The 70,651-nt window shown below is 36.2% G+C and overlaps 6 protein-coding genes, 1 long non-coding RNA gene and 3 pseudogenes across 11 annotated transcripts; 7 read left to right on the top strand and 3 right to left on the bottom strand.

The window, feature by feature from the left end:
- Positions 1 to 6,150: 6,150 nt before the first annotated feature.
- On the top strand, positions 6,151 to 10,772 carry LOC137726863 (putative WRKY transcription factor 14). Of its 2 annotated transcripts, none has more exons than XM_068465817.2 (3): positions 6,151 to 7,310; positions 8,375 to 8,518; positions 9,767 to 10,772. In XM_068465817.2, the coding sequence occupies exons 1-3, from the start codon at positions 6,616 to 6,618 to the stop codon at positions 10,413 to 10,415; spliced, it is 1,488 nt and encodes a 495-aa protein (XP_068321918.1). In that variant the 5' UTR covers positions 6,151 to 6,615; the 3' UTR covers positions 10,416 to 10,772. The 2 variants fall into 2 exon arrangements, with proteins under 2 accessions (XP_068321918.1, XP_088550070.1); XM_088693944.1 differs by having other exon boundaries at positions 6,294 to 7,310; positions 8,378 to 8,518.
- A 12,033-nt stretch (positions 10,773 to 22,805) lies between these two features.
- LOC137724634 (uncharacterized) lies at positions 22,806 to 24,794 on the bottom strand (annotated as a pseudogene).
- Positions 24,795 to 27,085: 2,291 nt separating this feature from the next.
- Positions 27,086 to 28,221, bottom strand: LOC137724633 (transcription factor bHLH52-like). The gene is made up of 2 exons (XM_068463383.1): positions 27,481 to 28,221; positions 27,086 to 27,286 (listed from the first exon to the last, which is right to left on the bottom strand). The coding sequence occupies exons 1-2, from the start codon at positions 28,219 to 28,221 to the stop codon at positions 27,086 to 27,088; spliced, it is 942 nt and encodes a 313-aa protein (XP_068319484.1).
- Positions 28,222 to 30,760: 2,539 nt separating this feature from the next.
- LOC137726798 (primase homolog protein) lies at positions 30,761 to 34,322 on the top strand. Of its 2 annotated transcripts, XM_068465758.2 has the most exons (13): positions 30,761 to 31,018; positions 31,110 to 31,246; positions 31,430 to 31,485; positions 31,590 to 31,641; positions 31,746 to 31,850; positions 32,522 to 32,602; positions 32,697 to 32,777; positions 32,901 to 32,966; positions 33,044 to 33,157; positions 33,337 to 33,384; positions 33,456 to 33,541; positions 33,683 to 33,743; positions 33,980 to 34,322. In XM_068465758.2, the coding sequence occupies exons 1-13, from the start codon at positions 30,856 to 30,858 to the stop codon at positions 34,112 to 34,114; spliced, it is 1,185 nt and encodes a 394-aa protein (XP_068321859.1). In that variant the 5' UTR covers positions 30,761 to 30,855; the 3' UTR covers positions 34,115 to 34,322. The 2 variants fall into 2 exon arrangements, with proteins under 2 accessions (XP_068321859.1, XP_088550069.1); XM_088693943.1 differs by lacking the exons at positions 32,522 to 32,602; positions 32,697 to 32,777 and having other exon boundaries at positions 30,764 to 31,018.
- A 627-nt stretch (positions 34,323 to 34,949) lies between these two features.
- On the top strand, positions 34,950 to 37,666 carry LOC137725399 (ATP-dependent Clp protease proteolytic subunit 4, chloroplastic). Its single transcript, XM_068464066.2, has 2 exons — positions 34,950 to 35,452; positions 37,014 to 37,666. The coding sequence occupies exons 1-2, from the start codon at positions 35,046 to 35,048 to the stop codon at positions 37,495 to 37,497; spliced, it is 891 nt and encodes a 296-aa protein (XP_068320167.1). The 5' UTR covers positions 34,950 to 35,045; the 3' UTR covers positions 37,498 to 37,666.
- Positions 37,667 to 40,416: 2,750 nt separating this feature from the next.
- LOC148696621 (uncharacterized) lies at positions 40,417 to 40,998 on the top strand. Its single transcript, XR_015962356.1, has 3 exons — positions 40,417 to 40,551; positions 40,650 to 40,748; positions 40,896 to 40,998. It is a non-coding gene; the product is annotated as an uncharacterized LOC148696621 (long non-coding RNA).
- Positions 40,999 to 43,785: 2,787 nt separating this feature from the next.
- LOC137725754 (patellin-4) lies at positions 43,786 to 46,218 on the top strand. Its single transcript, XM_068464533.2, has 4 exons — positions 43,786 to 45,010; positions 45,120 to 45,244; positions 45,421 to 45,565; positions 45,666 to 46,218. Exons 1-4 carry the CDS (start codon positions 43,970 to 43,972, stop codon positions 45,921 to 45,923), a joined length of 1,569 nt encoding a protein of 522 aa, XP_068320634.1. The 5' UTR covers positions 43,786 to 43,969; the 3' UTR covers positions 45,924 to 46,218.
- A 5,346-nt stretch (positions 46,219 to 51,564) lies between these two features.
- On the top strand, positions 51,565 to 53,385 carry LOC137725753 (berberine bridge enzyme-like 8 pseudogene; annotated as a pseudogene). The gene has a single exon (XR_015962355.1). The product of XR_015962355.1 is annotated as a berberine bridge enzyme-like 8 pseudogene (transcript).
- Positions 53,386 to 57,061: 3,676 nt separating this feature from the next.
- On the top strand, positions 57,062 to 60,302 carry LOC137726645 (berberine bridge enzyme-like 8). The gene is made up of 2 exons (XM_068465584.2): positions 57,062 to 57,646; positions 58,338 to 60,302. The coding sequence occupies exon 2, from the start codon at positions 58,514 to 58,516 to the stop codon at positions 60,230 to 60,232; it is 1,719 nt and encodes a 572-aa protein (XP_068321685.1). The 5' UTR covers positions 57,062 to 57,646; positions 58,338 to 58,513; the 3' UTR covers positions 60,233 to 60,302.
- Positions 60,303 to 62,294: 1,992 nt separating this feature from the next.
- On the bottom strand, positions 62,295 to 67,104 carry LOC137724632 (berberine bridge enzyme-like 17 pseudogene; annotated as a pseudogene). Its single transcript, XR_015962051.1, has 6 exons — positions 65,406 to 67,104; positions 65,259 to 65,298; positions 65,114 to 65,167; positions 64,977 to 65,033; positions 64,824 to 64,891; positions 62,295 to 63,260 (listed from the first exon to the last, which is right to left on the bottom strand). The product of XR_015962051.1 is annotated as a berberine bridge enzyme-like 17 pseudogene (transcript).
- Positions 67,105 to 70,651: the final 3,547 nt, after the last annotated feature.

Below are 70,651 nucleotides of genomic sequence, written 5' to 3'. Positions count from 1 at the left end.
TGATATATATGCAAGCGAGTAGCCAGGCAAGGACAACGGTTTTCCTCAACCTGAACTTCACTTAAAGGGCGCTCTTTCGAAAACAAAAAAAACAATAAACTTCACTTAAGGGGCATATGTAGGATCTCAAAAATGATCCCCAAAGTGAAAGACCTAAGAGAAATGTTAAAGAAACTCTTTTAAAAGTGGAAAGTTCTATAAACTTTCTGTTACATTATGTTTTTGACATCATATTTTATAATATTTTCTCAAAAATGACGTTAAAATATGAAGTGAGAGAGAATCTATAGAAAAATTTTGAAAGAGTTCTTAAGCATTTCTCAAGATGAAATTAAGCTATTTTTTAACTTCTTTCTCACTGGAAGTAAAGTTAAGTCATTATAATCACATGGGAAAAGGGCCACGTGACACATGATTTAAGGGCTTAATTATCTTTACTCTTTAATTTATTAACACTAAAAGGAGAGACAATTGCCCAGTTCCCCATGTATGGGATATGTTATTACAATATTTTTTAAAGGTTTCCCCCAAAAGAGAAGTTTTGGATTACCAAGAGGGGAAGAAGCTCCCTTGTTTCATACATTAAGGTGCAATGCCGCGTTACGAACCAGCCCCTACTAAAGCAAAATAAAAACTAAAAAAATAAAAAATAAATAGCTTGCCAACTAGTGAAAGTCTAAAAAAAGGCTAGATCACAAGTCAGATCTAGACCCAACTATCAAATTTTGGAGTCATGTACGAGACTCAAACGAAGACTCTTATAAGATTTAAAATTTTGGTTCCTATATTTTTCTTCTCACATTTATTATCTATAAATTAATATAATGTAAAAGAAAATAAATGAAATGAAGCATGGTGTGGTGGCTAAGTACTTAATTTTGGTTGCTATATTTTTTTTCACATTTGTTGTCTATAAATGAATATAACGCAAAAGAAAATAAATGAAATGAAGCATGGTGTGGTGGCTAAGTACTTATTTGCATCCATGTTTTTGAGTTTGAAACTTCTTGCTTTTCAATAAAACAAAACATAAGGTATTTAACCCAGTTGGAGCTGTAGAAATAAGAAGTGCAAGAACACCTATGCTAAGAGCTTAATTTGGTTAATTGGTGCACTTTGAATAGATATTCTTTATATACAGGTAAAATAAAATCATAAATGGTGGAGTCTCCCAAACTGGGGGCCTTGTGCAATGGCACCATTGACATACCCTCAAAGTCAGCTTTGTCACAAATGGTAGATTGTCTTAATGAACAGTGTTACTATATATTCGCGTTCAAATCACTCTCTTCTTTTAGTCTTGTTTAGAAAAATAATCACTTGAAATATATATATATATATATATATATATCCATTTTTATTTTTTTCTTTAATTGGTTAAATTATTTATTTTATTTTTGATAAATAGCTAAGCCTAGGCCGTAGGCATTCACTGTGGTTGGTGTTGAGGAGCCAAACCCCCACCTTTCATGATAGTCCTTGAAAAATTTCTTGGAAAACCTTTTGTAATTGCTAAGAAAGTGCTACATTATAAATTTACAAGTGGGAATTTACTTGTCATTCTCTTATTGGTTGCCTAGGATCGGCATTCATAATATTTATGGACAAGGATTATCTACCCTCCCACTTCCGGTGCCCTCTCGTGCCCTCCAGTTTGTGTGGTCACGGTTAAGTCACGTCAACATCTTATATTACTATTCATTTTTATCTTATTATCTCTATAAAAAAAACAATATAAAATGTTGACGTGGCTTAATCGTGACCACATAAAACAAGAGGGCACGAAAAAGCACCGAATATAGAAGGGCAGACAATCCTTGTCCAATATTTATAAAAGGATTTCTCTCGTGGAGAGACTGGATTATAATTTATATCAAACCCTAATTAGTCACTCACCAACCTCAAAACCCTAGATTAAAAAGGCCTTTGTGTTATGTTATTTTAACGTGGACCCCTACTTTGACCTTTCCTACATGGGACCAGGGCATTAGAATAATAGAATGAGATAGGTTGGCTATTAGGGCAGGGACAAAAGACAGCTGGTGGCAAGTAAATCACAGCCGTCCATGTAGAGGATAGTGGATGGGCATTATATATTTATCGAATTCTGCGGTTGGTTCAGGCACACACCGGTGAGGTTGCCGGTAGACTGGAATGGTGACGTTGATAGGTGTGAAAATGCATAAGCAAAAAATGTCTCGGTGTCATGCGTGCAAATCAGTAAAACGTTATCGTAATCAGGACAGAAATATATGGAATTATTATAAAGGGACACCTCATTTTTTGCATTATTTAATTCGAGGTACATTCGTGAGTTGGGAAGGCTGGAATTAAAAAAAAAAAAAACCTAATGAGTCATGGCCCCATGCTTAAATTACACACACACACACACACATATATATAAGTGACTTATAATGTAGTGTTATTAAACCTAAAAATATATATAAACTTTTGTTGATTAAATTATATGATAATTAATAGTAGTTATTGGGTAATCATATATATTTAAATATGTGCCTGCTTCACATGGCCTAGGGATTCTTGTGGGAAGACAAAAACCCTGTAGAGAACTGCATGGAGAATCCCAGTTTAATTTTGTTCTCTTGTGTGAGGGAGTGGGAGGGCTTGTCATGCAAGAACGTGGGGCAAGTGTTTGTCTGAAAACCAGTTAATAATTAATGGATTAGCAAATTAAAACTATGGGGATTATGTAGATTGGACCACTTAAATCTTAATTAAGACCCCTTTGCTTTTAGGAAACCCTGTTGAACTGGTCCGTAGAAGTCAGTTGGGGTCTTATTTTTCTAAGAAGTTTAAGCATACCATGACCAACTTGATCATGGTTGTAAATTTTGGGTTCTTAGCTAGCTACGTGTTTATTGATATAAAATTACAACAGATTGGCTAGGCCAGTAACACTTAATGTGGTGATTTGTTAAGTCAGGAAGAATTAACTTTGTCAAAATAGTTATTCAATGCGTACGTATAAATGATTTTGAATCACTGAATTAGTTAGTTTGAAACTTATGTGTGCAGACTGTGAATTTGTAGTTTATCGTGAGATTTACATCATTCAACATGTATCAATGATATTGAATGGTTGAATTAGTCGGTTTAAGACTTATGTGTGCGGATTGTAGATTATCAATTGGTGTAAGACTCTACCATGTGATTCACATCCATCAACCACTATCAATTATATCTTGTGAACATGTGGGTAACTAACCCCTTACTATTTGTTAGGTCCTTGTGGAATTCAAATTTTCAGTTCCACCTATTATGGTAGTGAGTGATACAGTGTACAGAAGGGAAAGTAATAAGAAATAGTAAGAAATACGGATGGCAACAATGGTCTTTTAAAGAATTCGTAAGCCAAAACCTTCAAGTTCCCCTGAGAGAGAGAGAGAGAGAGAGAGAGAGAGAGAGAGAGAGAGAGAGAGAGAGAGAGAGAGAGGGAGATACTGTCATCATACGTACCTTTACCTTTGGTAGATTCTGAAAATGTCTAATCAAACATATATGATCATTGGTCCATTATACATTCAAATTCTAATCGAGAACCACCTCCCTCCCCCACAATATAATCCCAATACACACTAATAATATTTGTGTTTTAATAGTATAAGGGATAGAGAGAGACATTTGGGAATTTGTTTCTTAAAATTAAGGAAACCCCAAACCTTTATCTTTTGGTGAGAAGTCCTTAACCCTAAAAATGTCTAATCAAATGATGTTAATCACACGTATTATGTTATTATGTTATTTGAAGTGGTCGTACAAGACTCCAAAAAGCAACCCAACATTTGGACCAAAACAGAAGGCATTTTATCTGACCTATTACAACAAATATAGAATCAATTTAACCTTGTAATAAAACATACTTCATTAGGATTCTAACTCTAATCCTTGCCCTTCATCATTCCGACATGTTATATCAAAGCCCAGTTTATATGCCTCAGTTTCATCATAATCACCTTTTAAAAACGCTGATCACACTTTTATCTTTGTTTTTTAAAAGATTAACTAATTAATCATATTCTAGTGTCCTTGATTAATTCAGATGATTATTCAAAAGCAGCATATAAATATTTTTTAATGTGGGATGAGGATGAACTTTAGAGTTGTTACCAAAAACAACTGCAACATGGTGGCTTCTGAAATAGTTGAGAAATGCAAAGGAAACCCTCAAGTTTGATTCACATCGGCGTGTCATTTTATGGCAGGAGAGGCTCCACCTTGGCCACCAGATGAGAGGCTCCTTGGTTTGGCCAAACTTGAGGCTCTATTTTTATGGCATGTCTAGTTTGGTCAAGTTGACCTTGTCTATTACATTGAAATTTATTTGATTTGAAGACCTCCCAAAATTTATCTGTAGTGCTCTTTAAAATTTGTATTGTTTCACATCCTTTGGGATTGACATAAAAAAGATCACGATTTAGTGCGTAGTAACAATAATTTATATAGTACCCTATATATAGACGTTTTTCTTCTTCGATTTAAAAAGGTCAAGAGTCTAATTATAACTCATCATTGTTCTAGAAAACAAACAACGGATCGTAATAAAATATGGTCAATAAGCTTCCTCCTCATAGTTCTTTGATAACTTTCTCTTAACTGAGCGAGAGCGATCACAACCACGAAAAAAAACTGATTGCATGTGATATTTTTTGTATAAAAGTCACATGATTAATATAATAGATGCAATAAGTAAATATGGTCGTACGACCAACTAACTAAGATCTCAATTTTGATACTTTGTTAAAATATATACATTCGATCTAAAGAACAAATTAATGTATAATGATGAGGTCTAAGATGTTTTAAACCCTAATATTGTGATAGTTAAATTCTCGAGTATATAGTGTGTAAGTGTAACCATATAAGATATACTACATGTGATCTAATATCCTAGTAGATAGGGTGTTGAGTTTCTACCAATGGCAAAGCCAAGTACAGGGCTCCCCTAGGCTATAGCATAGGGAGAGTTTTTGTTCTTTAAGCTTAAAAATATTAATCTTTTGATTGTTTTATAATTTTTAAGGGAACTGTTATTAGCACACCAAAAATCTCATTTTACACTCCTCACAAGTGTATTTTTCTTTCTAATTATAGAAAGTTTGGAGTACCAAATGAGACTTTTAGAGTGCTAATAACAATTCCTAATTTTAATTGTCATATTCTACTTGGGAAATGAAAATTTTGAATCTTAAGGCTGCTTTTGAGGAAAATAAGAGCTAATAAATGTTGAATAAATTCATCACTTTAACCAATATTATAATTTAAAAGTAATAAGTTAAAACTTTCATGCTACAAATGGTTTCTTACTTTATTTACTTGAAAGTTTTGAGGTTAGAAGCTTAGAAAGCATAGTATGAATTTCTTGCTTCAATTGTTATTTTCATGTTTACTATTATATAACTTTACATAGGCAACAAAAGATTGAAAAATTGATGTAATAATTTTAGCTTAGCCCACCCTCCGAATAATTCTTGGCTATGCCATTGCCTATATGTCACAGGTTGGAAACTCCCCAATCTCCAATAATAGTACTTTATAAGATGTGCTACAAGACAATAGAACATTTCCCCCACGAACTCATTTCTTTGAAGGTTGGGCGGCAATATTGGGCAGGCGGGTCCTAAAGCACCACATGATCACTATCAAACGTTTTGGTAACACAAAAGAACAAGAACGAAGGCAACTCAAATTTGAAAGAAACCAAGAATAGTTGTTGAAGTTTCGAAACGTTCCTCCGAGAAATGCGGCTACTTGCCGCCTCTTTACTTTCCTATCACTTGTTTCTGAAACAAAGGAGAGAACTTTTTACTTTCATTTTTTTTTTTGGGCAAAGGTAATTCTTTTATTTTTCTGACAAAGAAAAAATACATAATATTTAGTATAACGATATATTGTACACACGAAGGGAGAGAGAGTTCGGCTAAGTCATACAATAGACAACTTAATTTGGTATCGAATTCGCCATCTACGAGATTCGAACCTAAGACTAAAACCTCTTACTTACAAGTAAAGAGAAATAGTACTAAACCGTACTATTGAATGGTTAATATATAATATTAAATTAACAAATAAAAATAAGCACCACAGTTAGCTCGATGACAAATAATTTATCATTAGCAATTCCGCCATTTCATATTAAACTCTCTCTCTCTCTCTCTCTCTCTCTCTCTCTCTCTCTCTCTCTCTTTGTTGCGTATGGAGAAGAGCTGTTTTGTATGAAAAGTCAGCTCCTCTCCTGATCTCTTCCAAACAATTCTCTCCCTCATCATAACTTTGTTTTTGAGAAGAACAGAAGAATCCAACATCAGCTTTCAAAAACCACATCTTTGCTCTCCTGCTCCTAATAATCAAAACCCATTTTGGGAACATATCAGTCTGTTGTGTATTGTCAATTGATTTTACAGTGAAATCTCAAATTTTTTCCTTTGTTTAATCAATTAGAAGCCACCCAAATACCAAGCCGAAGAATTGCATGCCTTTTAGGTCTCCTTTGGTGCAAATTTAACCTCCCAATATACTACAATAGGGTTCAAATGATATACTTGAACTTGAAGCTGCAGCTTTTGCCTTAAGAGTGTGTGTGTGTGTGTGTGTATCATGTGCAGCTTGTTCATGCCAACTACTAGGATGGAGAATTTTCAAGGTGATTTAACCGACATACTAAGAGCTGGTACTACTACTGCTACCGTTGGAGCTGATCCGTCTGATCATCAAGAACCTTACACCGACTCGTGGCACTTTCCATATGATCATCCCATGATATTCCCATCATCCTCATCAGCCATGGAAGAAGAAGAAGAAACTAAGGACAACTTTGGCGATCCATTTTTGTCGTACATGCGCGATCCGCTGCTTAACGAGCTAGACATATCAAGTTCCAGCCTTTTCAGCAGCCCCAATTGTACAGCTCGTGCGGAGGAAGGTGTTACAACTACTACTTTTGGTAGCGGTGGCGATGGCAGTCATCATGTACTTAGTCTTGGGCATCACAACCATCAAAGTGGCCGTGTTGTGGTTGATGGTGATCCAATAAAGAGGCCTTACAACATATTCTCACGGATGCTACAGATCTCTCCGAGTGCAAAGGTACCGGTGTCGCCGTGTGATTCTCCGGTGATGGGTGCATCAGTGTCGTCGTCTACTAGCGGGGTTAAAACATCGTCAGCTTCTGCTGCCATGGTTGCAAGCGACATGATTATTAATGGGAACAGCTCATCAGCAGCAAAAGGTTGCTTGCCTGAGAACACTGGGATGCAGATCTCATCTCCACGGAATCCGGGTATCAAGCGAAGGTAAGGACCCATGAGAGAGCATTTAATATTTCTTACAACTTGACCATGATTCCATGAATTAATTATTCTAACTAGTAAATAATTACTGGTATATAAATTAATCCTGATTGGTAATTAAGGTTGCATTATCATCATCATCATTTCATAGATCAACAACCTTGATGAAAAATTGCCTTATATGCAACTTGGGTTTTGATTTGTACATGGAGAAAATCTAAGAATAGGGTTTGTTATTTAAAGCGTTTCTTAGTTATTATGAATATAAACAGGGTTTAGGGTATAGCAAAATAGGCTAGAGCAGTATGCTCTTCTTGCACTCAAGTTCGAGTCTTCTTCTTGTAATTTTTTTTTTTAGTACAACAATATATTTTACACTAAAAGGAAGAAGATTCGGTTAAGTCACACAATAGGCAACCTAATTTGATATTGAATTCACCATCCACGAGATTCAAACCTAAGACCTCTTACTTACAAGTGAAGAGTGAGACCACCATATTGTAGTACTGAGTGGTTCCTTCTTGTAATTTAGATAACTTTAGATTGAGCTTCACTTGTCTAAAATAAAATATATCAAATATTGTTAGGTTTTGACTAGCTCTAGAGTCTTCAATCTTGAAGATGGTGTAGCTCTCTAACACTGTTTTTCAGGTGAGATTGTTAAATAGTGACAAGCGTGAAAATTACTATCTAGCATATAGATAACTAAACATGATATGTATCTTTGTCTTTGTGGGTTTTAATCAAAGCCTGAAAAGGTATGGGGCTTTGCTTTGTGTCACAATAACAATCACACACATAGCTTTCATCTTTATGTATCCGGAAACTACTTCCCCCCACCCAATACACACCGCCTGAAAGGATCACTCACTGTTTTTCGATTGGTATTGGTCTTCCTTTGGAATATACCATCTATCACTTCATCCTTTCAATTTCAACAAAAACAGGGATGGAAAATGAGATATTTCATCCGCTCCCACCAATTTAATATAAATTAAGTGAGTTTAATTTTAACGTACGTAACTCTACATGAATCATACTTAACTATCTTTAATTACTTATATCAGCAGGAAGAGCCAGGCAAAAAAGGTGGTGTGCATTCCAGCGCCAGCAGCTGCAAACAGCAGGCCTACTGGAGAAGTAGTTCCGTCTGATCTGTGGGCATGGAGAAAGTACGGTCAGAAACCCATCAAAGGGTCACCTTATCCAAGGTTAGTAAGTTTCACTTGTCATCATCTCTCTCTCTCTCTCTCTCTCTCTCTCTATATATATATATATATATATATATTATATACAAATACTTGAAAAAAGTTTCATATTCACTTGTCATATAATAGAAAGTTCCTATGTAATTAAAACTGAGGACTTGCCAGCATATCTCACTGACAACCATGAATGGTTGTGTCCCCTTTTCTTTGATCATATCCATTTCCATTAAATTCTAAATTCAAAATAGGGTTTTAGTTCACTACGAGTGACGCGCCCTTATGTTAGCCCGATAAAAAGATTTTGTGCTTCGGAGTATGAGATTGTACGAATTTTTTAACCGTTTAATTTTAATTTTTATAATTTTTAAATAAAGATCTAATGTTTCAAAAGTTCGAATCAGTATATCCCTATCCATACTCTGAGGCTCTATGTATAGAAGTCCCTAGTCCGTGTAGAGTGAGAAGTGGAAAACTAGGCTAGGGTTAAAATAGGTCAATGTAGCTAATTTTCACACTCATAAATTTTCATTTATGGAACTAATCTGCGGATAACCTTTTCTTTTGGGAGCATTTTTTATCACCACCATTCAGTGTGGTGTATACTCACCATCCTATTTATCATCGTTAAATGAGTTTGAATTTCGAGATTCATGTAGTGAATAAGCACAAATCTTAAAATTCAAACTCATCTAATGATGATAAATAAGATGGTGAGCATACACCACATTAAATGGTGATAAGCAAAAATGCGTTTTTTTCTTTTCATGTATACCACTTATTTATACATAGCATTTGGATAGGAAAAAAAAAAAAAAAAAAAAAAAACCTAAATAAATAGAACTGCACCGAAAAGTGCGACAATCATTTTCCATCAAACTCAAACCACTTACCTTTATTTTAAGGAAAGAACTTGGTTGCTGAATCTACAGCAGCCAAGTTGTGTTCTTATTTTAATTTGAATTATTCTAGTGTAGCGAAAGTTTGCGTCTTAAAAAAATATGTGGACAAAAAGAATAGTGAATTCACGACCCTATTTGTAAGTAGCACAGAAACTCAGCATTAGTACCAGTCAGTTTTGTAGAATATCCCCTCAAAGTGACTATTACTAGTTGATATGTGATGAAAGTAATATGAAGGATTTGATCAACATTAATCATCATTATAATCATAACAATCATCATCTATATATTAGGCAATGACATTGAACTTAACCTTAACTAAGTCAATCGATGTGTTTGATACTACTTGCAGGGGTTACTATAGATGTAGCAGCTCAAAGGGTTGCTCAGCAAGGAAACAAGTAGAGCGTAGCCGGACGGATCCAAATATGTTGGTCATCACGTACACTTCTGAACACAACCATCCATGGCCTACTCAGAGAAATGCCCTAGCTGGCTCAACCAGATCCCAGCCATCCAAAAAAGGTGGCGCCGCTGCCTTGAAGATCTCTCCCGATAGCTCTCATCAGCCTCATCAAAAGCCAACTAGCCCAACAAAGGAAGAACAAAATGAGAATGTGAATGATAATGATGATAATCATATGTCCCCAACAGTTATTACAGCTGGAAGTGCTTCAACAGTGAAGGAAGAATTTGAGGACATTGAAAAGCAATTAGAGCTTGATCATCATCATCAGCAATTAGGGTTTGCTTATAGACCATCTATGCCTGATGAGCAGTCCAACCAGTCACACCATCCTGATGACTTCTTTGCTGATTTAGGAGAAATTGAGGCTGACCCACTTAACCTCTTGTTTTCACAATGTTTCTCGGTAGATGAGCAGCAGCAAAAGGGAGGCAAGGCTGCAGAGCCCTTAGATCCATTCAATCTCTTAGATAATTGGTCAGGAGATCAAAACACCAACAATACTTCATTTGCTGAAGCTAAGAGGCGGTTATAACAAGGCCAAGACTAATCACCCTGAAAAGATATCATCAACTCCCCTAAAACAAGAGTTAAGAGTTTACTCTTTTTAAGTTAGTTTTTGTTCTTTCTTTTTGGTGGTGCAGTTTAAAACCTAGTCCTTGTGGTTTGAATTGAGTTTTACATGTTGGGGTGGGGTTCTAATTTTTTTCTTCACTTTTTTATAAGTTTTTTTTTTTATTTTATAATTTTGGGTTCTTGTTATTTACCAGAATAGAATCAGGGATTTGGGAAGAGAGGTGATGTGAAAAGAAGAAGGGACCTGGATCCTTTCCGGATCCATGCATCTTAATTTTAGGAATCCATCAATTCAGATAATTAAAATTTAATCTAATAGTTAAAAACAGAAATTTATTTTAAAATTATAATAATTTTAATTATTTGATCAAATTTTAATAACTCGAATTAATAGATCCTTAAAATTAGAATACATGGATTCCGGAGAAGAGAGGGAGAGAAGGTAGTTGGTTGATTGGGAGCAGAACCAATGAGTCCCACATTCCCTTTGGAATTTTAGTGGATGGGACAGAAAGCTGAAGAACAGAAGGATTCTACAGTGGAAACAAGTACCTCCATCAGAGACGAGACTGGAAAGCTCAGTCTCTGAGTGTGTGATAGGATAGATTGATGTGAAGATGGGACTTGCCTTTATTATTCATCCTTTAAAGTGGAAAGAATTATTCAACCAGAAACTTTGGTCATGTGGGTGGGTATTCTAAAAAGAAAAAGAAACAAGCTTATTTTTATTGTTTTTGGTAAGAGATTTCAAGGAAAAAAATACAAAACAAAAAACGGAAAATTTTATTTTAATTCTTGTTACTTTTTGAATAAAACTTTTGTGTAAGATTAAAAACTAATTAATTCTTGACATTTAATTGTAATTTTTGAATATTAAATAGATTATAATAATTATTGAGTTTTTTGTTTGTAGGTTATACATTAATTCTCATAAATAATAAAAATGTTATTTATCATTGTTCCCACAATAAGAAAAGTCATATATTTTTCATTGTGCATGAATTTCTTCATATATATGTATATGCATATTATGTACATATTGATACTATAGTTATGCACTAACACATTTGTACAGATACATTCGTACCGAAACTTACATACCGATACTTCTGTACTTATGAGTAAAATAAGGTACCTAAAGTTATGTACTGATACATTCATACCAAAACTTCTGTACCTATGAATAAAATAAGGTACCGAAAGTTATGCATAAATTGTTTTTGTTTTGTTGTTGAATTTTTTTTAAAATAAGAATTTGAATTTTGAATGAATTTGTATCTATTAATAGAATTGGAGCACACAAAACAAACATTCATTATGAATGGGTAAAGAATTTCGAATGGTAAGTTTATAAATAATATGAATGTGCTATAATTACTTAAATATGGTAAGTTTTAAAAATAAGAACTTATATTATATTTTGAAAACTCTTCAGGTTAAAATCTAAAAAAAATCTTATTGAAACGCTAAAATCTGAACGGCCTAACAAAAAAATTGAAAAGATGACAAAAGAATCTAAGGAAGAAAGAAGGAATTACTAAGGAAAAGCTTGACTTTTCTCATCAGTTTAGTCTAGGGATGTGTAAATGTGAGATTGATAAAATACATGCTTTGGGTTCCTCACATTTCTGTTTCTTTTATTATCATCTAAGTTGTTGTGCTTACTTTGGAGATTGTTTACTAGTGTATTACTATTGCTTAATCGAATATTAGATTGTTTTTGTTTTTTCAGGAAACAAAATTACTATTCATAACTGGCTCTTTATCGTTTTTTTTTTAATTTTTTTAAATCTTAAGAAATGTTAAAAAGACTCTTTCAAAATGGAATTCTTTATGAACTCTTTGTCATTTTATAGTTTAACATCAATTATCGAAGCAACCTTATAAAACATTCTGCTAAAAGCATAAGATGGAAGAAAGTCTAAGAGCAATTACAGCGTTGGAGCCCTCCCCCCTGGCAATGCACTATTCAATCCACCTAATGAACAGTAATTGCCCTTAATGAACAGTAAGTAGCCCTGGCAATAGAAGTTGCATCTCCACCGTTACACTTCAATAGCCCTGGCAATAGTCAATAAAATATTAGTATTTTTTTTATTTATAAAATAATAAAAAATAATTTTAATTGTAATATCGGATAAGATTTTTAATCGTTCTCGTTGCGCCACGTGTCATTATCCGAAGTATTATTAAATAATACAAAATAATACAATTATTGGTGATGGATTTCTAATAAGATTATTAACCAATCACGTCGCGCCACGTGTCATAATCTGTTCAAAATCTTTGACGATAGATTTCCATCAGATTTTTAACGAATGACGGCATGCCACATGTCATAATCTGTTCACAATCTTTGAGGATAGATTTCCATCAGATTTGTAACGAATGACGGCATGCCACGTGGCATTATGCACAACCTAATCCTTTCTGAATCCTTTATACAATCCACCATCCATCCTCATAATAAAAATAAGTAACAAATAAATAAATAATACAAACAACATAATTATAATGTAAGTCGGTAACAAATAAATAATACAAACAACATAATTATAATGTAAGTCGGTAACAAATAAATAATACAGACCATAAATAATAAATTATGTAGGTAACAAATAAATAATACAAATAATAAATAATAAATAACAAATAAATAATACAAACAATAAATAATAAATTATGACGGTAACAAATAAATAATACAAACAATAAATAATAAATTTTGTACGTAACAAATAAATAATACAAACAATAAATAATAAATTATGACGGTAACAAATAAATAATACAAACAATAAATAATAAATTATGTAGGTAACAAATAAATAATACAAACAATAAATAATAAATTATGTAGGTAACAAATAAATAATACAAACAAATAATTATAATGTAAATTTGGGTATCAAATAAATAATATATTGTTACCTGATCCGAGTAATTTTCCCCACTTCGAATATTACTACTAGCTTGTGCCAAGGCGTCTCTCCACGTACTAAACGATTGGCTAAGTAATTTCCAACGACTGGACATCGATTCTTTGGTTTTTTTCCCACCAATTTTCTCAAGAAAATTGGTATGAATAAGACTCCACATTTCTCGCAACTGCATCTCATTACCCGTAAGCGAACTATGAGTAACTTCAACCCAGCTAGTACACAACGCAACATCTTCAATAAGCGACCAATTCGTACCTGCACCAGTGGTCATTTTGTTGAAAAAAAAGGATTCAAACTTTGAGACAAAGAAAGGAATGTGATTGAAAGTAGTTGAGAAAATATGAAATTGTTATGTAAGGTAGATGATAATGAGAAGGTATTTATAGAAAAGTAAAAACAATTTTTTTTACAATTTTTTTCAGATTTTTCAGATTTTTTTTTGAATTTTTTTGAATTTTTTTGAATTTTTTTTAAATTTTTATTCAATTAATTAATCTCTGCCGTTGGATATAAAAAAATTTGAATTCCAACACTTCAGATTGTGCCACGTGTCACAACGGTAACTCTTCAGATTTTTAAAACTATTTTTTCTTTTATTTTTTTTATTTATAAAGCATTTTAATATCCACCGTTGATCTCAGATCGAACGGCGGATATTAAATCTGACTTTTTTTTTTTTTTTTTTACCGTTGAGATCGAACGGTCTAAATAAAGTGACCGTTGAGATCTAACGCACCGTGGGAAGCCACGTGGCTTCCCAACGGTAACTGACAGAAATTTTTTTTTATGATTTTTGTGTTAGCGACGCACCCCCACGCGCAGGTGGGGTGCACGCGCCTGACACAAAAAAAATTAAATAATGCGCTGACGCCACCCTGGCGTCAGCCTTGCGTCACCCCCACCTCGGGCTCTCGGGCTGGCAATCCACCACGGGCCCGGAGCTCGGGCCTCCCCCTTCCATCGGGCTGGGCTACGCTGGACCCTCCCCCCGGCCCTCGGGCCCCTCGTTTCTCCCCTGTCCCCCGAGCAATACCCAACGGTGGGCTTGCTCTAAAGAATTCTACTTTTTAGAGAGTCCGTTGAACATGTCTTTAGTCGTTAACAAATCATGGTTTAATCTTTTTGCATGCCAAATTGTTATCTAGCTATCTGTGATCCTGTGGATTTTATCAAAGCATGCACGTAATTTTTTTAAAGTTCTGACTAGGTAAAAAGAAAAAGTTTTGCAAGATTGTGGCCGTTGACAGCCTTATAGAACATTTTTCTGGTCAAAGGTGATTTTAGAACATTAAAAAAGACAAATAGGTAGGTGATTTTCAGAACTAGTTCAACTAAAAGAAGCTCTACATGGACATGGTCTTCAAAGTCACTATACTGTTCATAAGAAGTTCGTGCATCTTGGCAGGGCCGTGCCAGGCCCAGTGCGGGCAGGACGACCGTCTGGGGCTCAAAAAAAATGGAGGCATCAAAATTATTAGGATGATATATTTATATATGTTTTCATAAGAGTATAAATTTATAAAATTTGGTTCAATGACACATAAATTTAACTAGAAGTGGTGGTTTTGTCATTTGAAAATAATGAGGAGGTCTTGGGTTCAAAACATCACCTGTGCTTATTTACTTTCTAATTTTTACAAATTTCTTTTCATAAGAGTATAAATTTATAAAATTTGGTTAAAGGATTAAGAAGTTTAATTAAAAGCAATGATTTTTGTTGTTTAAAATTGAAGGGAGGTCCTAAGTTCGAAATGCTATGTGCATGTTTATTCTTTTCAATTTTTACAAATTTTTGTTTGATTGTTAATTTATTTTTAGTTACCAGCTAGTAGCTATATGGGTTGTTATTTTTAAATATTTGTTTCAATTCAAGTCTAATCTTCAACAATGAGTAATACGTAGACCAAATTTTTAGAGCAAATTTGCAAATTATATGACGTGTTGTCAAAAGGTTTGATTTAGTGACTATTCATTACTAATACATATAAATTACAGACTCGAAAATATCATTATTTTTTTAGTCCCATATTGACATGGTTAGTAAATAAGAAAAAACGCCTCACGATTTATACAAAAATACTTTCAAAGTTCGTATGGAAAACAAAAGTCATCATCTATCTACTTGTAAGCCCGGAGTTTTTTGGTTTCTTTCTCTTGATATAAAATAAATTAGTCTTTCTATGTTTCTAAATTATTAAGTTTGAAGTGCTTTTCTAAGTATAATTTTATTGAAGTCTTACGTGAGAAAATAAATAATTTTCTTATATAAAGTTAGGGCACTTTTTTGACGTTGCCCTGGGCCTAAAAAATCTCTGGATTAGACTTGCATCTTGGACTTATATGTGATTCGTGTGAACAAAAGAGTGGTGAATTCACTTATTTTGTGTGTCGGTAAACAAATATGAGAGTAGGTACCAAATCCAATATTAAAATTGTATAATAAACCCTAAACATATATTGCACAAGAACTTAAGACTTGCTTTTCTCTTAAGACATTACTTTGCTCACGTACTCGTATATTTTTTTCGGTTGATATTGCAAAACGATGTTGTTTAAGGTTTAGTAAATAATATATTTTTAAATTGACGAATGCCAGGAACTAGTTTAGACTAACTACAATTCATACTTTTTAGGTTTGGAGTGATTTCAAAAGGATCATTTTGGTTCTGGTCCATAATCAACCTAATTGTTAGACTTAAATTTTGTTTGTTTAAATATTTTGGTCGAGATCCTTAATATTAATTAAGAGATTTAATTCATGCAGTTATGCATTTAATATCCCTCAAATTATGAAATTTAAACAAATTCAGATAATATTTTTAAAATATAATAAATACTTAAAAATAAATTTTAGAGAGTAACATTGTTCTTCACAAAATTATAGCAAGAAAATAATGTACCCAACCCACATAATTATTAACATATTTTAAAAAATAACAACTGATATATTTTAAAACATAAAATAAATACATATAATTAGTGACACACCCCAACCCGGAATGTCCACTAGGACTCCGAATCGACCTGTGCTGGCCGACACCTGGAAGGTGATGAAGCCAACACAGCTTGATTCAGAGTTCTAGTGGACATTCCGGGTCGGGGTGTGTCAATTTGGTATCAGAGCCAATCCCTAACCAGAAATGTGCTGACAAGGACGTCAGGCCCCTAAGGGGGATGGATTGTAACATCCTACATCACCCAGGGGAGTGGATCATGTAAGCCTTATATGTATATTCTCATCTCCACCTAGCACGACGCCTTTTGGGAGCTCACTGGCTTCGGGTTCCGTAGGAACTCCGAAGTTAAGCGAGTTCTTGTGTGAGTTCCCATAAACAAAACCGTGAGGGCATGGTCGGGGCCCAAAGCGGACAATATCATGCTACGGTGGAGTCGAGTCCGGGATGTGATGGGGGCCCGGGGCGGGATGTGACAATTAGCATGGATACATTTAGCAAAATTAAAAATGGGTACAAATAAATTAAAAATATATGGGTACAAATACCAATAACATTTTAAAATATATGGGCACAAAAATAATTTAATATATGGGTACAAATTAAAACTGAAAAGATAATTGGTCAAATTAAAAAAGGGTTGCAAATTAAAAATAGGTACAAACTAAAAATAAAAATATATGATAAAAAATTTAGCATGGCTAAATATAAATATACCAAATGTAACATTTGTAACACTAATTAGCCGAACTCCTCATCTCCCTAGTGCAAAAATTCAATATACTAAAAAGAAACTATAAATAAGTATTTGGATTTGCAGGTTTAAATAATTTGGCAATTCAAAGTTTTTGGGAACTAGAAATTAATGTAGGCAAACATATCAACAAAATGCTTTTGCAGAAACTGATCAATTTTTCCGAAATTCTTCTTGGTAAATTTCCTTCTTGATCAAGTGACTAGTTGTGTGTCTGGTTTCCTTTTTATGATCAATGTTGATATTTAACTTATAATATTGTATACTATATGAAATGAAACTAGGACTAACGAGTGTTCTTTTTTGCTTTTATTTCTTATATCACAGGAGACCATGAAGAGGGACGGGGATGCAATAACTTCGGATTAGAAAAAAGAAATTCAAATTTGAGACGTCCTCCGAACCTACTGTATCACGATTTGATCTTGCATGCACGTCCAAACATTATGCCTCCTTTGGTAATGGAAGCAACCTTTCACTCAGTTTATTGGGAAATAGTGGCACCAAGTTCTGTCAAATCGATCAACTTTGCGTACATGTTCTCATATATACCCCTTACAATTTGACACTTAGGAAAGAAGAGTCAAAAAAGTTCTCCATAAATGGTTTCACGTTCTTGATTGATGGGGTAAGAGTCATTATGCATACCGAAGATTGGTTGCAACTGGGTTAATGGGAGTGACTGTGACCATGATTTTGAAAAGAAAGAATTGGAGTTATAATTTATGGCATGCCATAAAGTTTCATGACCATTTTATACTCCTTTTGAAATGTTTGGTGATTTTTTACTCATCACAAAATCTTACGACATTTGTTCATATATATGCACTTGAAAGATCATTCAATGTCTTCATATATATATAGATGCTTGGTAATATACCAATTGCAGGAACAATATATATATATATATATATATATATGGGATGGAGAAGTAGCACATTTTTTCTACATAATTTTTTATATACGTTTTTAAGGAACTAACTTTGTAATGTATTTTAGTAATTCAAACCGTTTATCTTTTAGGTCTTACCACACTATAGGCAGGAGCTTTCTTTTGCTCTAGCTGACACTTTAGAAAGTATTCTTTATGACATTTTTTAAGCCACTATTCTAACATTTTGAAAGCGAGCAAATAATAATTTCTATTCTTTAACTGTATGCACAAATTTCATGGTTTTTTTTTTTTATTGTTAAAAAAAGTTCTCTACATTATGATTAAGCAATTACATAATCCAAGTATCGATAATATCATCAAGTTATTGCAATCGTAATCTCACTTAAAATTACTTTATTCTCAAGTTATTATCACCAAATATCTCTCACAACTATAAGATTTATTTTTGTAGCGATCACTAGATTCACAACAACTGAAAATGGCTAGTTGTCCCTGCAAAATAATAAAAAAAAATGATCAAAAATGACATTGGTGGTGTTTGCAAAAGCTTGTGTGTTATTTAAGAAACTTGACAGAATTAAGAGTGAAAGTACAAAAAAAATTTATGTGTCTGCACCACGATCTTACGGTCAAACATAATAATTTGTTATTATTGAAATCATTTACACAGGATCAGCAAAACGACTTTTAACATCCTATTCTTTTGCCTCTCAGTTAAGTTTTCATCTTTTTTTGGTTTGAATATATAGAGATTTCAACTCATGTTTTAATTATTTAGAAGATAAAAAAGCAATAAATAATGAATATATGTAAACATCTAGTCGATGAATTTATAAGGTATGGTACAGTAACAATTCGAAGTTTTGATGGTCAGAACATGCAGTGGTTTGGCTTATCTTTTATATTGTGCGCCCTCTATTATTTATGTGGGACCTATAAATGTACCGTCCGTCTCATCAACCCCAATCTTTTTGTATATTACTACATTAGGGTTTGTTGGCCATATATGACTTTGATGATTTTGTGTTGAAATTTTTGGTTTTTAATAACAATAATATTGTATTATCACTTAGTATTACAATCTAGTAAGATTTATCTTTGCTTGTAAGTGAGAGGTTTTAGGTTCGATTCTCGTCAAAGGCAAATTTTAACCTCATTATTGCTAGCCCGTTATAAGACTAAACTCACCCCTTCGTTTTAGTGTAGATAATATTATTTGTTTATTGCCTCAAAATAATAATATTGGTTGTCTACATAATTAGTTCCATGACACGTGTGGGTCGTGAAGCTATACATGTCAAAATTCAAAAATCTCATCTCTTTTAGCAAGACGCGTGTTAAATTTGAAAACCCAAGAATATAACTGCGCAGGCCAAAAGTGTGAGGTGTGATATCACTTTTCCAACCAAAAAAAAAAATATTCTAGTTTTACCAATTAATATATAAGAATATTGATGAGAATTCAAATTTGAGACCTCGAACATAAACACATATAGGCATGAATTAGAGACTTTTGATGATTTGACTGTGGCTTATTATGTAGCCTCTACTTATATGAGAAAGTTACTAGCATTCTTTCACGTTTAATGCAGATTCACCAAAAGCTTTAGCCCACCTAATTAGATTGCTGTGAGTTAACAGTTTAGATAATGATACAGCATAGGACAATCGTGAATGACTCGAATCAAATCATGGAACTTCAAATGAAAAAGTGTCAAGGAAATTCTGGATGTCAGATCATGGCCTAAATGACACTTCTCATCATTACTTCGTTAACAAATTATGATGCTACTTGGATTGAGTTTGCACTAATTTTTACTGTTTTTTTTTAAGAAAAATTGGCACTACTTTGATTAGCATTTCCGCGAACACAATTGTTTTTAGTACTATTATTCACACTCTCTTTTACTTTTCATATATTGTTGTTAATATTTATTTATGATCTTCTTCAATCCATTTAGTTCGATGTTCAAAAATTAAGAGGAGTGTGTGAGAAGTAAAAATTCGATGTGTGAATATCACCACTTATATATATATATATATAGATATATTTTTAATTTTACACATACATGTTTATTTATGTTATTTGATTTTCTTTTAATTTATTCAATTCAAAACTTACCGCCCAAATTCTAGCGTCCAACCCAAGTTTACAAGAAAGTAGCCCAAATTGCACCTGTTGGCCCAACGAAGCTTCTCTTTTGGTAGGAAAGTTGAAGACTGAAAAACTGGAAAAATACTACAAAGGTGAAAGATTATGAGCCACAGTGGCAGAGCCAGCATGGGATTATTGGTTGTCATTGACCTCAATAACTTTAAAAACTCCATGTATATTTGCTTGTATATTGTATTTGACCCCAACAAACAACTAAGGCAACCTAAATTAGGACCTCCTTGTCCTACTTCTTCTATTTTCTTCTATCATATTTGTCTTCATTTTCTCTCTTCTTGTATGATATGTTTTAGTTGAAAAGTCTTGAAAGTCTTCAATATTACTTCACAATATCCTACATCCACCCTCGACAAGCATGTACAAGTAATAGTAATCGTCGACATATGTTCACATAAAATTTCGGCATATGTTGACAAGAATTCGCAGGTGCTTACTAGGTGCTCGACGAAATGACCCAGTGAAGCTTTTTGGTTGATATTATGACCCTATTATTTGAAAATCCTGGCTACACCACTGATGAGCCACATAATCAAAGTGTTACGTTACCAAAATTTGCAATGACCTAGGAACTTATTATTTTCATGGCTTCCTTGGTTCAATCCCAGTGGTCCAGCAGACTAGTTTGCACTTTGCAGAGCTTAGAAAAGCAAGCTCCAAACAATGCAGAAAGATCGGTTGGTCTCTTTCCGAATTGGTGGTTTCGCGAAGATGCACAAACGGAGGCACTTGTTTCTGAACCAGCATTGCACATCCATGGCGGCGATGAGACCTCTGAGACTAATGCGGGTAACGAGGCAAAGGGCTTCACTTTCTTCTTCCGCTGGGAAACGGGAAGGTGGGGTTTCCATGCTGCAGGGTGCTTCCAAAGGAATTGGCCTTGAATTTATGAGCCTTCTTTTTCTTTGCTCATTTGATTTATACTATACATGTTTATATAACTTTTCTGCGTTTTTTTATATGTAGCATGTATTCAATATATACACAGATAAAACAAGGTTTTCGTAACATTTCTTCTCAATTATTTGGCTTTGAACTTTTGGTGCGTCAAGAGAGACTTAATAACGTACTGAGGCCTCAAATTTGTGACATTTTTATTTTTCTGTGTCTCGTATAGGTCAAACAGTTGCTGGAGAAGGAGAAAGGTCATGCTGTTGCTTCTTGCCGGAATCCTAACGAGGCAACAGGCCTTCATCGTCTGAAAAGCAAATTCGTCCAACGCCTTAGTGTTTTGGACGTGTAACTGAAATTTCATCATAAAATTAATTAGTAAATGAATAGTAGCTCAATTACTTACAAACACATGTAAAATATTTTATTTTTCCGATTTGTGATTCATACTTTCAACACGCACCTTCACGTGTGAGAACTCTCATGCCTCACACGTGAACAACACAAATCGAATGACGTGGAGCACGTGTGTCCATTGAGCTTCATACATGAGACAAAGTGCTCTATACCATGAAGATAGTTGAGGTTACATCATAAAACTAATAGTCAATATGAAGAATAATCCAATTACATGCAAGGTCCTTCTCTTTTCCATTGTGAGATTCACTTTCAACAAAAGCAACTACATGGTGCGGTTGTAAATTGCTCTTGTAGCATTGAGTGTCATATAAGTTTTTCTCTTACCTACGCCATGTGGGTTGTGAGTATGATGGTGTTTGCAAATAATTTTTGAAGTACGAATGATCGTATTTCGAGCTACCATCCCTTTTGGTACCATTCAGTGACTCTTGGTCGGACAATCGTGTATTGCTGAAAATAAATTTTTATGTATATTTTGATAGTTTGAAGTATCGATAAGTCAAAAATGTAGACAACATGTCCATAATCGAAAACTTGTTGATGTGGTTGTTTGTATTATGTGAGAGATTTTTCAGTGTGATCGGTATACGGGGTGGTACACTACGTGTTACTAAACAAATGGTGGGATGTGTGCTAAAAAATTAATAACTTAAAAAATAAAATTTTCCACCATTCATATTAAAACATGTGGTGTATTACTTGTGTTCCCGTCACAACTAAAAATTTCTTCAAGTGATCGGACATGATACAGGTGCTCATGCCACGTCACAGAAGCTTAAGGACAGCCACGTAGGTATAAGCTATTAGCTGGCGCTTTCATCGTCATCGTCGAGACTTTAGGTTTCTACTTTTTCATGCAGCGTCACTCCATCTTATGCTCCGAGTTACTTTCAAAAGACTTCATCTTAGCCGCTGTGCGACGCCGTTTTAGCCTAGACCCGTTTAGCCATGATTCATTAAATAACTGTCTTTAGGTGAATTCATATGAAATCTCTTCTGCCGTTAGCATCCAAATCTTCTTCGTTTATAATTCCAGTTTTTTCCTTACATCAGGATCAAAGGGGGTTGCCTGAGGAAATATTTTCTGTGAAAATGTATGCATTAACTAGTGAGTTGCCAAAGAAGGTCCATCGGACAAGATCTGAAGTGCAAGCCAATAGACCTGGAGTCATCAAGTGAGCAATCCCAGCTTGAACTTACACACACACACACACACACACACTCTACTTTTTGACATTACATTTTGGTCCTGACTTCCTGTAATGGGCTACCCCTAAGTAATGTACAAGAACCAGTTTGTATTCACCTGCAAGTTCTGTTCTTTGATGGTCTTGATGATGCGTATTCATTGGTTACATTTTCTACTCTGATGTTGTCTGCTGTCCGTTGCAACGCAAAATACAATATTTTGTGTAGAAATAGAAGCTGTTGAAAGTGGAACGGGTTATGAAACCAAATAAGGACATCGATCTCTTATACCATACTGGAACTCTACAATTCACATGGAAAATTAAAGTATTTCGGATGGAAAACACAAGAACATAAAATAGTTTTGCATAGAATTGAATTTCCGAAGTTGGATGAATTTAAAGGTTCATCTCGATTGCATGCGCTTGTGGCCTCTACCTCTTTCGGCATGTATTCTTTCCCAAGTATGAGATGCTAAAACCCTGCAAGACTGGTAGGCTCTACTCATGATATCAAACACTTGAACCAAGCTTAGTTGTTGGTTGCTGGATAGATCTGTGCACATTAGCCCTAGCCCTATTGCCTGTTTAGCTTGATCAAAAGTATTTTGTGTCAGTTCCAATTTCTGGTCTGTCACCTTCTGCAAATTTCCAGGATAATGCATTCTGATATACTCGAGAAACCCAGCCTCGCCTGTCTCGAAGTCTTCCTGCGGCCGCCTGTTTACGAGCATCTCTAGTAGAAGCACTCCTAACTTGTAGATCTCTGAACCAAATTTCAAGTTTTTGCATTAGAAGTTAACCAAATTAAGAGGTAAAAAAAAAAAAAAGAAACAGATCGAAATGATGCAGCTTCATGGATCGACTTACTTCTACTTCTGCTGCTTTGATCTCCCGATCTTAAACCTCGAAATTCGCGGCTCCAGATTGTTTGACAGCAAGATACTGCTTGTCCTGAGATCATATCCAACTTCAGGCCATTCCTCCTGCAGATAACACATGCCTTCTACAACCCCCATCAATATCTTCAGCCTGTGATTCCATGGTGTACTGTTTGACTCCAATAGCCACATCTCAAGGCACTCTCCTTCCGTCCATTCGGTCACGATGGCTCTCAACCTTCTGTTCTTGCACCAACCCAATACGCTAATCAAGTTCTTGTGGCGTAACTGAACGAGAACCTTGCACTCTTCGATCAAGTTTGGGTGGTTTTCACTTCTGTAAATCTCAATCCTGACTTCAGTGTCACCTCTCAGAGTTCCCCTATAGATATCAACTGCTTCACTCTTGCCTTTCAAATTTCTTCTCGAAAATCCATTTGTTGCTGCCTTGAGCATTGCTGGTGTAAACCAATACTTTCTGCGAAGCATTCTTGGGAGAAAATCAGGCCTCTGGAAACAAAGCCACCCCAACCAACACACCATCAGGATCACAAAGATCGGAAAACCAACCAACAAGATTACAGCCTTGATCCTGAACTTTTTCTTATTGGGGGGGGGGGGGGGGGGGGGGGGAGACCCGAATGGAGAAAATTCGAAGAATTGAACCGTTTAAAGAAGAGGGCATCAGAGATTTTACTCTCGGAGAAGTGATTATATGATAAATTAAGAGAAGTGACGTTGGCAAGGGGAGAGAAGCTCTCTATTGGGACATCGCCGTAAAGGTCATTATGGCTCATATCAAGAGCTTGGAGTTGGGTGCATTGAAGAACATCAATGGGGAAATTGCTCTCCAAGGAATTGTTGGACACATCAATAGTTAAGATGCTCAAAGGGCAATACTTCCAAAAGAAGTTGAATGACAAGTAGAGCGGCGCGATCTTTGGGCGGTTTTGAAGGTCTATTTTAGGGAATGATTCGACGCAGTTTGGATTCTTGGACTCATTGCAGAGATGGCTTGCGACGATGGTGGACTTGAAAATCTCATCAAGGTCCACAGGTGAGGAACTGCAGTATCTGAGAGATGGGTTGTGATGGCAGTTTTTCATTATCGTGGAGTTGAAATCATGAGGCGGTTTTAAATTTTTGAGGTCTTCTATGACAGACGTAGCAAGAGTTGTGTATATGGAGGCTGAAATTGGGAGGAGGAGGAGGAGGAGGAGGGAAGTTGCAGAAATGGAAGCCATGGAGAAGTTTGCGTGTGTGAATCTCTTGAGAGGGTTTAATTTTAAACTTTCAAACGGTTGGCAAGAAAGAAAGTGGGGGAGTCCATTTTATCACGTTGAAAGCTAATCTTGGTGGTTACATGCACTCGGACTATAACGAGCAGTTTTATTGTTGGCAAAAAGTACTTATATACTCTATAATCTATTCCATATTTCCAGTCCGGAGAAAAATATCTATTCAATTATTTCTAAGGCCGGTCTTGAGATTTTGAAGGCTTGCGGTGACATTAAAAAAAACCCTAAGTATAGAAAATCCAACACAATTCGCTGGTATTATTCGCATGTGTACATACACCCTTGAATTTGATACTATAACATTGAAAACACAAATTTTATAGGTTTTTGCCTTCGATTGCCATTTGTCGAAATAGAATGAGAAATTACCGCTTCTGAAGTGTTGGAAGCTAAACAACTTCTGGAGTCGAGGGATTGAAGGCAACAAGGAGCTCCCAAGCATGGCTGCTGTCTGCATCAAAGAAGAAAGAAGAAAGAAGAAAGAAGAAATGAAGGGTTTTTAGTCTCAACGGCTAGTTTTTCAATTTAAATGTATGTGTGAGTGTGTGAGTGACAAGTGTACACTCCAAATTAGATCACTTAAAACCTAAAAGAAGGGCTAGGATTTAACCTGGAGTAGTAAGGATGAAATGGTTGGTTAAGTCTCTTGTCAATCACTCTCTTGAAGAAGTATGGGTCATGGCAATGCACCATACCCTACAAACATTCACCTACGTAATGAAACTATTGCTGCTGCATCTAGCACAGCCTTGTAAGCCGTCAATCACATATCCAAGTTCTCTCCATTCTCTAACATTCTAACCCTAAGAAACTAATCCAAACAATCAACCAAAATACCAAAAAAAACAAACTTTATCATGAAGTTGATTTGGAATCTACTGCGCTGCATAGTCTAGGGACTGGAGTTGGCCACCAAGGGTTTGAAATCAATGGTAAGAAATGACCTCTTTTCGAACAATTTTCAGCTATCTTCGACCACTCACTTGTACGAATGTTGTTATTTGGATCCAAAGCGAGCAGTTTAACAACTGGGGAGTGCCGGGCCCATTGATTGCCCAAAAGTATATTTGGGTCCATGAGAACCCTGTGTTTCAAGATTAAACACTCTACATCTAATTTCAAACCCCAAACAGACGGAACAAGTGAATAATATTCATCGTAGTTGCACAGTTGCTGACATCCTTGGGACACACACACAAGCCTAATTCCCGACTCCGCATCATCAGATCCAACAAGACATTGTATATCAATAATGCCATCATCAGTAGATTTAGCACTCTTGTTCTTGTTCTTGTTCTTCAAGTTGAACGGATCAAATCCAATCAGAAAGGTACTGCATTTTGTAATTAATTAATAACAGTACCCATCCAAAACAGCATCCCATTGTATGCCAATCGAACAATATTCCCAGGGAGCAGGTGGAAAAGGAGTGTATACGGAGCTGTTATAGATGAAACCCGCCATTCACCAGTCTCGGAAGAGAATATATCCACATTGTACATGGAGGCATGCCAAGGATGTGAATAGTTCGAAAATTTCGCAACCCTATAGCTATTCTCGGCATTAGCATCTTCCCCCTGCAGGAATCACATATAATCCCACTGCTAGTATATGATCACATGAAGCGGCATCAGGAAGAGTAACCCGTTGCTTCCTACGTGTAGGGATTGCAAATGTAGTATTCGCGTTGATAATCACTGCCTGAGCAACACAAAACTAAATCATTTTGCGTGCGTATCTCTCACAACTGGCTTTACATGTGCCACTCCCTTGGCGCAGGGGCGAATCATATTAACTCCTATTTGTTTTAGGATTAGTTATACGTCTTGGCAAATTTGAGCAGTAACTATTATGCGCTTAGGTTTGAAGCAATGATACCATTCTGCAATTTAGGGTTTAGGTTTGAAGATCCCATGACGTTATTCTATCACCCTTCTATAAAGCATCAATTCAATTTTTTTAACCTTATAGTATGTACTATGTAGTAGTTTTATATAAAAAATAAAATTAATTGTAATAAAAAGAATTTATTAAAAGGTGGATGAGGTGAGTTACACAATAATCACCAGAAAATCTTACATGACACCAATATATTTCTTGAAAATTAGAAATTTACAAGAAATTGGTTAGATTAGCACTCTAAAACATGTCAACTAACTAGGAATTAATTAATACAGTAAAAGCAACAACAACAAATTAAGAAACAAATCAAGGGCTAGCTACGACTCTTGTGATTGTCAGCCGTTGGTTTGCAGCAACTGAGCAACTTTGTCTTTGAGCAAGGGTTTGGATTGGATGTCATCATCTTTTGCCAGCACTTCAACAAACTCCTTCAAAACCAAGCACTTCTCTTCAGAGTAGAGCTTCTCTTGAATAATTGGGGATGCAGCAACCTGGAGACGCTCTTGATTTATATACAACCGCTCTTCCTTCCTTTCCTGCTTAAACGTACAATTTCAGATTAAAATGAATACATTATTTCATCAAATAAATAAAAGAAAAAAAAATTATATTCTACCCTAATTAAATTCGTCTAAACTACAACGGGATTGAAGGGGATTCGAAATTGGTTGCAAATTAAACCATTTTAATTATAAACAGATGAAATAGTTAGCTCTATTACAATTACTACCTGCTGAATTGGAGAGTCTGTCATGAGTTTGAGAACAGAAACTTGTGCCCGCAAGAACTTGACATACTTATAAGCAGCTTGCAACATTTCAGCAGTGTTCATCTTGGTGGCACCAGGAATCAGCCTCCCAAGCTCCTGAGTCTTCTCAATTATCTTCCTCCTCCTCTCGCGTGCAGCTATGCTCTGTGGTGACACGGTACCAGTACCACTGACGACCTTATTATCAAGCTTGGCGGCCTCAGGCTGATTCTGAATTTGGACTTCATGGGTTTGAGTTGGAACCAAAATTTCAGACTGGAGGAACGGATCATATGCATTGAAATAATTGGGAGTGGCAGCAACCACGAAGTTTGAATTGCAATATTGGACTTGTTGATCATGGAAGAGCTTCTGGCATTTTGGGTAGGGCTGGTAGGAGAAGTCATATTCATCTAGGGTTGGACAGGTTTCCGGCGACAGCAAGGCCAAATTGATGTTATCTGTTGGAGAACAAAAATCAGGGAGGAGAAAGTTTTCAGAGGAGGATTCGTAGGGTTGGAAGAATGGATCGATGCAGGTGTATTCTGGATTAGTACTGTTAGCTAAGCTATAGTAGTAGTCCTGCAGATCAAAGATGCCCGAAGAAGCTGCCTGCAGCTTTTGTTGTGTTGGTAAGCTAAGCATATTCATTTCTGGTGGGTTGAGAAGCTGAAGAGACCCCCAATCATCAATAGGGCAAAAAGTAGCAGTACTCATAGCCATGGAAATTACAAAACCTGCATGAACAGTTAATTATGGTTACTAACTGATTAATTGCTAAAGACAGCAATGCTATAGAAAGACCCTTGAAAGAGAAAAGAGAGAAAGAAGATAAACTGAAAGAAGATTTGAAAAGCTTAAGACATGCATGAGAGAGAGAGAGAGAGAGAGAGATACCTGAGAGAATTAGATATTCTTGTGTCTGTGGACCTGCGTTAGACCTAAAGATTAGTGCTAATTAAAAAACCTTATCAGATTAACTGAACAAGTACACAGCAGCCTACCTGCTGACTTATGCTAGTTAAGTAGTCCAATCCACAAGAAAGAGAGAGGAAGAAAGAGGAAAGAGATCGAGAGAGATGCGGGGGAAGGTGGGCAGTTTTTGGATTCGTTTCTTTAGGCGCAGATAAAGGATTTGATCTCAATCATCATGGATAATACTATAACCACCATCTCCTAATAATCTTCCTATTTACTAGCACACACTCACCCTTTTATTTCTAGGGTTTGCTATGTTTAATAACTTCAGTTTTATGTTCTGTATAACCGCCACTTCCACATGACTCCTCGTTGGCGGCTAGCTATTCATCACTAATTCACTTTACATAATTAATTAATTAATTAGTCTCTGTTACTTTCATAAATTAATTCTCAACGTACCTCCATGGTTAATTAGTGTTTTTTGTCAATTATTATCCGTTAATCATTAAGGTCAATGTATGTTTTCCAGAAAGAAAAAAAAAATTGATTAGGCAGAAAATTCTGAAATTGTTATATATCATGAGAGATGAAGAGTTGTGTTTGGAATTACTAGCTATAAGCCATTAGGCCGAGGACACTCCTGCATGTACCTGCAAAATGGTTATTAATTTGGGGGTTACAATGCTCAATGGTTTTTAGTAGTAAGGTAAATTGCTGAAATTCTTGCAAGCTATTGTATTTGTGTAACTTGTTTAATACGGTTGCTGTACTAATTGAGATAAGGAAATACTAGAATGACCGCAAAAAAAAAAAATACTAAAGGCACTAACTTTTTTTTTTGTTGAGCTCACTAAAGACACTAACTTATTACACCAACTTCTAAGAGCGGATGCCGAAAATCCCATTCTAGAACTGTTATATTATTTTCATTGCAAATAAGAAATTTTACATGACAACGACAAGTTTGTGTATTAAAGTGGTCGCCTAGTTAGTTTAGTTAGTTTTCGTTTTTCAAGCTGAATTTGAAATGTGCTATAGTGACAAACACCCGTCTCTTTTTCTACATGTTCGTTATATTTTAGAGAGACATTGACTAAAGTCTGATCTCGAAACTTTGGGGATATTGCTAATTTTCTAGTACTTTTTCTCTATAAGGTAAGTAATAATGTCCTTGACCAAACATAAGTAAGCAATATTATCCATGACATTTTATGTTTGTTAAAATCCAGTGGTAATGTTTGGTTAAGGACGGTCTAGAGTTCAGAGTTTAAGGGTTTATACTTTATAATATTAAGACTTGGTAACTATGTACATTTTACATACAATTTTTTATTATGCGTGACATGCCAATGAGGTAAAATTCAATAACAAAATCTCCTACGTTTCTTATAAATTGGTGATATCTGCTCATACTTTGACGATATCTTCAAACTTTAGGTTTATTAATTCCAAAGAACAAGAAAGAATACTTCTCTAGTTCTATAGCCATGGATAGTGCAAGCACTAAGTAAGATACCTCTTCCTATGGTCGAGCAAGTAAACTACTTCACCATAACAAGTAGTAAACTACTTCACCATAATGTATTGTCAAATATATTCAATGTGATTTTACAAGATTTAGTTTCATTCAGGTATGATTTTGGTAAATCAATGATTTTATTATATCCTATATTCAAAGTATTCTTCAGTCATTTAGAACTGGATCACATCAATAGTTGGATTTTTTTATATGCACAAAAAAATATTGAAATTTATTGATTTGAGTAAGCATGAGTTTCATGTTCACCAGTAATTTTGAAGCAACGAAAAAAGTTGACTAGTTATTAAGAGATCAAAATTCATTTTCGAAAATTTTATATATGGACATATGATTCTTCGATCCCAAAAATTTAACAAGTGTAAAATTTGAAGTTTGAAAATATGTCGTATTCAAATTTTATTCGTAAAACCAGTTTAATTAAGTGGTTTTTTTTTTTTTTCTTTTTTTTCTTTTACAAGGTTATAGTTTAAGTGGTTAGGAATGTTAATTTGTACATTCGAACTTATGTGTCTGAGTTTTGCCTCTTCAAAATCAATTGTTTTTTCCTTTTTTATTTTATGAAAGAATTGTTTTTCAGAGCATTTTTTGCTCATCATCCTAAACTATAATGTATAATTATTATACATCTAATCATTTATCATGTATTATTTTATCTAATCATAATTATGATGATGAACAAAGATGCGCCATTATTTTTCTTTTTTTGGTCACAAGATCTTCAACAATAATAACAAAATCTTGAAGCTCAATTGAAGTCAAGCCTTTCGTTACCTTCGTGCACTTTGTGTTCCTTCTTAAAAGTATAATAGGGAAATTTTAAAAGGAAAAACATATCCACAACCCAAAGACCAGAAACCAAAATACTTCTTTCTTTTGGTCGGAAACCAAAATTGCTGATGACTCCGTCTCTGTTTCTTTGTCGTCCACTCCGTCTCCACACCACACTCGTCTTCTCCAAACACCACTTTCCTAACAGTCCCTTATCATCATCAAATTTCACTTTAGTCCCTGTTTGGTCTTTCTCTCCCTCTCATTCCAGCAATGCCCCCACTCCCCAAGGTCTTGTCCCAAATGCATAATTATTATCAGAAAGCTCCTCCCGGTGCCTTGTTACTCTTTTCCATGACTTGGGTTGTTGTTGTTTTTGCAGGTACTGCAGAGAAAATGGAGGAGCAGATCGTGGGTGTGGATAAAGTCGATATCTTGAAGCAGAAAATGGAGGTTATTGGGATTCTCTGTACTGATTATTGTGTGCCTGGAAAGTATACTAATTTACTGTGTCCAAAGGTATTTTTGAAACATTAATTGTTATGTTCTTGGGTTATTTTATGTATTGTAATTTGTGCTCCAGTGCAGAAGCATTGACAATTTGAAATAGGAGTTTATTTTGGTAATTAATCTTTTTATCATTGTGTTATTGCTACATATATCAAAAGGGTATTTCAAATTTTCCATGTTTTGCTAAAACAGTGCAATGGTGGACCGACGATGGAGAGGAGTTTGTCTGTTCACATTGTCCAAAAGGGGTATGCTGCTGCTGCTGCTAGTTTTCTGATGTGTGTCACTTTGCATTTCGAATTGTGGGGTTGTGTAATTTGGTTGTAATTACTTTGGTGATTGGATACCGTAGGGATTTGGCAATGTGGAGGTGTTTTCGAACAAATTGTAGTTGGGCTGACAAGGTAACATGAAACAACTTATGTTATTGTGTTTTTCATGCCCAGCATTTGAAGAGTCTAAAAGGGAGGACTCGGGAGACATTAATCATTTCGTTGTTACGTTGTAGGTATTTGCGGATGGCAGGGCAGCGCATAATGAGGTGAAGAAGAAAGTTCACTACTCTGGACAAATGACAGAGAAGAGCCTTAAGTTGGAACCACTAGGGGAAAAGGTACTTACATTGACCGATATCTGCCAATCTTTGATCACAGCGTGTTCATGTTTGCATATATCTTTTCTAGTATGGAATGAACTTTAATTTTATTGCTTGTCCCTTCTGATGTATTCTATGTACTCCTATTTAGAAGTTACTTCTAAATCTAGTATTCTGCTATCCATATACAATGGAAAGAATGGTTTCAACTTACATTATTGTTGGACACTTCTATTTGGAATTAGCATGTCAGACACTCAACGATATGACGAAAGAGTTGCCAGAAAAGGGGCATTTTCCCGGTTACAAAGGAGGCCATGGGGGGAAGGGGAATTTAAACTGGTCTTGGGTGCGGGGTAAATGGTTTCTAGCCACTGGAGTTACAATTCCCCACAAAGAGAAGGGGCCTTCATTTGGCTAAAAATGTTCAACTAGAAGGGTTTATGCATTTTTGTCAGGAAACATAGATATAGTACCGTATGGTTTCTCTGCTATAAACATATGCCTAAACATAGAGTACTTTATGATTTTATTTGTTTCATTGACATGCATCTCATATCTAGATAATTGAAATTATCGTGTCCATTATTAATGTAAAAGTTGAACCAGGACACATTGTGTCTGGTTCAAGTGTGCTGCTTCCGACGTGTAATTTTATTGGATAAATAAACACTCTTTCATTATCCCAGCTAACTGCATACTTCTGTGAGCGAATGATATCTGAGGAAACTTTGCGCAGAAACGGTGTTATGCAACGTTCCAGTAATAAGGTACCCTGAAGTTATCAGTTGCTGGACTTACCAATTTACTTTTGATAGGCGACTCTGAGATTAGGAACTGTGTTAAAACTTCTGTGATTTCCAGGATATCATTGCATTTACTTATAAACGCAATGGACTGCTTGTTGCCTGCAAGTATCGAACCATAGAAAAAAGTTATTGGCAGGTATGCATGCTAACATTCGCCCAGGGTTCTTTTACTAGAAAATGTATAGAATGCATGGCAATTAAGTGAAATGTGGATGCTTTCTAGTCAGATGTTGAATAATTTTATGTCGTTGATTTTCAGGAGAAGGCGTCAGAGAAAATACTATATGGAATTGATGACATAAATGATGCAGCTGAAATTATCATTGTGGGTTCAATTTCCCCTTATTTTGATGTTTTCGTCTTCTGTCTCCTGGATCCCCATCTTACTTCTGATGCTGCTAGGTTGAAGGTGAAATTGACAAGCTTTCATTGGAGGAAGCTGGCTTCTGCAATTGTGTGAGTGTCCCTGATGGTGCACCGGGAAAAAGTTCTACTAAATTGCCACCAGTGGAAAAGGTGTGGGCGAAATTCTTTGGAGCCTATCTTTGTGTTTAGATATACAGTTTTATATCAACCTTTGAAATGTCTGCGGATTGTAGTGGTCAGTTACGGAATTAACAATGAACAGCACATGTATCAGCTTCTGAGAAAAATTTAGTTGAGTGACTTCTTATTTCTTCTCTGTATGCTATTAGGACACTGCATATCAGTATCTGTGGAATTGCAAACAGAATTTGGATAAGGTATGCAAAACATTGCCAATCTATCAAACTTTTCTATACAAACTGTTGTTTAATTAATGCTTGCCTGTTAGGTTTCTCGCATTATCCTGGCAACCGACAATGACAAACCAGGCCAAGCTTTGGCCAAAGATATAGCACGCCGCCTTGGGACACACAGGTTAAATAAGTTTTCTGTAGTTTGTGTTTTGTATTTGAAAAATCAGTTTGTGTAAATGTATGCAACTCAGTAGATATTCGATTTATGTATATACGTTCTATATTTGTCTGATTATTTCCTTTTACTTTCTTTGGCTGTTAGATGTTGGCAAGTAAGTTGGCCGAAGAAAGATGAAGTCAGCTATTACAAAGATGCTAATGAGGTTTAATGCTTCGACTCTTTTTCTTATTGCTAGTGCTGGTTTTTCTTACATGCTACTAGACTACTAGTTGTTCTAGAATCCCAGTTGTTCTTTTACGGCTTTGTTTGTTTCACAAGGACGAACATGTAGGCGTTATAAAGTATAATATTTCCTATTTTTTCTTCACAATCTGGAGAACTGATTTCCTTAGGATCCTTGGCCGGCCTTCTTATCTAATGTTTGGATTATGACTGTAGGTTCTCAAGGACATGGGACCTGATGCTTTGAGAAAGGTAATCGAAAATGCAGAACCGTATCAGCTATGCACCGCAGACCAAGTAGTACAAAGTTCGGACGAGCATAAGCCGGATAAAATACTGGCTTCTCAGTAAACAAAGTGCACACGAAGGCTGTAAAGTTTCCCCGAGATTCATATTTGTGATTCATAGTCAAAGGTTTAGGTTGAATTAACATTGGTACAGAAGAGAAAATATACAACAGGTTAACAATCATTGTTTAGTTTGTATATAGAAGGACCTTGCTTAGTTCAAGTGCCGGATCTTATTGTGACTTCGAAATACAAACGATATTAGATACTAATCTATAGTAAGGGGAGGGGAAGGGTTTTAACCCAAGACGCAGTGGGTTGAAGAGTAATGCCTTTCCGCCACTTGCACGCAGTGACTTCCCTAATTCTAATTAGGCTCTTTGATCCTCAAGTCAAGTTGGTTAGCTAGCTAGCGTACCAAAATAGCAACCTGTTTGAATGTTAAGAAAAGACTACCAATTTACACTAACCCTGTATTTTGATTAACTAAATGCGGAGGCTCGAACTTGAGTGTGAGAGGGAGGACGTTCCTTTTAGTCGACTTGACATAACTTACATATGTACAAACGAATTCTCTTAAGGAAATCAAATATGTTTACTTAAACCTTTTTCTTTAAGATGTGGAAATTACACTAAAATCTTGAGGTCAAATTTTTGCATACTAAAATAGAATCCTTAAAATTTTGTAATTAGAAAGTAGGTTATAGCTCAAGAGGTTAAGAACGTTTATCTATATATTTCTTTTTCAACGTCTCCCTTCCCTAATACATTTGTATCAAAAATACAATTGAAAAACAATAAACAGACAATAAACCGTATATAAACAATTTAGGATAATTTTATTTCTTAGAATTAAAAATAAAAAGGAAAAAATGTACATAAATCCAAGGGATCCAATTGGGCTCGTCTTGTAAGACCTGCCCTCGTTTCCCCTATCAAGTATCCAAACGCCCAATTCGCTCTCTGCTCTCAGAGCACTGCCCAACTGAGCAGCCATGGACGTTCTCTCAATCTCATCCCCTACGTTCCTCCCCACCCCAACCTCCAAGCTCTCTCACTCCTCCCGCCCCAAACCCACCTCCTACTTCCCCACTTCCTCTCCCAAAACCCCCTCAATCAAATCCCTTTCCCTCCAAACACCAAAACCCACCTTCGCCACCAGGTCCCAGGCGCTCGACGGCTCGCTCCTGATTTCCTCCGCCCCTCAAACGCCGGCCACCGCCATGAGAGGCGCCGAGGGCGACGCCATGGGGCTTTTGCTCAGGGAGAGGATTGTTTTCTTGGGTAGTAGCATTGATGACTTTGTGGCCGACGCTATTATTAGCCAGCTGCTTTTGTTGGATGCCCAGGATTCTAAGAAGGATATCAAGCTCTTTATTAACTCCACCGGCGGCTCTCTCAGGTTATACATGATTTTTTTAGCATCTGGGTAGCTTTCTTTTGTTGGTTGTTGTTTGAAAGCAGTGAAATTTTCAGTTTTGTTGTGGAGATTTTGAGTGGTGGATGAGACCCTTTTCAGATTAGGATGTTGTTTAATTAGATTTCGTTGTTATTAACTCGTTGAAATTCGGATGTCAAAAGACTTGGTATTTGCTTTAATTAGTGTAGCTTTTAATTTGGTGATAACATGGTGAATTAGGCTATGGATGTCTCATTAAATCATATTGTGCACTTTCTAGTTGTATGTTTGACTGCTTTGGTTCGATGACACCGGTAACAATGACAAGATGTGAACATGTGATTTTGCTTGTTTGGTCTTGCGTAATGGAGACTTATAGGCATGTTGCTCGTTGAATGTTGTATGAGAATAGAGAAAGAGAAGATCTTTGGGCTTAGGTTATGTTGTATGAGAATAGAGAAAGAGAAGATCTTTGGGCTTAGGATTAGTAAAAAGCATGTTGACATTTTTATAACTTAAGATACAGTTGTGAGGCAGGGGAGTTCCCGTTGGTGAGGCACTGATGACACACTTATTATACACTTCCACATTCTTTCTTAATGTTCCCATTGCAACATTCCGCACTGATGCTAGTTATTGTCTCCCAATAATCAAGCAACAGTCTAGTTATATGCTAAATGCATGGCTTAGGCTTTGATTTGTCAGTGTCTTTCATTCATGGATCTTTGAGACCCAAGTCTAGTATCCATGTGAGTGGTGGACATAATATAATCCGAAAATCAGTTTTGAGTGTGGGGTTGTCAACAGTGTTTTGACAGTTTTTCATGGAGTGTTAGTACTTGTGATGGTATGCCAAGGGAGGAAGTCTAATGTTGGTAAATCAATTTCTTGGTGAATCATGTGCAAGGATGCGGCGGAGGCTGAGTGTGTTGAACTTTTACTCCTCCACTGTCTACTTGCATTGATATTTGGCATAGCTTTCTAGTGAGGCAAGGTTGAGTTGTGTGCTTTGGCATCCTGTATTTATCCATCTATCGAATAATATTGTGCTTCTTGTGGATTTGAGTGTGCTTTTGGGATGCCCACCATTTGGGCATTGGTTTCTAGAGTTTAGTGACATACCACTTGTCTTTAGTTATGAACTGATGCGGATTGAAGGGACTGTTGAATCTGTTGGGTTATGAGATTAAGCATATTAGTTATAGAATTCTGATTTTAGCTGGCCATAAATGGTTCTTTGTTATTTGTTATGGGGCATTAGCTAAAACAAGATCACTGTACCATTCACATTTGTGTTGTCAAAGTGGGGATGATAGTTACGCCTCGATGGTGCTGTTTGCATATAGTATGACTTTACAATTCCTGTACTTAACGAGTAAAGGCACAAATGAACAGCTTAGTAGCTCACAGACACTGAATTTGGTGGATGTAAACATACATTTGATGCTATTTGAAGAACTCAATGAATTAGGTAATTTCATATTGAACTTCTTCTGTATATATTTTCATGGTTTTACTGTCTTCTTATGTGCTTGCTGATTTGCCTTCTTGTTATTTGTGTTAGTGCTACAATGGCTATCTATGACGTCGTTCAGCTTGTGAGGGCTGATGTCTCCACAGTTGCACTTGGCATTGCAGCATCAACAGCTTCCATAATCCTTGGCGGTGGCACCAAAGGCAAGCGTTTTGCGATGCCTAATACACGGATCATGATTCATCAACCTCTTGGAGGTGCTAGTGGCCAGGCAATAGATGTGGAAATTCAAGCCCAAGAAGTGATGCATAACAAAAACAATGTCACACAAATTCTTTCAAATTCCACAGGCCGTTCATTTGAGCAAGTCCAAAAGGATATTGACAGGGATCGATATATGTCCCCCATAGAAGCAGTTGAATATGGAATAATCGATGGAGTTATCGACGGAGATAGCATTATTCCTCTGGTGCCTGTCCCAGACAAGGTGAAGCCGAGAATGAGTTACGAGGAAATTAGTAAAGATCCAAGAAAATTTTTGACACCAGACGTCCCTGATGACGAGATATACTAGTTTTCACCATATGTATGAGAGGTACATTACTCAGATAGCTTTCTGATTAACTTTGTGCTTAAACCATGATATCTGTTAGGACCCTGATTTCTGTAATTAAACCAAGTATGCCTTTTTATTCCGAAGTTCCAACAATTATTTCAGTTTATGAACATGCATGCTTCTTCCATTTGCCCCTTTCTTGATTCTGGTTTTTAATTATTTGAGTGATATTCATATACTGTAAACGATGAGAAATGAGATTCAAACTTGGGTACAAAGAGAGGAGTATACTGTTATAGCTAACTTGGCTACATCAAAGTTTGTTCTTGGTTGAAAAGTGATTTTTGCGACACGCCTCCTTGTCCATCAAATTGTGATGAGTAAATTTTTCTCCGGACAAATTATTTATTTAATCATTAATTACTTAATTATTTACTTCATCGCAATATGAAATAATTTATTTACTTTGTTAGATGTATGCCCTAAAAGCAATTAGATTATTGGCTTGCTTAAGGTAATACAAGGATTAATCCATAATCTAATCGTTGGGCAAGACCACCAAAGAGATCCTCTTTTTATGTGTTTATCCTAAATATTGTTCTTGGTCGTTCGGTTATTTGAATGAACATCTTATAATTCGTTAAGATTGGTGCGCACTACGTTTGCACAATTGTAGGACGGGAAGTATGGCTAGTCTCAAGCCATTAGGGAGAGTCGATAACACAAGTGTATAGGTGTTTAATAAAATTAAGTTCACTAAACAAGGTTGCCTTGAGATCTTATGTACGTATGCTAGATATATACTTATGTCAATAAGAACTCAATAGTTGTAATAGGGCAACAGAGTCATTGAACCTTGTTGGATTAAGCTACCTAATCATGGTGAATGTACAATAAGAAATCTCTAACCTTCACAATTGAAGGAGAATGCATGCTCTGTCTACATGATTCAGAAATCTTTGGCCATGCATCATGATTTGAAATGTATGGCCAATGTAACTTACATATCAATTCAGTTACGAGTTTCATGTTCACCGTATTATTAATTTATTGAAAATTTAAATAATTTTTAGTTAAACAGAAAGTGTAAATTAATACAATTACAAAATCGACTATTGTGAAGAAATTAAAACATCGTGTTCGATTTTCAAAATCACCCCACGTGCAAAATGTTTTTTTAAACCCCCGTCTCTGCGACCTGTCGCTAAAACCTTAACCTCTTCCTCCTTTTCCTTCCTCCGGGAAACCCAGCCGAGTTGAAGCACCACAAACAACACTCGGAACCCACATTATCTTCTCAACCAAGTTCCCGGAGACATGCGTCGTCTTCTTCATCGGCCTCTCCGCAAGCTCTCCTCCTTGTCCTCCTCAACCTCCGGCCTTCTAGTGGCCTCCAAGTGGCTCTTCAAGTCCGCTCCTTTTCCGAACCCACTGACCCCTTCTGCACGCAGACACCCCTTCCACTCCCGCAGCCTCGCCTTCTCTCCGATTTCGTGGAAACCCGTGTCGAAAATTCGGCCGCTTTGCCTACTGACTAACGGATATTCTTCTCTCTCCCCTGCCCATCTCGCAGAACCTGGGAAGTTTGTGCTCAGTAAAGAAGGATAGGCTATATTCTGCTTTAAAAATTTTGGCTTGTCGCATGTAAGACCTTGATAACATCGCATTTTGGTGAAAAACATTTGAAAGTCAGTACTTTGGAGAAAAAACCCAACTTACTTTGTAGCACCAAAAGAATTTCACCACTAAGAATCAGTTGGAGCATGACGAGTGGATATATGACGGGTTTTTTTTTCCCTCTCCATTTGAGCTCTTATAATTGTTTTAATACAGTTTATGGTTGCGCGGGTTTTTTTTTCTTCTAATTTACTATTATTTTTTTGTGATTTTGAGGTTCATAGTAAAACCCAGAAGAATTGAACAAAGTCAATTAACTGAGCATGTGTGTATGGTGTTTACAGGTGGACCATTTTTGTGTGGGTTGAAGGATATGAGAATTTTCTGAATTTTAATGCACTGTATGCTTTTGAATTTTATGTAGTTGAATTGGTAAAACCAGAAGAAAATGGATGTCCTCTATCCAGACGGTGAAACAATATTTGTACCGGGGCGGTACAACCACTTGATTAATTTGTCCAATGGTATGCTAATATTTTCGCTTCTGCCGCGATGTTGCATTTATTTCAGTATATATTTCTTACTTTGTTTGCTTAGGATTTTACGAATTACTGAATCTGTAGGATGGTAATTGTCAAAACCTATGCCTATGTCCCATTTTTGTTCGTTATTTTAAGTTTATGAAGATGTTCTAATATTCATCAAATGCTAGGCATCTTACCTATAAACTAGCATTAGGAAGCATAAAAAAAAAAAAAAAAAAAAAAGCAATTTTTATATGGATAAGAAACAGTTAACCGCTATTGTATGTAGTAAAATAAGTTATCATTATTGTTTTTAATCAATAGTGTTAGTATGAGCGACTCAACCTGAATGAGACATGTGGGATGTGGGATGTGGGATGTGGGATGTAAGGTAGTTATTGACAGTAATTGACATTATCTATCGGCCAAAATAATTACTTTCTTGACGATGGCTTTTGAGAATACCAAAGAGAACCTGTGCTGACATTTCCCCATTTAAGGGCTGGAGAAACATTTAAGGGCAAATCATGCTAAAAAGATGGAAACTTTCATTGAAGGATATTAAGCCGATGGCTGAAAATTTCAGTGTTTTAGCATTTAAATGATAGAAACTCAGGGGATTGAGCGGCCATGATGTAATGAGACTGCTTTAAACCGTGCATGCATGGTTTTCTTTTAAACTAGTAAAAGAAGAAATGATATGTGAGTGAAATTGAAGTGACCTCTCATATGCTAGTGCAAAGGTGGCGATTCAGAGGAAAAGAGCTTATCCATGGATATTTCGAAAATCGGTATGCTTTTTCTAGTGTTTTACAACTTTATTATTATTAACGGATTGCAACTCATACTTAACATGGATTTTATGATGTTTAGGGGTCGTGCTATTTGGTGTTGCTTTCGTGGAAAATGTGGGTGGACAGGTAGCACGAGGGTATGCTTCCAGGCTTTATTTATAATACAGTGTCATCACATTATATTAAAAAACAATGAAAGAGAGTCACTTGTTTGACGGTCACCCTTTTCTTGCAGGCCTTTGTAGGAAACAGGTTGCCACATGAAACTTCAAAACTTAAGAAAAAAAGGGAAATCACAGAGGAAAGTCTAGGACTGGAACCACTTTGTGAGGAGGTAAAAGCTCATTACTCTTTCGAGTCTTTTATGATGTTTGAGTTGTTCTTGTACTGGATTGTGACACCAAGAACATAATTATTATCAGTAAATTTATGTTTTCTCTTTCCTTATTCGACAGAGTGAATATTTTCTTCTTTGTTTCAGATTGTAGATTATTTTTCAGAACGAATGATATCAAGGGGAACATTGATGAGAAATGCTGTAATGCAAAAAAGCACAGGTGATCAGGTGCATGACGCTAAAGGAAAAGCGTTTACAATTTTTCATCTTCATATTAAGATGTTCATGACCTTAGTTGTGTAAATTCGAAAAATATGTTTATGTGAGTATTGCAAATATCTAGTCTACTACACTCTAGAAGTATCCTCCTTTCATCTATAGCCGTCACGAGTCAAAAATGAATTGCACAGATGAAATGGCATCAGAAGTTTTATTAGTAAACATGAAGTAATAAACCTTCATTGGTTATCTATTTTGGCTTTAGGTTCCTACAGTATAATGCATTAAGTTTCCTAGTGTAAAACCCAAAAAAAAAAAAAAAAAAAAAAGGAGAGCGTGAAGCTTTCTATCTTTAGGGAAGTACATTGAAACATCAGACGATTCAGGAAATTTATCATGGGTTGGATCAATCATAAACAGCTGAATGGTTCATGATGGCTTGGGTATTTTACTTCATGTATATGACGTTTGTCTTTTCTCTCATAATTTAATCCTTTGTGTGTTTTATTGTGAATTAGCTACATCGTATGGTATACGATTTGAAAAGTCTTTTCATAACATATTGTGTGCTGCATATTTATTCATTGCTATTTTACATATGAACCAGCGCAGTTTTATCCCTAAACTTCTCTAGTTATAATTTTACCGCGTTACTTCGTTAGTTCTAACTCTTACCAATGCTCGCTAATGCCGCCTTACTATTCTTTGCATTGTAGTTACGTAAGTCCTAATTCCATATTTCTTTTTTTCATTTACTTACAAGATTACTACAACTTCTACTTGTAACAGGACCGAAACAGAGTACGTGAGGTATGTTGAAAATTCAAGTATGTTCTCCCTCCTTCCTCACCGTATTTGTGGAAGTTAGGGGTCGGGATGTGAGATGACGGTTTCGTTGTGGTGCTTGAGCAGGGCAACTGGTCAATTTATGGCCGTTGAAAATACTCAAAAGAGCACATGAGAAGAAAGGGCAATTGTGTTGTACAGTGGAATCTAGTGGCATGTTGGTGGGTGTCGGGTGAGTTTCCTGACTCCCGGCGGGTGTTCTCATGTTGCGAAGTAGCATGGCCGCATCACAAGAATGAAACGGCACTCAACTACTCGGTAGGTTTACCTTCAAATTTTGTATGCTAATTTTTTCTCTATTAATGCTAATATTAAGTGTTTTGGAAGTAATGAATAGCTCGTTTGGAAGTGCTTTTAAAGTAACTGAACGTGTCTTTTGTAAAAATATTTTTGTAACCAATCCTTAGTAAAAACACAAGTGAATTCTGAAAAAGCATTTGAAGTGCTTCCTGGAAGAAGCACCAGCACAGAATTGGTGCTTCTAAGTTCTAAGTGCTTATTTGAAAATGCTTTTAAAATGACTGTGGTACTTGAAGTGTTTATAGAGCCCAAAAATATTTTCTCCAAAAACACTTTCTGTCATTTGAAAAGTATTTCCAAACGAGTCTTTAATTATTACCAGCACTCATTGAAGACCAAAAATGTGGAGTGGCAGTATTTGCCTAATTCTAACCTACTTTCCCAGCTACCCTCGCCACTCGAGCTAACCCAAATTACGCAATATCTTACACTTCAAGAAATCATAAATATGTATTATGTATGAGATTAGGTAATTCCAATCTCAACTAATTAGGATTAATTATCAATTAGAGGATCATATGACCCTAAACAAAATCATCTACCACATGCAGCTGCAGCTCAACCAACTAATCATGTAGTGCCTAAATCAAACAAGATGGTGGACGTCATCACCCAATGATAGCTTGCCAGATGACGAGCTATAAGATTTCCTTTTTTATTATTGTTTCGAGCCATTTTTTTGTATGTGCAAATAATAGTTTCACACATGCAAAAAGATAATACTTAGGTCCCAAAGAAATGAGTCCGGTATTTTCTTTTATGAATGACTGGACGTTTAACTTGAAGGATAATACTTGCATCCATCCTGCAGGTGCTTCTTCTTATTCACCGAGTTATGAGACCATTTTATTAATACTTGCGTCCATGCTGAATTGTCTTTTTAAGAAGGAAAAAATAGACGAAAATTTAAAAGTTTAATAAAAAACACACAACATAAATTCAATCATACTATGAGATGGCTGATGATTACAAACGGATCATATACCTGGAATATTGCCATTTTCTTAAACCTAATTCACCAAAAAAATAGAAGAGCGTTATGCCAATTAACTTTTATAATTAATTTAATATTCATGAAAAATATGAACAATTAAGGAAAGGCAAATCTAGCCGTCCACAAACCAACATGATCCTCTCCTCGTACTTTTGATGAGGATCCTAAGGATTCATGAATCGTGTCTGTTTATCGTATATTATGCGGTCAGTTTTTATCAAGTACTGTTTGTGTTTAATTTTAACTAAAACTATTTAAAAAAAATTTTGACCACATTCTATATGATAAATGAACACGATTTATAAATCTTCATAATCCTCGTAAGGAGGATCTGAATTCGTCCACAAAAACCAAAAAAATAAAAAATATTCTTTGGTAGTTCTATGACTTCTGTAGCCTCCAGCCAATAACTGCTGTCCATGTAGTTAAAGCACTTTGAGATTGACCACATACGATCATTCCCTACTGGCACAACGCAAACCAAAGTGGGCCCAAAGGGAGTGCTTTAACGCCAAATCTGTGCTGGCATCCAGGCTATCAGAACCCCCACCCTCGGTAGAAGAATGCACCTAACGGCTCTCCTGTGCGGTGGCTTTGACAGATATGTGACCGTTTGTGGGTCCCCGCTACCACCATTGGGGGAGTTTAAAAAAATATATAGCCGTTACAACGGTTACGGCCCAAGCAAAAAGCCCACAACTCTCTCCACTCTTAAACGCCGCAAGTTCACAGCAGAGCAAGCAACTTTCCCTCTTTAAAATTCTCTCTCTTCCCAAACAGAGCGACCAATTTTCTCTCTTGCTTTCTGGGATTTTCTTGCATTTTCTCGGGTGATTCGATTTTCGGGTTGATCGAGAAAATGACTGCGGAGGAGACCCAGGTGGCGGAAGTTGTGGTTGTTCCTCAGGAGGAGGCTGAGAAGGTTGTGTGTGAGAATGAGAAGGTTGTTGAGGGAGATGATAAGGTGAAGGAAGTGGATGAGGCGGAATCGAAGCCGAAAGCGGTTGAGAAGAGCTCTTCTTATAAGGAAGAGAGCAACTATCTCTCCGATTTGAAGGAGTTCGAGAAGAAGGCGTTGAGCGAGCTGAAATCAAAGCTGGAGGAGGCCATTTTGGGCAACATTATCTTCAAGGAGAAGGAGCCAAAGAAGGAGGAGGAGAAGAAGGAAGAGAAAAAAGTAGCCGAGGAAGAGAAGAAGGAAGATACAGCAGAGGAGGGAGAAAAAACAGAGGAGGCAGTGAAAACAGAGGAGGAGGAGAAGAATGAAGAGAAACCAGAGGAGGAATGTGAAAAAAAGACGGAGGAAGTAGCTGAAGAGAACGAGAAGATGGCGGAAGAAGGCGAGGAGGCGAAGAAACCGGAAGACGGGTGTGAAGTAGTAGACAAGGATATCTCTCTTTGGGGAGTGCCACTTTTCCCCAGTAAGGGTTTCGAGGGCACTGATGTTGTTCTCTTGAAGTTCTTACGGGCTAGGGAGTTCAAGGTCAATGAAGCTTTCGAGATGCTGAAGAAAACGCTTCAATGGCGGAAGGAGTCCAAGATCGATTCGATTTTGGACGAGGATGTCTGTGCCGATCTGAGCTCTGCCGCTTACTTGAACGGCGTTGATCGCGAAGGCCACCCCGTTTGCTACAACATTTTCGGGGTATTCGACAACGAGGAGCTTTATCAGAAGACTTTTGGAAATGAGGAGAAGAGAGGGCAGTTCCTGAGGTGGAGGCTCCAGCTGATGGAGAAGAGCGTACAGAAGCTTGATCTGAGGCCTGGTGGTGTCACTTCTCTGCTTCAGATCAACGACCTCAAGAACTCTCCCGGGCCGGTGAAGAAGGAGCTCCGGATTGCCACAAAGCAAGCTGTTGGGCTTCTGCAGGACAACTACCCTGAGTTGGTTGCCAAAAATGTAAGCCTTCTTTCACATTTTCACTTCACAAATCGAATTTATTTGCGATTATTTAGCATGACTTGGACAGAATTTTGAAGGGTTTTATATGGTTTATGATGATCTGCAGATCTTCATAAATGTTCCTTTCTGGTATTATGCACTTAATGCATTGCTATCTCCTTTCTTGACGCAAAGAACCAAGAGCAAGTTCGTCGTTGCTCGCCCCGCGAAGGTCACTGAAACCCTTCTCAAGTAAGTGATTTCCCTCACTTTTTATACATTGCTGAATTTAACGGCACGATGTGCGCTAAAATATCTAAGAGAACTTGACGGTGTATCCGAGCCACTTAAAAGGCAATGTATAGTATAGGGGAATGTTTTGATATTATCTGACGCTTACACAAATGAGCTGTGATTGTCCACAACAGGTACATTCCAGCTCAGGAGATACCTGCTCAGTATGGCGGTTTCAAGAGGGACAACGACAAGGAGTTCTCTGCCGAAGATGGCGCTGTTTCGGAACTTATTCTTAGGGCTGGATCCACTGGAACCATCCAAATTGATGTAGCAGAGGTACTAATAATAAAAATGTTAACTGATTTATGTTTTGTTGGATTGTTTTTCCTCATGAGCTTTTCACTAAATCGATGATTTTAATGGTGTTTGATAACAGGTTGGTAGCACATTAGTGTGGGACTTGACTGTTTTGGGATGGGAAGTGAATTACAAGGAGGAGTTTGTTCCAACTGATGAGGGGTCGTACACCATTATTGTTCAGAAGAAGAAGAAAATGGGGTCTAACGAAGGCCCAATTCGCAACACTTTCCGAAGCAACGAACCCGGGAAGGTTGTCCTGACAATCGAGAACAATTCGAGCAAGAAGAAGAGGGTTCTGTACCGGTACAAGGCCAACAAGTGCTCCACCTTCTGATAGAAAGAGTTGAAATGCAAAAGGTTGCAATGCAAGTAAATTGTTTGAGGGAGCATTATACATAAAATAGAGCTTATTCTTTTAGAGTGGGGCAATAATTGGGTGCAGAGAGAGAGAGAGAGAGAGAGAGAGAGAGAGAGAGAGAGAGAGAGAGAGAGAGAGAAATTTGGTGAAATATATGTTTTGATGTGTAATGTGATTCTGTAATGTGACATATGTTTTGATGTGTATGTTTTGATTTGTGATTTTTCAATTTGGTGAAATATATATTGGCAATTATTCATTTCGAAGAAAATTTGTCCAGATTGAATTGTTTTATTTTTCTAGTATCATATCTTTGTGAGTCTTCCCGACCCTGGAAAGAATGGACCGCTGTGGCGAAGCCCTCAGTTGGTTCTTTAAAAAAAAAAAAAAAAAAAGGATTGCACATCATAAAGGTCTAATATGTAGACCAAAATAGGATCATACAAGAAGTATACAGAGACTGCAACCAAGATACTTTTCTCATTGGGTGCGCGTCTGCTGCTATAGAATTCAAGTCTACAATGACAACCTCACCACTTGAATTGGGTTGAGTGTACGTTACTTAAGGAAGTGTACTTAACGAGGGGCTGTTGAGTAAGGGAGGGGTCGGTATACTAATATAAGTCTTTGTCTTTACCCTAGCTAGAAGAAAGGAAGGGTATGCCTGCACGTAGAAGACCTAAAAAGCCTAATTTGGATCAGCCTATGAAAAGTAGTTCCCCATGGAAAGCGAGAGAGATGTTGATGGAAGAGGAATCACCGGGTTGTTTGGTTCAATGGTTGGGAGCCATCCCTCGAGACTGAAAGGATCAAGTCTGCCTTTCCAGTCCTTCCTTTATAGATTGAACTACCGTAACTCCACTCAACCAACAAAGTAAATTCCATACTCAAAGTTGAGTTACTGTACAAACTCAATATCTATAAAAACTAAAGGGGAAGAATTTTTACTGAAGCCGAACGATATCCTAAAGGAAAGGTAGCACCACAATCCACCTAGATGCGGTCATCTTAAATGGTTCGCGTAACGGCAGCGGAGGCGGGTTCAGGATAATCCATTCAATCTTCCTACCATCGATCCCATATGTAATGAACCAATTTTGGTACAATTTAGAAAATGATTGACTATTAGAAAAAACTTGACTAACTGCAAATTTGTATGTACCTTTATATTGTTTTGAGGTATTTGTTGATTTGTTTCTCAAACTTGTAAGGAAAAGCTAGTTTTTTTCCATGAGCTTTAATTTTAGCCAATTACTCAGAACTTTTATAATTGACCAATCTTCTCCCTTAACTTTAATTTTAGCCGATTATCTGCTTGAACTTTTATAATTGGCCAATTTCCCCCTAAACTTCAATTTTAGTCAATTACCCCACTTGAACTTTTATAATTAGCCAATTTTCCCCATAAAATTTAATTTTATAATTGCGAAAAAGGTAATTTCATTCTAATATGGACAACATCTTGTTTTTTTCTTTTTCTTCTCTTCCGCTAGTTCAACGTACTCTTTTTGTTTGAATTTTAGGAAGGAAGTTAAAGTGAGAGGGGAAAATGGCCAATTATAAAAGTTCAGTGGAATAATCGGCTAAAATTAAAATTAAAGAGATAAATTGACCAATTATAAAACTTTACGGGTAAACTAAATTCAAAACATTAAGAAAAAAAATTGACAACTCTTTACAAGTTCAAAAAAGAAGAAGAGAAATCGGCCAGTTGTTTATTATTCACGTTCAAATCTAGAAAGAAGAAATTATTTTGTTGAGGAAAGAAGTTGCATGGTGGAAAATTCCATTTCAAACTGTTTTCCATATGTCTATATAAAGTTTGATGGAAGGGAGTCTCTGGCTACTTTTATTGAAAAATAACGCGGAGGATGCAGCAATTTCGGCAGCCACAAAGATTATTTCGTCCTCACCACAAACACAAAAGAGTTTATCCACAAACATGAGGATTTGTGTCTCCACATACTCCATTCCATCATGCATGGCCACATATCACATTAAACCAAATTTATGGGTTATCTAGTGATGTCTGCATGCTCTCATGTATACGTACCTTGATATCAAAATAAAAAGAGCAATAAGTCAACGAAAGTTAGTCGAGTTGGTAAAGATCGCTCTCTTCGCTAGGCTAAGCTTTAAGTTTGAGTTTCGTTGCCGGTAAATTTTTTTGATGAACGATATGTAGAAACTCAAATATAAGCTAAGACTAATTCTGTAAATTCACAAAAAGACTTATTGTATGTCTTGACCATGGGATGGGATAACATCCCCTCTCCCCAGACTTTTCTTAACACAAAAAAAAAAAAAAAAAAAAAGGTAAGAGCAATAAAAGGTTTTATTATTATTTTCTTTTGCGTGTATTGTCAACTAGCTTCCAGAAATAATGCACGGCAGTTTGAAATTCAATTTACACGCAATAATACTTGAGATGTTCCCAGGTGATCTTCATTCTTTATAAATAAATAAAAATACTAATTAGCAGAGAGTAGTCTCGAACTTGAGTGTTGGACATTTTACCATTTCAACCAGAGGACTTAGATTTTCATTTTTTTTAATTTGATCGAATATAATAGGGATTGAATTGTTTACTAATAATTAATTTATATTTTGTTTTGAGAATGTTTATTTAGCAATTAAGCATGATTTGATTTGATTTTGCGTGACGTAGCGTTTGAGTTTTAAGCAACCTGTCTCACTTAGCATTATTCTCTCATTAGCATTAGTTGACATGGGATTTGGATCCTCGCCGGATCCCCTTCCTGGGGATCCTAGGGATCAACGAACATGGACCGTTGATAAAAAATCGTGCGGTCATAATTTTTTCTTTTTTTATATTTTTTACGCAAAACGATGATGTTTTACTTTTAAAAATATAAAAAGCATATAATTGGGACCATTCAATTTTTTATCAACAATTCATGTTTATTGATCCTTAGGATTCCAAGAAGGGTATCCGACAAGGATCCAAATCCGTTGACATGAACCCAGATTAATCTTTTAATAATATTTCCGAGCTCCAAAGGATTTATCTAGCCTGGTCAGTGATAATATATTTGACTTTTATCTATATAGTTTGTTTGACTATTTTGCTGTGTTTTTTTTTTTTACCATTTATTTAAAATAAAAAAAAAAAAAAAGATAACTTGTGGTAAATCACGGTTATCTATTCATTTGGAGGTCGGAAAGATTCACCGTGGCATTTTAGCCTTCCTTGGTCACAAACCTGACCTCTACACCAGCAACAAGTTTCGAACCTGAAACTTCTAATTTTTAATTAAAAAAATCTTTAAAATCTGTCATTTATCATTCAACCATCCGTCTGTAGTTATTATTTTGTTGTGCTTTGACTGATGCAAAACTCTCTTGGCAGCGCAGATTTTGCATTAATTAATAAGTGGAAAACGGATAACGTTGGCGCCATATATCGAAGTTATCTGCCTAACTATCTGGTTTAGTTGATCGATTCTTGATCACAAAAAGTAATGGAAATTACGTACTTGATCAGATGTATAGTTTGACCGTTTGACTGCTATTTGATGTTTTTTTTTATGTTACATTTTGATGAATCGATGTACGGGATCCATGTGATTTTTTAAGAAGAAATTGTAATAATAGTTTCTCAATTTTAATTGAGACGGAGTAATGGTTTTTTCAATTAAAAATTCATGATTATTGGTCTCTTAACTTATCAAAACGTGCAGCTATAGTCATTTTAATCAACTATATCGGAATTTGCGTCAAAATGAGCTACGTGCCACTCACGTGAGGTTGAATCAAAGGACAAATATGAAAAACAAAATAAAAAAAATTGTAGTAATTGTCACTTAACTTTAACCAATTGGAGTAATGGTCCATCGACTTTAACCTAATTGGAGCATGGTCCCCCAACTTTAACCTAATTGTAGCAATGATCATTCTACCATGACTCATTTTGACGGAAGTTCTGACGAAGTTGACAAAAATGTTCATAACTACAGAAATTGATGAATGAAGGGCCAATGGTGACAAATCCCAGCACATGAATATGTGTATGTAAGCACTCGACTTCGAATGGTGATTATATTGAGGAAATGATCTGGACCTTCCACTCTCGTCCTTATGGCTGTGTTTTTATTGTAGCAGTAGGAAAAACCAAGATGGATATTCATCCAAGACAAAGGAAAAGCAACAAGAAAATAAAGACAGTTAAACTTGGAGTTTCCATCAAAAGCCAAAGGAAACTGCACAAATCTGCACAGCCCCAAGTTAGTTCCTTACCAAGAAATCTAACCCTTCCGCATGCCACTTAGGCTTCAACCGTAAGAGGATCAGAGAGCTATGTTTAGTCCTATAGTCCTGCAAAAAATTATACCTTAATGAACAGTGTCAGATCATATTTTATATCATCTCCAACCGAGGGGGCCAAATGGCGGTAGGCCAAAATAGCCTTTTGACAAAAAACAATGTCTAACCAAGAAGGTCAAAGGGTTATAGGCCAAACATAATTTATTATTTTAATTGAATTAGTATAGTTAATTAAATTAAATTACCATATTAAAATAAGATTTTCGAACATATTAAAAGATTATTGAAAGAGGTGGCCATTTGAAAATTATTGAAAAAATTAAAGGAAAGATTATTGGAAGAGAATAGATGTGAAAAATTGAAATAAAATAAGGTAAGATAGTATGAAATGGTGAAAAGTGTGTGAGAAATGATGTAGAAAAAAAATTTGTCCAAAAAAATAAAAATAAAGTGGGCTGGGCTTATTGGGTTGGCTGGCTAGCTGGAAATGGCCAGCTGGCCGGCTTGATTTGGTGGTTTTGGCCCGATGGGGCTCACAAGTCCTTTGGCCTAGCCCTTGGTTAGAGATAGTTTTTGTGTCATTTCAAACTATTTTTAGCCTTATAGCCCTTTAGTCGAGTCGATTGGAGATGACCTTAATTATTTTCCTCCAAATTACAAAAGCATATAATATTGCATATATGTAGATGTAGTTGCAAGTTATACGAATGATGATCCTCTTCGGATCCTCTTTGTGAGGATCCTGAGATCCTTAAATCGTGTTCGTTCATCGTACATCGTACAGTCAGAAATCATTTTAAATACTTTTATTTAAAATTAAATATGAATAGTATCTGATGAAAACTAACTGCATAATGTACAATAAACAGACACAATTTGAAAATCTCTAGTACCCTCACAAAAGGATCCGGAGAGGATCCTCATTCAAGTCATACAGCCTTAATTTTGTACTAACATGATCACAGAAATAATTTAATATTTATTTTTTGCTTTGAATTTTCTACAGACGACAGGTCAAAATGGTGGAGGTGACGTACATAATTCCTATTCATAATTTGGGAAATTGTCACGGTCAAACCCATATCCTTTATAAATACTGAATTGGATCCTATTCGAGGCAATGCATCGGGATCCTCTTGATCGGACAACACAGATCGTTAGATTTTGATCTAACAGCTACAAACAAAAAGATTCCTCTAAAAGTTATAATAATTGTAGTCGTTGGATTGAAATCCAACGATCCGTGTTATCCGATCAGAGCATTCGAGGCATTGCCTCGAAGAGGATCCAATTCCTATAAATACCAACCCACATCTAGAGATAAGTCATATACATACAAACGAAAAACAATTTCCATTCAAAATATATGCTACAAATGGCATTTCCAAGGCTTCCACATATCTTACAGCTTTTAGTTCTTTTGGTTCTATCTACTTCATGGGCAACTTCAGCTGATCCTGAGAACTTTGTTCATTGCCTTCTAAACCATTCCCAACCTTCTCACCCAATTGCCCCAGCAATTTACTCTCCCAACAATGCTTCCTACTCATCCGTTTTGGAATCTTACATCCGAAACCTCCGATTCAACACATCTACAACCCGAAAACCCTTCCTCATCCTCACTGCATTGCATGAGTCCCACGTGCAAATATCCGTTGTTTGTGCCCAGATCCATAACTTCCAAATGAAGATTAGAAGTGGAGGCCATGATTACGAGGGTGTATCGTACGTGGCTGAAGTTCCATTCTTCATCCTCGACATGTTTAATCTTCGGTCCATCCACGTAGACATCAAATCCGAGACTGCATGGGTCCAGGCGGGGGCTACTCTTGGTGAAGTTTACTATAGAATTGCCGAGAAAAGCAAAACCCATGGCTTTCCCGCTGGTGTTTGCCCTACAGTTGGCGTTGGAGGCCATTTCAGTGGCGGTGGATATGGTAATATGATGAGAAAGTACGGCTTGTCAGTTGACAACATAGTTGATGCACAACTTGTGAATGTGCATGGTGAACTTCTCGACCGAAAATCAATGGGAGAAGACCTTTTTTGGGCCGTTACAGGAGGCGGAGGAGCCAGCTTTGGAGTTGTGATCGCGTATAAAATTAATCTTGTACGCGTTCCAGAAATAGTTACTGTTTTCAGGGTTTCAAGAATCCTGGAACAAAATGCGACAGACATTGTCTACCGTTGGCAATATATCGCGGATAAGCTTGACGATGACTTGTTCATCAGGCTTACCATGGATGTTGTAAATGTTACTAGTTCAAATAATAGTGGAGGAAACAATAAGACTCTTAGGGCTTCATTTATTGCCATGTTTCTCCGAGACTCTGAGAGGCTCCTTTCAATCATGAACAAGAGCTTCCCTGAATTGGGTTTGAAGCAATCTGATTGCGCCGAAATGAGCTGGGCTCAATCTGTGCTTTTCTGGACGAGCTTCCCAACTGGGACTGCTACTGAAGCTTTGCTTTCTAGAACACCTCAAGTTCTTACACGCTTGAAGAGAAAATCAGACTATGTCAAAAAACCAATTCCAAAAACTGGTTTGAAGTGGATTTTTCAGAAAATGATTGAGCTTGAGGCACCAATGTTGACCTTTAACCCCTACGGCGGAAAAATGAGTGAGATATCGGCGTCGGCAACTCCATTTCCTCATAGAGCTGGGAATCTTTGGAAGGTTCAGTATGCAACAAACTGGGACATACTAGGGACCAAGGCAGCAGATCATTATATTGAATTGACAAGAAAGCTCCACATGTACATGACTCCTTTTGTTTCCAAAAATCCAAGGGAAGCCTTTTACAACTACAAGGATCTTGACATTGGGATCAACCATAATGCTAATGGCATTTCAAGCTATTTGGAGGGGAGAGTTTATGGCATTAAGTACTTCAAGCATAACTTTGATAGGTTGGTGAATGTGAAGACCAAGGTCGATCCTGGTAATTTCTTTAGGAATGAACAAAGTATCCCAACCCTTCCACACTAAAGAGGAAATAGTTATAACTAGCATTATGATTGATTTGGTCATTGTTTAGCTTGTTTGTTATGTTCTTTTATGTATATCTTTAATATTGTTTGTAAAATAAAAAATTGTACTCTATGTTTTAATCAGCCAAAGAAATAAAGAAGAAGAAAGATATTGCTTCCAATATTCCAATTTGTTAGTACTTAATTATTACAAGTTTCAATAAAAATCACTCCAAAAATTGAAAAATTAGTAGGTTTTTCGGGGTTTCACTTTTCTATCTTCTTGTTAAAAAATTTACATGTTCATTTAAAGACATTCCGTCATACAAATTTAGTGGGGACTAATTGGCTTTTTTCTAACTTGCTTTGATCAACATGTTGTAAAGTTGAAGGCAATATTAATAGTGATTAGTAATGTAGATAAGTAAATTGTAATTAAATTATAGAACTTTGACACAACAACAGTTGTAATTAGATTATAAATACTTCCAATAATCTAGAAATAAGTACCACTAAACTAAAATGATCATATGCAGCTTTCTGCAACCTTACAAAATGCCAACTAGAGTTGCAACCATTGAAGGATGATTTGTCATATATATTATTCATATTCGTAATTTTTATTTGCTATTAAAAATTAATGCCATCCAAGATACTAGATAGCGGGCGTTACATTGGCAATACGTTGCAATGTTCAAATAGGGAAGTATTTAAACAAAAAGAAGAAAAAGGAGGTGATCTTATCCATTTTCTCATTTTACATCCTTGTTTAATATGGCCGTTGAATTGAATATAAATATAAAAAAAAAATTAAGTGACAAAAATAAGGGAAGAGGATCCTCTTTGGATTCTCTTTGTAGGAATTCGGAAGTTCAATTAATTGTGTCCATTCATCGTACATCATACGGTTAATTTTTATTAGGTAATGTTTATATTTAATTTTAAGTAAAAAATTATAATTTTTAACCGTCCAATGTACGATGAACATACACGATTAAACAGTGTATACCTTTATTTAATTTTGGCCCATTAAATAAAAAAAAGAAAAAAAGTCATATCTTTTGAAAATTCTTCTTGTATATGGGCAGCTCATCATTTCTATTTTCTTCTCTCTCTTGATGCGGAGATAAATAGCATATATAAAGGAGTTTGCTTCAACTGAAGGGATACCGTGATCATATATCAACAAGGAAATATATCCGCAACCCAGTTTGCCTATCACTGTAAGTCGGAGGGAGGCTATTCGCAGGCCTTAAAAGCCATTTACAACTGAAAAATAAAACATAATTCTGTCCAAAATTATATGTGACATCCCACATCGCTCAGGGGAGTGATCTTTAAATGTATATTTTCATCCCTACCTAGCACGAGGCCTTTTGGGAGCTCACTGGCTTCTGGTTCCGTAGGAACTCTGAAGTTAAGCGAGAAGAGGGCTAGAGCAATCCCATAATGGGTGACCCACTGGGAAGTTGCTCGTGCGTTTCCAAAAACAAAACCGTGAGGGAATGGTAAGCCCAAAGCGGACAATATAGTGCTACGGTGGTGGAGTGGGTCCGGAAAGTGATCCAGCCCGGGCCGGGATGTGATATTATAGTTCTATAAAAAATTATTTTAAAATCAAGTCATATTCATATATCATCTTCATCTAACCAAAGGGGCTAAACATATCCGTTTAATAATTTATTTGTTTTAAGCTTGTACTTTAAAATTATTAGTTAATTTAATTAAAATATCGTTATATGTTTTCAAATATAACTGTTGTATTTGAATAAATTATTGCAAAACTGATACTTCTTTGGTTAAATAATGACCTAGTGGATTCCATAGAATTATAACATAGTTATCAGTTAGTGATGAGTTTTTCAATAAATCAGACTATTTTTTTACTTTTAAAACTTTAACCCTGTCTATTAGAGATTGCCTAAGTGACCCTTGGCTCCCTCCTTTCTTTTTTTTTTTTTTTTTTTTTTTTTTTTTTAACCCTTTCCATAGATTGAGCCTCAATTATTTGACTCCCAACTCAATGACGGAGCCAAGTACAATGCTCCTTTGAGCTATGATATGGGGAGAGTTTTCGTTCTTTAAGCTTATAAATATTAAAGGAAATTTTATTTACACCCAATAATTCTCTTTTTACACCCAACTTGAAAATTTTGTTCGGCAAACTTACCTTTTTACCCTCAAATACAAAATTGACAAACTTAAAAATAAATAAAAAAATAAAAAAGAAAACAAACGCATAAACCCTCCCAACCACCTACAATGGCAGTAATCGGACATGATTCCGATTGTCATTACAAAATTTGTCGTCGCGGACCTACTCTTTATCTCATCAATGTTCTTTGTGCTCATCTCTATGGGACTAGATTTTGGTCCGAATACTATTTTCTTAAAATAAAAAAAAATTAATTTAAAAAAAAAGGATAATGAGTGGCAAACCACGGTTATTAATTCCTTTCGGAGCCCAGGAAGACTTATAGAGGCATTTCAGCCCCCTCTGACCACAAGTCTGGCTTCCACACCAGCAGTGGATTTCGAACCCGAGACCTCTACACATTTTTTGTAGTTTCCTTAAAACTTAATGGACCAATTAAAACATAAATAAAAAACTTGCAAATTGCAGCTCAAAAGACCGGTGTGATCCTGCAATTCGTGGAATAAGGATGCAGTCCCAAACGTGGACAAGTTAAAAAGCTATATATGCTTTCAAGGATGAAAAAGCTGGTAGTCATTTGAAATTGGATGAAGAAGGAATTGATGAGAGACCAAAATTTGAGAGAGAGAGAGAGAGAGAGATCAACATCAGAAGCCCTATATTTTTCTGACGAACCCAAATTAGCTCAGGCAACACGATCTCCCGATTTCGTTGAAGGCCACAACCCTCCTCCATTATCATTTTACCTTCTTCTCCACCCTCCATTAATCCCTCTTTTCGATTTCCGGCAACCCACCCAACCACCAACTGGGGCTCTCAGGACCACTTCGACCCACTCATTCGCTAGTTGATAATATCATTCTACACCCATCTTTTTATTAGGTCTACATAAAATTTCCCAAATATTAATCATTTAGCTATTTTATAATTTTAATTGTAATATTCCACTTAGGGAATTAAAATTTTGAATATTAAGGCTGTTTTTGAGGAAAAAAAGAGCTAATAGATGTTAAATAAATTCATCACTTTAACCAATATTATAATTTAAAGGTAATAAGTTAAAACTTTCATACTACAAATGGTTTCTTATTTTATTCACTTGAAAGTTTTGAGGTTAGAAGCTTAGAAAAATAGTATGAATTCCTTGCTTCAATTGTTACTTTCAAGTTTACTATTATATAACTTTATGTAGGCAATAAAAGATTGAAAATTTGATTTCATAGTAATAATTTTAGCTTAACCCTCCCACGAAATAATTAATGGCTACGCCATTATCCCAACTACATTAATAATTTTGGAGGCAGATTCTCTGCTCTCCCACTTCCCGTGCCCTCCCATGCCCTCCTGTTTGTGTGGTCACGGTTAACTTACGTCAACATTTTATATTACTATTCTTTTTTGTCTTATTATCTTTATAAAAAAAAATATATAAAATGTTGACGTGGCTTAACCGTGACCACACAAAATAAGAATTCACGAAAAATAAGAGGACAGAGAATCTGCCTCCAATAATTTTATGCTTGTGGCCCCAAACCCTTTCCATAGATTGAACCTCAATTATTTGACTCCCAACTACTTTAATAATTTTAAGCTTGTGGCCCTAAACATTGAGGATATGTACCTCCACGTACTCCTCTCCATTGTGCATGAACAGGGGTTGACTGTTGAAAATTAAAATAGGGCAGATACAACACCAAATCAGATTACTTTCGAAAATATACACAGAAAAATAAAATAAAATACTGATTAGCAGAGAGTAGTCTCTAAATTGTTTTCGAAATTGAGCGTGGACAATGTTTACCGATCAATCAGAGGACTTAATTTTTTAATTTGATGGAATATTGGGATTGAATTATTTACAAATAATTAACATTATATATTGTTTAGAGAATGGTTATTTAGCAATTAAACATGATTTTATTTGATCTTTAAAGCAACGTGTTTCACGAGCTTTGAGCTTTAAAGCAGACCTCACTCAGTTCACTATCTTGAAGACTCTCCCAGACTCAGACTGAATTTTCTCTCCTCAGTCCTCCCTCTCGTATCTCGATCTCTCTCTCCCAAAGTCCAGGCTGACTGTCACCCCTCTCGATTCTCAGTCTCTCTGTCAAACTCGAAGGGATAAACGACGAAGTCAGTCTCTCTCTCCCTCTCTCTCTCTGTCGAACTCGAGGGGACGAACGATGAAGTCGAACAACTCGAAACGATGAATCAGTCATGTCCTCCATCTGACTCAGACCCATATTTGCAGGGAAGACGAGCTCTGCTGACGGACCCTTTCAGTTTCAAGGTATTATGTTTTAAGGATTTTGTTGGTTTCCTGAATCTTGATCTCTGTTCTGTTCCAATTTCAAATCTTTTGTTGAATTGAATTTGAATTTTCTGTTGGGTATTATTAAGATTATGTTTGGTTGATTAGTGGAACGTTTCATGTAAATTGGGTTTGAATCTTCTGTTGGCAATTTATGAAACATGTATTCTCCTCTCTGAGAACTGGGAGAAGGCTGCGATTCCTGCCTTGTACTGACTTACAGTGATAATTGGACCGGTGGAAAACAGGCCGAGTTAAGTCCAGTTCCAAATCTCAGAATTCATATACCCACCCCAGTCTGCATTTTAAAACAGGTCCGGTGTGGTCTTTATAAATTTAGGCATGGACCGGTAGGAAAAACCAAGATGGACATTCATCCAAGACAGAGGAAAAGCAACAAGAAAATAAAGATACTTAAACTCTTAGTTTCCATCAAAATATGCCAAAGGAAAGCGCGCAAATCTGCACAGCCCTAGCTAGTTCCTTACCATGAAATCTAACCCTTCCACATGCCACTTATTTTCCTCCAAAATAACAAAAGCATGTCCAAACATATAATATTTTGCATATATGTGGATGTAGTTGCAAGTTATACCGCCATAGATGTAGATGTACCAATAGTATCATAGAAATAAATAAATATTTATTTTTTGCTTTGAATTTTCTACAGGTCAGAAGGGGGAGGTGACTTCTGCATAATTCCGGCCTAATGTATGTGCATAATTCCTGCCTAATGTATTCTTAATTTGGAAATTGTCTCACTCAAACCCATATCCTTTGTAAAACCCACATTTAGAGATAGATCATATATGCATACAAACCAATAACAATTTCCAATCAAAATATATGCTACAAATGGCAATTCCAAGGCTTCCCCATATCTTACAGCTTTCAGTTCTTGTGCTACTATCTATTTCATGGGCAGTTTCAGCTTCAGCTTCAGCTGATCATGAGACCTTTGTTGATTGCCTTCTAAACCATTCCCAACCCTCTCACCCAATTGCCCCAGCAATTCACACTTCCAACAATGCTTCCTACTCATCCATTTTGGAATCTTACATCCGAAACCTCCGATTCAACACATCTACAACCCGAAAACCCTTCCTCATCCTCACTGCATTGCATGAGTCCCACGTGCAAATATCCGTTGTTTGTGCCCAAATCCATAACTTCCAAATGAAGATTAGAAGTGGAGGCCATGATTTCGAGGGTTTATCATACGTGGCTGAATTTCCATTCTTCATCCTCGACATGTTTAATCTTCGATCCATCCACGTAGACATCAAATCCGAGACTGCATGGGTCCAGGCTGGGGCTACTCTTGGTGAACTTTACTATAGAATTGCTGAGAAAAGCAAAATCCATGGCTTTCCCGCTGGTGTTTGCCCTACAGTTGGTGTTGGAGGCCACTTCAGTGGCGGTGGATACGGTAATATGATGAGAAAGTACGCCTTGTCAGTTGACAACATAGTTGATGCACAACTTGTAAATGTGCACGGTAAACTTCTCGACCGAAAATCAATGGGAGAAGACCTTTTTTGGGCCATTACCGGAGGCGGAGGAGCCAGCTTTGGAGTTGTGATCGCGTACAAAATTAATCTTGTACGCGTTCCAGAAACAGTTACTGTTTTCAAGGTTCCGAGAACCCTGGAACAAAATGCAACGGACATTGTCTATCGTTGGCAATATATCGCGGATAAGCTTGACAATGACTTGTTCATCAGGCTTATCATGGATATTGTAAATGGTACTACTTCAAATAGTAGTGGAGAAAACAATAAGACTCTTAGAGCTTCATTTATTGCCATGTTTCTCGGAGACTCTGAGAGGCTTCTCTCAATCATGGACAAGAGCTTCCCTGAATTGGGTGTGAAGCAATCTGATTGCAATGAAATGAGCTGGGCTCAATCTGTGCTTTTCTGGACGAGCTTCCCAACCGGGACAGCAACTGAAGCTTTGCTTTCAAGAACACCTCAAGTGCTTACACACTTCAAGAGGAAGTCAGACTATGTCAAAAAACCAATTCCAAAAGCTGGTTTGAAGTGGATTTTTCAGAAAATGATTGAGCTTGAGGCACCATTGTTGACCTTCAACCCCCACGGCGGGAAAATGAGTGAGATATCAGCATCGGCAACTCCATTTCCTCATAGAGCTGGGAATCTCTGGATGGTTCAGTATGCAACAAACTGGAACATACAAGGGACTGAGGCATCAGATCATTATATTGATCTGACAAGAAAGCTCTACATGTACATGACTCCTTTTGTTTCCAAGAATCCGAGGGAAGCCTTTTACAGCTACAAGGATCTTGACATTGGGACCAACCATAATGCTAATGGCATTGCAAGCTATTTGGAGGGGAGAGTTTTTGGCATTAAGTACTTCAGGCATAACTTTGATAGGTTGGTGAATGTGAAGACAAAGGTCGACCCTGGTAATTTCTTTAGGAATGAACAAAGTATCCCACCACTTCCATACAGTCATTATTTAGCTTCTTGTTGTGCATGTTTTTTTTCTCTTGCTTTGGGGTTAGTTATGTACATCTTTAATCAGCCAAAGAACTAAAAAAGAAGAAAGATATTGCTTACAAGGTTGCAATTTGTTAGTACTTAATTATTACAAGTTTCAAGAAAAATCTCTCCAAAAATTGACAAATCAGTAGGCTTTCTGAATTTCACTTTTCTAACTTCTTGTTAAAAAATTTACTTGTTCATTTAAGGACATTCCGTCATTGAAAATTTAGTAGGGACTAATTGGCTTTTTCTAACTTGCTTTGATCAACATGTTGTACCATGTCTCACATTGGAATCTTGATTGAATTATACATACAACTTATATTGAACGATTCTATTACTGATTACATCGTGCCCTTTTGCATAAAATTTCACACATAGTGAATGACACACGTGGTTAAGTTTGAGATAATAAAATTATCTTCGTATGCGTGGCCCACTAAAGAGTGGTCACATGTGAGAGGACATGTTAAAGCATGAGGGGGGCACAATGTCGTTGCGTGGGGATGCGATTCACCAAGCTGAGCCAAACAAAATTGTCTGCCCCCTCATAATAAATAATTCATAATAAAAATCATATTAATTTCTGAGCCTTCGGAGCATCAGCTTCGAACCGTAATCTGAACCCCCCCACTTTTCATGGTGTTGGAGTTGAGCTCCATGGCGGGTGGGTCTTCATCTTTGAGAATCTGGTTGGGGAGCCAAAATGCAAGGTCATCCAACGTATCAGCCATCTGGGTAGTCTTTGAAATAGCTGAGAAGAGCACAAAGAGAGTGAAGTGGAGAAAAAAGTAGAGAGAGAAAGTGGGGTTTGAGATATGGAGGTTTTGCTACTTGGTGAAGGTATAATAATGGCGAAGCCAGCTGGGTTTGATGATCCTACAGAGAGACTTACAGGGACCCAGCATATATGGAGAAGCAGAGGTTAGTGAGAACGAGAGAACAGAGGATGCAGATATCTTTGGGACGATGATAGGCTTTATTGAAAGTTGAGAGGAAGCCCCTAATAAATGACATTAAAATATTAATAAAAGACATTTAATAAGGGGTGTGGTATCCACACATTCTATTTTACTTCTCACACACCCTTTGATAATTTATGTCCGTTGATCTTCTTCGATTCATCCGATCTGACGGTCGAAAATTAAAAAGGTGTGTGTGAGAAGTAAAATGGGATGTGTGGATATCACACCACTTTAATAATTAGTAAAAAAAAATTGAAGCCACTGTCAAATTTGACAGCAAGCTCCTTTGCTCCCATTCAATGTCATGCTACATAGGATTTGGCATTTCGGTTGTAAACAATTAGTGGCGGTTTTTTTTTTTTCCTTCTTATTATAGCTTATGTTAAAAATTTGACATCTTCTTTGAAGATACTCTTAGAAGATCATATATGGATCATTTCTATCTTCTTCTTTCTCTTGATCGGGAGATAAATAGTATACATAGAGGAGTTTGGTTCAACTAAGGTGACACCGTGATCAATATCAATATCTAGTCTACAAGGAAATATATACGCATCTAAATTGGATTTTTTTTTTTTTTTTTTGGTGAAAAAGAAAAATCCCAGTTGGTTGGTAACTTGGTATGGCCTAAGGGTCTTTTATTCCTAAAATTATGAAATCTCCATGTGCCAAAAAATTGAAAAGTTGTCAGCGATGCTGAAACTGTGGCCACTTACTCACTTGTTCCCCCTCCATCTCAGCCCTTGCCATAGATTGAACCTCAATTATTTAACTCCCAACTCCTCTAATAATTTCAAGCTTGTGGCCCTAAACATTTAACTCTTAACTCTTAGGTGAACGGGTTCACCGTTCACGTGCTAAGCCACTAATACAATGTATATGCAGATTTTTTTGAAAATAATTTGTATTAATTGTTTAAAACGTCATAACGGTGATAAACTTGTTTTATGAAAGTTTCTTTCATCAATTATCTCATGTGAACCTCATTTTTTATCAGATTTTGTCAGTGGAGACCTCGCCATTCACATGTGTTGCTTTTATTTTTATATATTTATAGGTAAATTATATAAAACTACTTCAAGTATGGATCGAACCACAATCTCATACCTGAGGTTTTAAACATTGCAATGTTATACCTTATCCTACGAATTCATTGTTATGTCATACTTCCATTAAATTTTCTGTTAACTTTGATTGTTAAATGATGAGACGGCAAATGCGGAACTCGCATACTCACCCAACTAAATTAAAAAATTGATTAAATATTAATAAATATAGAAAATTATGAAAGAAATTGTGGGACCCACCCCCACCACCCACTTTTTCCCCGCTCCATCCTTCTCCTCCCCTTTTTCCCTCTTTCCGTTCCAGAAACCCTCCCCCACCATTTTTCCTCCGCAATTCTCCCCCGCAGCACCATCAACAAAACCCACCGCCATTGTCTCTTCCTGGTACTCGGGGAAACTCTCTTCCTCACGCACTCACTCATTTATTCTCTTCCAATCCTGCAACTCCCAATTCACTGACTACCATTCCCCTCTTCGCCACTCTCTCTTCCCCTTTCGAAAACCCGCCTCTGGCCCAAGATGGGCCCAACGGCTCTACTCGGAAGCCTATTAGACTCTGGTGGGGAATGTACCAGTCGCCGGTGACAAATGCGTTGTGGGAAGCGAGGTCGAAGATCTTCGAGAATCGAGAGGTTCTTTATGGACCCGCCCAAAGACGCGCCGCCGCAGAGTGAGTTGCTGAAGAAAACGCCGTCACATAACAGGACGAAGATTCTCTACAATGCATTTGTTGGTGTTTCGAAAACGTCGTTGAAGGCGAGGAGGGAACCTCGGCAAACTCCAGTTGGTGTTGCGGGAAATTCCTCTGATTCGGGCCGGGTTGGGTCGTTTGTTGTACCTTCTGCATGCTCAGGTCTGCAAACTCCAGTTGGTGTTGCAGATTCGGCAGATCAGACCTGAAATCGAACCCAAAAACGGTTCGCCTCGAGCCAGGTGCACGGGTCAACGGAGGTGGAGTTCCAGGTGGTGATCTTGTTGGATGGTTAGACATGGCTTTGTCAAGTGAGAAACAAAGCTAGGTGGTGCGCTGAGGTTCGGCCATGGCTGCCTTTTTTCAAGTAACAGTCAATTGAGAAAATTTATCAGAAGTTTGACATTGTAACAAATTTATAATTAAGGAATGACATTGCAATGTTTAAAACATGACGTATGAAATTGTAGTTCGACTAATAGTTGAGATAATTTTATGTAATTTATCCTATATTTATTTATGAGAAATGTTATTGGCACTTCAAAAATCTTATTCTACACTCCTAGCAAATTGTATTTTTTTTTCTAAATATAAAAAGTTTGGAAGTGTAAAGTGAGAATTTTGAGGTGCCAATACAATTCCCTTATTTATTTATTAATTTTACCATTATTGTTCCAACCGTTGTGATTTAAACCATACTAGCCTCTCTGCACGCACTAACGTGCGTGCGAGAGGCATTTTTGCATCACAGGCGCTACGCGCCCCAAAGATGTGTTGTTTTAGATATTCTTATATTTCTTAAGTGATTATTTTATAAATTGTGTTTGTGTCCATCACAACAATTTCTTATTATTTTCAATTTTTTATTATGTTCAATCATCTAACTTAGTCTTTTTGCACCTGCCCATTGTACCCAAAAATGAAATTTATGAATTGTACACTAACCAATCCACCGTTTTTTTCTTTTTTTTTTGCTTGCTAATTATTATGGTGTCTTTTTTTTTTGTTTGGCTGATAGAATTTGATTTCACGAAATGAGCTATGCTTGATCATTATTATGACTTTGGTAATTAAGTTACTCAGTCTAGTTAGAATTTTGTTATCTCCATCAGTACCATTTTATCCTTATATATTGTACAGAAGATCAAGAGTTAGGTTCCTTAAACTCTCATATAAAAAATAAAAAAATATGCTTAATTATTTAATGTTGTATAGAAAATATGAAATGATCAATATATTTTGTAACATGAGGATTAGTGGTTGTATTAAAAGGGTGCACAACAACATTTTTTTATTATGGTGGACAAAAAGGTATTATGGCAATATTTGGCGTCATTCGAGCAGGTTGGCAGATCATTTGTTCAATGGTTGTGTGAATGGGATAGTTGATGCAGTTAGAGGAGTGAGTACATAATTATGGGTGTGCCATTTTGGGTTGGGACTGAGATGTTCAACATTAGAGCATGGGCCAGGCTACGTAGTTCCAATTGCTTGAGTTGAAGAAAGGTTGATGAGATAATGGTGTTACCGTACAATCATCCCATCATTCCAAAGTGATAATGGTGTTATCGCATGCCATGTTGTCATATTGCTACATTTGTTGAATAATTTAGGAGCATATATTCCATCCAATTTACACATATGTGAGTAATCTCTCATACATTTTTTACGATTTTTTCTTTAAAACAACAACGAAGATAAAATGGGAAAACATATACTATTTATAAATAAAAAAATATGAAAATATGACATGTAATTTGATTTCTAAATACATATTGACAACATTTAATGTCCTTAAATCAAAATGTTTCAGATTCATAAGTTTTCAATCAAAGTTATAGGCTTGCTAGGGATGAACTCCTAATATATGAAGCAAAGCAAAATATGGACAACATGTACATATGTAAACATAGCGCCTACGTGTGAAATCAAAGCCATGCTTGCCACCCATTTGCTTGCACTTGATGCTTTAGATTTTCATGGTTAATCTGCAAGCAATGATGATAAAATAAGAAGTCTAACTATAATGCACAATCCCAACTATAAAGATTGTAAGCAACTTAACCTAAATACCTTTAAGTTTGACAATTTTCTCATGGCAATACTTTTACTCCAGTTACTTGTACAATACTGAAAGATAAATATATTTGTCAAGTTTGAGGTAACAAATTGTAACCATATTTAAAAAATTAAATAATAAGAAATATTACCTTAATCTTGTACTTCAACCTTTGTACTTTGAGACGGGTGTGATGCTTGTAAAACTGACAAAAAATGCAATTTTATTTATATTTGAAAATTGAATGCAATTTGAATTTATAGTATACTTTTGTATGAAAATAAGAGAAGACTTACCGTATTTAGAAAAGTTGTTTGGCCACTGTTAATCTTTTTTCTGCATCCATAAATTGTTTTATTTTATTTTATAATTTGAGATAATTAATTTGTAGAATGATATAGAGGATGGCATTAAAAATAAATAGGTAAGAAATGGTGTTGTACCTTATTTGTTGGACTTTATTCCAAATACGTATGATCTCAGGAGTTGTTGAAGGTTTTAATTCTTCCACAGTCTTTTTCATGCGCCACCTATACATTGAAAGTATATATAATGTTAGATTTCTTGTAACAAATTTGTATATAATTTAGTCTGATTATCCAGATTAGCCCCAATTTCTAGATCCCGGTAGTTTTGGAAGGCCTCTCTTGGGTTCTTGGAGACATATGGAGTCATCAGGTCAAAAAACTTTCTTGATAATTGAAGGTACTTGCTGGCTGCCTTAACACCTTCCTCTACCCATACCGCATAGTATTGAATCAAAAATAGATTTCCAGCTCTGTGAGGGGACGGAGTAGCCGACTCAGAAATCTCGCCCATTCTTCCACCGTACGGGTTCCAGTCCATCCAAAAATTGTCTATCTTAATCATCTCCTTCCATAAGGATTCTATAACTCGTTTCGGAATCGGTTTCTTCACATAGTCAGACCTGGCTTTGAAGAAGCTTGGTTGTCCATTAGTCCTGTTGAGAAGAACAGTTATCGGAGTTCCAAATGGGTAATCAGCAAAGAACACTTTGTTTTCAATCCAGCTCATTTCGAAACAATCTCTTCGTTGCAAACCTAATTCGGGCAAGCGCTCCTTTACCAACGGAAGAAGCTTGTTAGTACGTCCCAAAAAAAGACCAATGAATGATACTTTCACAGTCTTCTTTCCCCCGGTGCTGTTCACTTGTAGTGGCCTTACTCTGATGAAGAGGTCTTTAGGCAGCTGGGGTGCTACGTATTGCCACTTATAAACGACATCTGTAGCCCCTTTCTCTAAGGTTATTGAGACGTTGAACACAGTCACTTTAGCTGGAACCGAAACCAACTTGAGCTTCCACGAAAGAATGACCCCGAAACTAGCTCCACCGCCTCCTCTAATAGCCCAGAAAAGATCTTCTCCCATTGATTTTCTATCAAGGACTCTACCATCTGCAACAACTATCTTAGCATCGATAATATTATCGATGCTAAGGCCATATTTACGCATCAAAGGGCCATACCCGCCGCCACCAAAGTGACCACCAGCACCAACCGTTGGACCAACCCCAGCAGGAAACCCTAGAACGTTGCTTTTCTCAGCAATTTTGTAATAAATTTGGCCAAGGGTAGCTCCGGACTGAACCCAAGCGGTCTCCTCCCCAACATTAACATTAACGGATTGGAGTTGAAACATGTCAAGAATGATAAAGGGTACATGAGACACGTACGACAGACCCTCGTAATCATGGCCACCACTTCGGATTCTGATTTGCAATCCTTGCTGTTTTGCACATAGAACAGTTGCTTGAACATTGAAATCGTGCTTGGCTGCTACAATGGCCAAAGGTTTTGGAGTTGTGGATGTAGAAAATCTGCGGTTTTTAATACGGTCCGACAGAACAGATTGAAAAGAGGTGTTTTGAGGGGTGTAAATGGCTGCATGGATTGAGCTGGTAGACTGAGATTGTTTAGAACATTGCAGAAAGTCATCAATATTGACAAGTGGATCTGAAGTTGCCCATGAAACTGTGACGACTGAAAGGATTGAGAGAATGGCGAGTTGAAATGGAGAGCTTGGGAAATCATTGTTGTTGATTTCTGGCAGTGTGATAAAACAAACGACTTTGGAGTATTTATAAAGAAGCCAATGCACCAAACTTTGACTCCGTTTGTGCATGGTAATTAAAATATCAATCAAATTTCATTGAGCAAAGGAGTTGATGTGTGGCGGAGAATTCAGGTTTATCTGTTACTTGTTTGGTGAGAGAATCTGACTTAATCAAATAATACAGGAGGGTGCGGCCAATTTGGCCACAAATTTTTTTTCTACGCAAACACAAAGAATATGGTCCCGTCCATATATAATTATATATGGTCGACCCACCCAAAAAATAAAAGCGTATGGTCCCGGCCAAAATAACCTTTTCTCTTTTTTTTAATCTATATGTACCTTGAGAGTTGGGATCATATATAGTTAATAAGATTATAAACTAGTACAAGATTTTAGGGGAACTTCGTTTTTTTATTATTATTTTATTTTATTTTTTATTTATCTGAGTATCGTAACAGAGGGCCTTGAAATTATTATTCTTTTCTTTTTAGTTTTATAGTTTGGTAAAATATGGGATTGAATTATGTTTTATGAAGAGAAGAATCATAAATAGAAAAGCGTCTAGGGTAATCAGTAAAGGATATAGGTCCAGTTGAAGAGCTTGTTGGGCACAAGCAGGAAAAGAGTCGAGCCAAATACAATTCGAGGATTTGTGATGACCTAAATTAGCTAAGGCATCAGCGGAAAATTGGTTTCTCTAAATGCTTGGACATTTAGGTTGAATTGCCCTCAATTTAACAAATTCATCTCCACCAGTTCCAAAAGAGAAGGGCAATTGGATCAAGTGCAGCAGCCCGTTGGACTGCCCTTGCAATAATTGCTGTGCCTTGAGCCCGCGGCTGAGCCATGATACCTTGAGCCACCGGTTCCAACGGTCTTCTCATTTGGACAGTCAAATTTCCAACATTAAATTTTTTTTTAAAAAAAGTACAGGTTGTGCCACATGGCACAATCTTGTTCATCTAATTTAAAATAATTTTGAAAATCAATGGTCAGTATTAATTCAAAGGTAAAAAAATAGAAAATATTTTAACAACACACTTAAAATTAACCATACTTAACAAACTTACAAAGTTCAACCATCTTCTTCATTCGCTTTTATTTTTAATTAATTATGCTTGTTTGTAATCCTATTTTTTTTTTTTTTTTTGACCAATCGATCTACACTAAGTGGGAGGAGGTGGGCTTAACCTCATAATGGGCTAGCAATAATGTAGTTCAAATTCGTCTTTAGTGAAAATCGAACCTAATGCCTCTCACTTACTAAGTACACCCTTGTAAGGCATACAATGTGTGTGTGTGTGTGTGTGTATATATATATGTGAATAGTAATTGTCATTATCCTTGCTCTTCCTCTTCTCAAACGGGTGGACTTGCACAAATACAATTACTATTCAGAATGAATGGTAAAAATAATTTAACTGCTCTTGTCCTTACCTTATCCTTGTCTATCTAAAACGGATGAAGTTGCTCTAAAGACGTGGCTAGTTAATGGAGATTTCAGAAAATAAACTAACTAAACACAAAATTTCATTGCAAATAGTTTTAATCCTCCAAGGAATCTTATGCTTCCCAAGTAAGCAGTTGATGAGCACAAGTGTTCTACGAGCAGCCGCTTCCGCCACAAGAGTGCATGTTTTGCATGTCCAATGGTTTCGGCCCAGGCAATAAAGCAAGCAGCCGCCGAAATAACATGGATGTTCATTTTTGGGGAATTGTTATTAACCAATCAAAGATGATCTTGTTTGCTTTCCCGTCACGTCTTGTAGTGCTAAAGTAGGTATCTTCTTTTCTTTTGCTTTTGAACGACTCTGGGAATGAGTACAAATATTTACTTTTAACGAAAATAACATTTTTATTTAAAAAAGTTGCTTCTGATATTATTTATTTAGAATAATTTTTTGTTTTTTTTAATTTTAACTCAAAGTTTTCAAACTATTTTCATTAATTTTCTTATGTTTTTCAAGATTTTAGTTTTGTACGTATTGTGGGATTTGTGATACTTTCACAAACTTTGTATGACTTTGCTGTGTTCTACAGTGATCTCTCTGTGGGATAGTATTCTTGAGTGTGACTTTGGTATAGATATGTTGTGCACCTATTTTTGGCGAATTTGTAATTACCCAAAATTTACTAGTATTCTTAAGTGTGATTTTCGTACAGATATGTTGCGTTACCCCTATTTTTAGCGAATTGGGCATTACCCAAAATTTACTCATAGGCATTGTCTTTTAGACAATGCCTATCTCACTTCACAATCGAGACTTTGGTTTTTCACTCTTAGATTTCAGTATTTACAAATTTGAGTAAGTGCCGTCGATGCCTTCTCATTTTTATACTTCAGTATTTATAAATTTGACACCTAAAATATCAACACCATCAAAATTTGTTTTTTCCGACGGTGACAACGCAATTTGGTGGCTGAATTAGGCTTTAATCTATTTGTTGGTTGTGTATGCGTGATTCTATTTAGGTCATGTTAAGGTGTTGGAATTCGTTTTAAAACTTATGTTGAAACTGGTCATAGAAAAGTTATACTCATTTTTTAACCCATGTTTGTTCTTCATTGTAATGTTTATTAATTGTCATTTGGTGGAGTGGAGATACATTTTGTTTTTTCAATTTATGTTGCTTAGTCGTTCCCTAATCTTGTCACATATTATATATATATTTTTTAAAATAGTATCTCACTATTACTTGGAATATCCACGGATTTCACATGGTCTAATATTATTCATCTAGTCCAAATATTTGACTTTCTTTTTCTTGGGTAGAGTTTGTCTGTCTGCACTTGGTTGGGTTTTACAGATGCATTCGCTCTCATGGCAGCAAAGGTGGTACTTATCTGCATAGCTACATGTTTTATAGTTGGTTGAAACTGGAGAAAAACTAATGGATATCAACGAGTATACATGAAGGACGTCCATAATATGCGTAGTTCATAACACGTGATCATTTTGACGATTGCTTTGATTGACTGGTTCTTTGGTTTGTTAGCTAATTAAAGACAAAATCTTTAGATGGTTTTTTCTTTGTCAAGCAAATCTTTTGGAAAGTCGCACTTTTCTTGTTAGCTAATCAAAGATATAAATTTTGTTAGACGACGGTACCTCTAAAAGAAAGTAACATAAAAATTTAGTTTCGTAAAGATAAAATTGATTACATCATTACATTTTGTTATATAAAAATCCATGTATACTGTAATTATCCGTGACATCATTATTTTCACACAACTTTTGACACACGGTTTTTATAAGATCTACTTTGTAATGTATTTCAATGATCTGAGTCATCTATCTTTTAGGTCTTCCTTCAAAATCATGTCTACCAAAAACATTCAAATCTGAATCCATGCCCATTGGATTAAGGGTTTATGTTTCTTTATAGAAATATATTCGTCTATTTTATTCACTACAAATGAATGTCTTAATGATTTTGTATTTGTATAATTGTTTGTAAGGATGATTTATGAATGGCTTTCTAAAAAATAAACGATTTAGATCGTTAAAATACTTTACAAAATATGCCCCACAAAATATATGTCAAAAATAATGTAAAAAAAAAAAATAGTGTCCCGAACTTGTATATAGTATTACAAGGTTGACTGACTCTT

Source organism: Pyrus communis, chromosome 5 (genome assembly GCF_041283825.1).
Source record: "Pyrus communis isolate YQ-2024b chromosome 5, ASM4128382v1, whole genome shotgun sequence".
Classification (NCBI taxonomy): Eukaryota; Viridiplantae; Streptophyta; class Magnoliopsida; order Rosales; family Rosaceae; genus Pyrus; species Pyrus communis.
This window is presented reverse-complemented; position numbering and strand designations above follow the sequence as displayed.

Excerpts from the sequence above, each read along its gene's own strand:
- LOC137726798 (XM_068465758.2), top strand. The coding sequence starts at position 30,856 with ATGACTCCGTCTCTGTTTCTTTGTCGTCCACTCCGTCTCCACACCACA. Across the intron at positions 31,642-31,745 it reads ATTGTAGTTGGGCTGACAAG|GTATTTGCGGATGGCAGGGC; the intron begins GTAACATGAAAC and ends GTTACGTTGTAG. Across the intron at positions 33,158-33,336 it reads AATTGCCACCAGTGGAAAAG|GACACTGCATATCAGTATCT; the intron begins GTGTGGGCGAAA and ends GTATGCTATTAG.
- LOC137726863 (XM_068465817.2), top strand. The coding sequence starts at position 6,616 with ATGTGCAGCTTGTTCATGCCAACTACTAGGATGGAGAATTTTCAAGGT. Across the intron at positions 7,311-8,374 it reads AATCCGGGTATCAAGCGAAG|CAGGAAGAGCCAGGCAAAAA; the intron begins GTAAGGACCCAT and ends TACTTATATCAG. Across the intron at positions 8,519-9,766 it reads AAAGGGTCACCTTATCCAAG|GGGTTACTATAGATGTAGCA; the intron begins GTTAGTAAGTTT and ends TACTACTTGCAG.
- LOC137725399 (XM_068464066.2), top strand. The coding sequence starts at position 35,046 with ATGGACGTTCTCTCAATCTCATCCCCTACGTTCCTCCCCACCCCAACC. Across the intron at positions 35,453-37,013 it reads TCCACCGGCGGCTCTCTCAG|TGCTACAATGGCTATCTATG; the intron begins GTTATACATGAT and ends TATTTGTGTTAG.
- LOC137725754 (XM_068464533.2), top strand. The coding sequence starts at position 43,970 with ATGACTGCGGAGGAGACCCAGGTGGCGGAAGTTGTGGTTGTTCCTCAG. Across the intron at positions 45,245-45,420 it reads GTCACTGAAACCCTTCTCAA|GTACATTCCAGCTCAGGAGA; the intron begins GTAAGTGATTTC and ends TGTCCACAACAG. Across the intron at positions 45,566-45,665 it reads TCCAAATTGATGTAGCAGAG|GTTGGTAGCACATTAGTGTG; the intron begins GTACTAATAATA and ends GTTTGATAACAG.
- LOC137724633 (XM_068463383.1), bottom strand. The coding sequence starts at position 28,221 with ATGGCTATGAGTACTGCTACTTTTTGCCCTATTGATGATTGGGGGTCT. Across the intron at positions 27,287-27,480 it reads CAGACTCTCCAATTCAGCAG|GAAAGGAAGGAAGAGCGGTT; the intron begins GTAGTAATTGTA and ends ACGTTTAAGCAG.
- LOC137726645 (XM_068465584.2), top strand. The coding sequence starts at position 58,514 with ATGCTACAAATGGCAATTCCAAGGCTTCCCCATATCTTACAGCTTTCA.